This window comes from Saccopteryx leptura, chromosome 2 (genome assembly GCF_036850995.1).
Source record: "Saccopteryx leptura isolate mSacLep1 chromosome 2, mSacLep1_pri_phased_curated, whole genome shotgun sequence".
Lineage (NCBI taxonomy): Eukaryota > Metazoa > Chordata > Mammalia > Chiroptera > Emballonuridae > Saccopteryx > Saccopteryx leptura.
This window is the reverse complement of record NC_089504.1, coordinates 227,096,853-227,168,941: the sequence shown is the minus strand read 5'-3', so window position 1 is coordinate 227,168,941 and position 72,089 is coordinate 227,096,853. Positions and strand designations below refer to the sequence as shown.

Here is a 72,089-nt window from a genome sequence, read left to right as displayed (position 1 = left end):
TGTGGCCTTGGCTATGGATATGGCCGTGGCTACTACTACTGAGGACACCATGGAAGACTCATTCTCTGCACCTGACTGCAGGACTCCCCAATCTGGAACCCCACATGTCCTGTGTCTTTCACTAGGTGACAGCTATCCTGCTTTGTGAAAGTCTAGCAGCTCTGTATTGACCTTCAATCTAAACTACATATGCCCTGCATTCACCTCATTAGAGCGGGAGAAGGTGAAATCCACCTGAGACCCCACAGTTCTGATTCCCTGGGATCCAATGTCATAGGAACTGCCTTGATGACATTCAGGCTGGGGCTTGTCTGAAACCTAATAAACTCGTTTAATCCAAACAGCAACCCTGGTATTTACTTCAGTGTTTGGATGTCTCAAGTGTCTGACTGACATGCTTGGTAATACTCGGCAAGAAAGGACTCATGCACATAGATAAGAGTACAGTGGTTACCAAGGGGTGGAAGATGAGGAGGAAGGGAGGGGATTGGGGGTAGGGTATAAAGAGGAACAAATATAAGGTGACAGAGGATGATTTGACTTTGGGTAATGGGTATACAACATAACTGACTGTCCAAATGATGTGAAGATGTTTACCCAAAATCTATATACTCTTGTTGATCAATGTCACCCTGTTAAATTTCATTTTCTAAATAAAAAAAAAGAAAAAAGAAAGTAACATATTTTGTAACCTCAGTTTCCTTATCTGATGCTGAGGGAATAATATTTGTTATGCTGAGTAATTCTCAACACTAAAGGTGATATTCTTTATAAATTAAATTGAATATTGTGTGGTTCATGAGAACAAAGAAAGATAATAACTTCCCCAATTTTCATGTTCACGGATCTCTTAAAATAAATAAATGTTGTCATATCTTCTACTGCTATTTCTTTCTTTAAAATATTTTATGAAAGAACCTAAGAATATATTTATAATTTATTATTTCCTAAGGTAGTAATAGATGATAAAACTATTTGGCTTGCATGGTGGGTCATAATAAATAGATATATAAAAGCAGCATTTTTGGCATAAACAAAGTTCATGGTCTCATGATGCAGTAACCAAGGTCAGGTTTGTGGTCTCATCTGAGTCTCAGCTGAGAAAGGCTCTGCCCCCAAGTTCACATAGCTGGCAGAATTTAGGGTACAACCATGGGGCTTGGCACTGACTGTGGGCTGGAGGCCCTGACAAGGCAACATGCTAAAGGCTCAAACAGCTCCCAGAGGCTGTCTGCCTTGTGTCTTGCCATTTGGGTTCCCATGCATGGTGGCTTGTTCTCCCAAAGCCAAGAAGGGAAGGAGAGGGACTCCAGGAGGACAGGTGCTACAGTCCCGTGCAGATGTAACATTCTCTCTCTCTCTCTCTTTCTCTCTCTCTCTCTCTCTCACACACACACACACACACGATCCTATCTATTTCATTACATTTGCTGTATTTTCTCTGTTAGAAGTAGTCACAAGTCTCAGCAACACTCGGGAAGGGAGCACACAGCATCCCCACATCCAGATGTATAAATCCTGGAAGCACCTTACTGCCCGCCACTGATTCAATGCTGTGCATCCCTGCTCTCAGGAACTAGGATGTTGGCCTGCATTTGCAGTGCTCTGGGCTGTTTATAGCACAATCTTATTATCTTGTCTAAAGCAGTGGTGGAATTTCTGTGGGAATTATCTGCATTGGGAGTATTTTGTGCGGTATTCCTTTAATAATTTTCTGTGTGTTCTAAGGAAGTGAATCTCTTTATATATACTGCTCACAAAAATTAGGGGATATTTCAAAATGAATATGAAACTATAAAATATCCCCTAATTTTTGTGAGCAGTACACAGTATTTCTAAATGCAGTAGTGTCCATTTTGGTCATATGTATTTCTCTAGGAAGTCATGCTTGGCATATAGATTTTCAAATTTATATCCATAAAAATCTGCAAAGTAGAGTCATATAATTTTAAACCTCTTGTGTTTATGTTTATTTCTGTCATTATTTCTAATGTTGTATAAGCTTTTCCCCTTTTGTTTCTTGATCAAATTAGAAAATGACTTATAAATGTTATGCTTTCTAATAATAGAATTTTGAGTCAATTAAAAAATCTATTTTTTCCTAGTCTCCACTTTATTATATTTCTGCTTGTCTGTTATTTCCCTCCTTGTACTGTCTTGGTTTATTTAGTTGTCTTTTATTAAGTTCTTAAGTAGAATAGTAAGTTACTCATGTTATTCCTTTAATTTTCACTAATACAAGTATTTAATACTACAAAATTTTTCTTAATTATTGCTTGACCTTTTTTTATAGATTCTGTTAAGGACTATTTTTGTTGCTATTTATTTATTATTATTATCTATATATTTTTTTAGACATTCTATAATCTGATAGTATATTTTCTTTCTCATCTGAGAGTTGTTTAATCAAAGATTTACTTTTTAGGTCAAGGGGATTTTATGTTCTGTGTTTTTGTTGGCAATTTCTGATTTTATTGCTTAGCAACTAGAAATGTTAGTGCAAGATTTCTACTTTAAAAGTTTACTAATTTTTTCCCTTGTGACTTAATAGTGATCAATCTTTGTGTATTTTCATGGAAGCTTGCATATAAGGTTTACTCTCTACTATCAGTGTAGAAATAGATCTATATCTGTGTGAACTACTTTATTTATTAGATTGTGTAGGTGTCCTCTCTCATTTAATTTTTCTACTTGATCTGTTTGTTCTAAGAGTGGTATATAAAGTCATGCATTAGTAGAATGTTTGCATTTACATCTCATAGATACAGATGTAGATATAGATATCAATACAGATACAGAGATAGAGAAAAGTTATTGGTACCTATATAAAATACTCTCAAGTATAATAGATTTCTTATTCAGTTTTTTTTTGGGGGGGAGGTTGGTGGTTTGGGATAAAAATATTAGGATTCAAGTACCTACACTACTGCAATTTTCTTAAGTTACCCATTAGAATGCTGTACAGAGTTACCAGTGAGATATTTGGCCTAGAATTTTCTTTCAAGAAAGGAATTTGTAATTATAAATTTATTTTCTTTATTAAATATATGCTCTTCAGATTTACTTGAATCAGTTTTGGTAATTTGTATATTTAAAAAAGTTTTTTGCTATTTCAGCTGTGTTGTAGAATTTATTGACAGAACATTCTTTAGACTACCCACTTATCCTTTTTGGTGCCTGTATGATCTTCAAACACATTGATTTTTTCATTTTTCATATTATCATTTCTACCCTCTTATATTCTTGATTAATTTGTTTAGAATTTATCAATTTACTTGATTTAATCAAAGTACTGCCTTTGTGTATTATTGATTTTCTTTATTATTTGTCCATTTTCTACTGAATTGATGCCACTCTGGTTCTTATTTTTCTACATTCTTCATATTTTGTATTTAATTTTCTCTTCCTTTCCAACTTTATAATGTAACTTAGAACATTGATTTTTTTTAATGTCATTTTTTTTCTAACATAGACACTTAAACTGTGTTGTGTTTCTTTATTAATCAGCTCAGGATACTTTCTAATTTCCCATGTGATTTTTTTTTAATTTTTTAAATTTTTTGGTATTTTTCCAAAGTTAGAAGAGAGGAGGCTGTCAGACAGACTCCCACATTCTCAAGACCAGGATCCACCCAGCATACCCACCAGGGGGCGATGCTCTGCCCATCTGGGGCATTGCTCCATTGTGGCTGGAGCCATTCTAGCACCTGAGGCAGAGGCCATGGAGCCGTCCTCAGTGCCCGGGCCAGCCCTGCTCCAGTGGAGCCTTGGCTGCAGGAGGGGAAGAGAGAGACAGAGAGGAAGGAGAGGGGGAGGGGTGGAGAAGCAGATGGGTGCTCCTTCTGTGTGCCCTGACTGGGAATTGAACCCAGGACTTCTACACACTGGGCCAATACTCTACCGCTGAGCCAATTGGCCAGCACTCATTCCCATGTGATTTGTTTTTGAGCTACATGTTACTGAATAGAGTTATTCCTCAGTCCAGAAAGGTTCCATCCTCATGTACAGAGACTCTTCTGCTCCCTCCAAGAGACATCTTGGCAGTGAGGGTGATAGGGGGTGTTACTGTGCTACAATTCCAACTCCAACAAAAGACACAGCAGGTGGACTGGAAACCTCCTTATGCAAGTAGGCAGCAATGGCAGGACCATGGGACAAGCAGTGACACTAGATAAACCAAATAGACCAAAAGGACATGGCACCAACTCTGAAAATTATGAATCATAGCCCAAAAAACCCACATGCTAAACCTAAACAAGGTGACTACCTGTGTAAAAAATTTAAATAAGAAAAAATTGTTTCTGACACACAAAATTTTAATCATACCAAGAAACAAAGATGCAGAAAATATAATCAACTCACCCTAACACTAAGATAATCAGATGTTCTAATTATCTGGTACAGATTTTGAAGTAGCAATCAAAAACATTTCAATAATCAAGGCTCTTGAAACAAATATGTTAAAAGAAAAAAATTATATATATATATTTCTACATTAAAAATCTGTATAATGCAAACAACTACTAGAAAGCTAAAAAAGATAAAACAATATCAAACTAAATAAACTATAAAAAATTTAAAGAGATAGAGATATTTTGTAATCATAAAAAGGGCAATCATTAGCCCTGGCTAGCTGGCTCAGTGGTAGAGCAATGACCCAGTGTGTGGAAGTCCCAGGTTCAATTCTGGTCAGGACACACAGGAGAAGCTCCCATCTACTTATCCACCCCTCCCCTTCCTCTCTCTCTCTCTCTCTCTCTCTCTCTCTCTCTTCCCTTCCAGTAACCATAGCTTGATTGATTTGATTGCATTGAGGATGGCTCCATGGAACCTCTGCCTCAAGTGCTAAAAATAGCTGAGTTTAGACCCAAGATGGGAAGAGCATCTTCCCCAGATGGGGTTGCCAGGTGGATCCTGGTTAGAGCATGTTCAGGAATCCATCTCTCTATTTCCCCTCCTCTCACTTAAAAAAAGAAAAAAGGTCAATCTATCAGGAAGATATATGTACCTAATGACCAAGCACCAAAATACACAAATCAAAAATGGTCAGAACTGAAAAGACAAAGAGACAGCAACAATCAGAGTTGGAGACTTTACAATCCCACTTTGAAGAATGGATAGAACAACTATATACATCATAATATAAATAAATTAAAGGAACACTATAAACCAACTAAACCTAATACACTTTTAGAGAGCATTTTACCAACTATAAGAGAACACAGATTTCTCTCAAGTACCCATATACAATGGTGTCCAAAAGAGATCATATACTAGGCTAAACACAAGAGGCTAATAAATTTTAAAAATTGAAATCATACATAGTACTATGAACTGTCTTCAACTGATGGAGAAAGATATATATAAAAATATGCTCTTCTAGACTTCCAGAAAACTTGCATTTAGGTGCAGGATAAGATTTTGTCTAGCCTCACACTTCAATCTCTATTCAGAAAGTAATTTTGTATGAATCTACTATTGGTCTTAGGTACTCCAAATTCTCAAATTACTTACTAAAATACTAATAGATATAATTGACTTATATTTTATCACTGTTGGCATTATTAATAATACTTAATGATAAAGTAAATTAAAATAATTTATTATAGAAGCTTCTGAAACATTATTCTGATTCCCAGGAGTAGAGGTGCACTTTATAGCCTTGTGTTGGCATGATTGCGGTCTACTCAAGACACTACCTTGATATGCAAGACAGCAGGTCTCTTTCCAAAGGCAAGCAGATTCTGACCCCTGAACATTTCACTAAAATAGACCTCAAATTCTCTATCTTCCTATGACAGAGTGTGACTGCTAGAAAGGCAAGCCCTCTGTGCAGCTATAAGGCATATGATGGGTTCAAGAACATATTTTCAATTACTGAAAAGAAAGAGAAATCATATAAAATTTAGAAGAAAAATTTACCTCTGCCCAGAGGCACATTTAAATACCTAGTATCAATAAAGAAGAAACTACTAAGGAAATAGAATGAAGGGATAAGAAGAGGAGTACCACTTTGCCAATGTCTTTAGTCAAACTTTTGGACATACCAATGATGAGGCCTAAATTAAATCAATATAGATAATTGTAGCCCTTGAAAGTGCTCATGTTGAGCCCAAGGTCGCTGGCTCAAGCAAGGGGTTACTCGGTCTGCTGAAGGCCCGCGGTCAAGGCATATATGAGAAAGCAATCAATGAACAACTAAGGTGCTGCAACGTGCAACGAAAAACTAATGATTGATGCTTCTCATCTCTCCTTTCCTGTCTGTCTGTCTCTATCTATTCCTCTCTCTGACTCTCTCTCTCTCTTTGTAAAAGCAAAAAAAAAAAAAAAAAAAGAAAGTGCTCATAAAAACACTTCACAAAAGCACTGGTTTAACATAACTATTCAACCACAGTCTAAATCAGGGGTAGTCAACCTTTTTATACCTACTGTCCACTTTTGTATCTCTGTTAGTAGTAAAATTTTCTAACCGCTCACCAGTTCCACAGTAATGGTGATTTATAAAGTAGGGAAGTAACTTTCCTTTATAAAATTTATAAAGCAGAGTTACAGCAAGTTAAAGCATATAATAATAATTACTTACCAAGTACTTTATGTCGGATTTTCGCTAAGTTTGGCAGAATAAATCTTTATAAAACAACTTACTATAGTTAAATCTATCTTTTTATTTATAGTTTGGTTGCTCCACTACTGCCCACCATGAAAGCTGGAACACTCACTAGTGGGCAGTAGGGACCAGGTTGACTACTACTGGTCTAAATTATCAACTATAGATAACCAAAGGGTCAACAATCTCAAATGCAAAGACACACACAATCTATAGAAATAAGCACACATGAAAATGTTGTAGGTGTGCCAAACAGATTACCTTTAATGAAAAATGAATTTAGATATTTTTCCAAAGAAAATGGGTAGTATTCAATTATATAATAGTAACACAAGAGCAAATGAATATTTTTACAAATTATTGGAAATTCAGGTAATATCGCTCAAAAAGGTTCTGATATGACATGACAGTCTAAGACTTGGTTGTTACTGTTTGAGCAGACGATAACATGGCTCTTATAAATCATGCAGGGAGCATACATAGTCCTGCAGAAGAGAATGTCTTGAAGAGATGAGCAATTTAGGCTTTCTTAGAAGAAGCCAGAAGACCAGTATCTTCCATAGCAGCATGGACGGTAACAAGCATATCCATAGCGACCATAGCCACATCCATAGCCACATCCCAGGCTTCCATAGCCATAGCCCAAGCCCCTGTAGTAATTGTTGTAAAAGATCATGGTGTGTGGAGAAGACTCAGGAGAAGAGTACAGTCAATTTCTAAAGTTCTAAGTGTATCATCCACATGAGGCCTTATATACCAATTGAGTGGATGTGGAAGAAACCACAAGTACTGTTGACTTTATGTTTCAAACTCCTTGGAGTTATAACCCTTTTAAGAATTCCTCATAAACCAATGTATTCAGGGTGGCTTTGCTGAGTGTTGGGATGCTTGTGATGAAATCATGTGCCTTTAATGAAAGATCCTTCTCTTAGCTTGGTGGCTTGTTTATCCCAGATGTGAAATCTAAACTGTTACTAGCTACCACGAGATCATATAACCCAGTCAGGTTTCACCTCTTGAAAATTTTTTTCCTTTAATAATGTCCTCCTCTTATCTGCATATATGCAGGCTTGAGAACAAAGTGTGACTACAAAGAAGCAGCTAAGATGGAAAGTGTGGAAAAGACATAGTAGAATACATGTAGAAGATAGAGTGAAGACATGGCAGGGCCCAACTGTAAATCCTTGAAAGACTAATGTGGTATAGTATTTTTGTGTGGAGCAATACTATTCACTTTTTTTAAAAAAATTATTTATTCATTTTACAGAGGAGAAAAAGAAAGAGAAGGGGTTGAGCAGGAAGAATCAACTCCCATATGTGCCTTGACCAGGCAAGCCCAGGCTTTCGAACTGGCAACCTTAGCATTTCAGGTGAACACTTTATCCACTGAACCACCACAGGTCAGGCTGTACTATCCCTTTGATTTATACTTCACATATATATTCATCCATCATTTCGTATGTGATCAAAAGCTGTAATAGAGTCCCTGAAGTTCAAATCCATGGGCCATGATTACATAGAAATAAAGGACTTATTCTATTAATAATTCCAGTTTAAAAGTCTACTGTAAAAACTGTGAAAAATTTACTAACTTCAAGTACCTCCTGCTATGACAAAATAAAATAGGTACATCACTTTGGTATTCTTGACCAAAATGTATAACCTCAACTTTGCTATGGGAAGACAGACAAACCCAATCGGAGGAATGCACTACAAATCATTTGGTATTTAATATTGTCAGTGCCATGACAGTTACAGAAAAACTGAGAAACTGTCACCACTTGAAGAAGACTAAAGAAATTAGACAACCAAATATCAGGTGGGAACTTCAATTGGATCCTAGGGAAAAAAGGGCATTAGTGGGAAAAATAAGAACTCTAAATAAAGTGTGCATGCAAGGCAAAGATATTATACAGGTTAATTTCTTAGTTTTGATAATTGTACTTGGTTAGGAAAGATATTAATGTGGGTGTAACTGAGTGAAGAAAATATGCTAAATTACTAAATATTTTTGCATGTTTGGTAACTAAAATCATTTTAAAATAATAAGGTTGGAAAAGAATTTAAAACTGGTACTTGATGGCATTGATTTGGTCATTTGTTAGTTCTTTTATACATGAGACTTTTCAGAATCAATTATCTGTTAGCCATTGTTCTGAACCCTCAGGATGTAGCAGTGCAGGTCACAGATAAGACCCTGTTGTCATGGAGCTTATGTTCTAGATTGAGAAGGAGCAGGAAATTCAGGCAGACAGTGGAAAGCAAGTATTAAATTTGAATTGAGATTAACTGGCTAAAGCAATGTGTCCCATGTAACCCATCTAAAGAGAGTTTAAATAGACTCTATAATGGGTAAACAGCTAGCTAAGTACCCTCATGTTTGAAAATAAAATCTGAAGAAGAAAAAAAAGGATCCTGAGAAGCACCAGCTGGGGATGCTGGAATTAAATTAGATGTGAGTTACAAATGGTAAGATTTGGGATAGCTATCAGAGAGAAGGGGGATGAGGGGATGGGATCAGAGAAAGTGAAGGGATTAGTGAAATTATATATAGATAACACAGAGATACAGATAACAGGACAGCAAATCCCAGAGGGAAGAGGGGAGGGAGCTAGGGGGTAGGGGGCAAAAAGGGTATAAATAGGGACACGGGGGTGGAGTGTGGGGGTGTTATATTCAGTGGGACACTTGAATCCATATAAACACAATAAATTAAAATTAATAAAAGTTTTTTAAAAATAAATGTGAGTAACAGATGTAGGTGGGGGTTGGAGAGTCCTCAGAAGTGAAAAGAGTTGTTGATGAAGATGATGAAACTCTGAGCCTCAACAAAATGGAGAAGACCGGACCTCTAGAATTGGCAAGACTGGGTGCCATGAACCCTGCTGAAGAGGTTTAGAGTGGTGGGGACCAAGACCACAGGGTAGAAGAAAGGAGATAAAAGGAGAATAGAAGCCACTATGGGAGAGGGTCCTGTGAGGCTTATGCAATGAAACAGAGGAAGAAAATGGAATATTAGCTGGAGACAATAGAGGAGACAAAGGGGATTATTTTGTTCCGTTACTGATTATGGAATGTACTGAAGAACTAAACAAAGTTCAGGAAATCAAAGTAGGAAAAAAGAATTTTTAAAGGAATCTCATTGGGTGCAGTGCTCTCACTGTTGTGATTAGAAAAAGCAACTCAATTTTTATGAAGTATCAAATTAATTCAAGGAAGTAAATATGTGGAGAGATAATATAGTAGATGTTATTATTGGAAACACTGTATTCCACACAATTAATAATGTCTTTTATAGTCATTTTAATCAAATGCCAAGAAAAAATCCAAATTAATTATAGTTTTCTATTTAAATTGACTTATGCAATTGAGTCATACCAATTTCAGATGATGTTCTAAGAACTTAGCCTAGAGGGAGACTGATCATCATGTCATTTTATTTAAACTAAATAATTGTTACTGAACCTTATTTTAAGTTATTAGTTCACTGACTCTGAACTATGATGATGGAGCTATGTTTAATTTTGGCATAAGATATTTGAAAATGATATAGTAAGATGTCTTCTAATTCTAAAACCTCAACCCATTAAATGATGAACAAAGTGTCACAATAATATGTATATCTTACAAAACTGAACCTACCAAAACACAAATGGAAAGAACATTCAAAAGCACATATGGATGAAAATTGACTGTATTTCATTGGATCCTTAGTACTAAAACATTCTATTTTATTGAGGAGTTTTTGATGCATTAGATCTGCTTATCAATATAAAGTGGAAATTTTTTTGAAATGATCTTCCTTATAACTTACAGAGGAGTGTTGACTAAAATACAGGGTATATCAAGTATCTTGTACCCTCTATGTTAGCCCAAGGTTATGAGTGATACATAAAAAATATTTTGAAAAAGAAATATTAGAATAACAGAAACCTATGTACAGGTTCAACTTAAATGTGTATAAAATGCCACCTCTCTAAATACATTCTCTTAAAGACACAAAAGTACATTTTTTATGTCTAATTTGAAAATATTCTTGCTTTTCCAGTGCCTTCCAGTGGGAGGGATTATGGTTATAACTGGGGGAAAAAGGCAGTAATAATTCTGGGCTGTGACAGATTCCAGAGAATGATGATTAGATATCTTGATAAAAAAAAGAGAGAGGGAGACCTAATATGTTGATAGACATAAGTATATGATGTTAAGCTTATGAGATAGTTATTCATTAAAACATAATTCCAATATTAATGGGAATACTAATTTCTATAAATGTATATGCAATTTAGAGGAAAAATAACAGTGACATGGAATCCAAGGAATAACGTCAGTGTTTTAGTCCTTCAGTAGAAATTAAACATAAAGGAGAATTAGAGTCATTTTTATGAGTAGAAAAGTATAAGCATTTTTCTCAGACTTGGTTGTTAGAAAACTTTAATTAGTTGGATTATTATCAGCATGGTGAGGATGAAAGACACATTATGGTATCAGTATAGAAAAGAACTTGAATCCCTGAAAATAATTAACTTGGATCAAGAGAAGAAAGATTCATGAATCAATAGGAGTGTTATCTGTATAAAATGTGAGAAAGTCAGTGAAACCAACTGCAGCCAAGAGGAAACAAGACTGAGATCACAGTGTTTTCCCTCCTGATATAAAGATGGCGGCAGGAGGTAGAGGAATGTCTCACTGGGAGGACCGTGTGCCTGTGGGGGTGTAAGTGTCTCTCTCATGAGAGCTCTCAGTGGGATCAGAGGAGCCCAAACTGAGAGGAACAGCACCACAGCCTCCTGAATACCTCTGAGGCTGTGTGATGGTTGAGGAACAACACACTAATTAGCTCAGTCATGAGATTAGCCAATGGCATGAGACATGTGGTGAGTCCCACACACTGAGGGCATATAAAAGGCCCTCTGCAAGGACAAGGGCCCAGACTTAAGTCACCTACACTCCTTCTTCACCCAAGGACAACCCCAACAACCAGCACCATGTGTGGCTACTACGGAAACTACTATGGAGGCTGTGGCTACGGAGGCTATGGCTGTGGAGGCTGTGGCTACGGAGGCTATGGCTACGGAGGCTGTGGCTACGGAGGCCTGGGCTGTGGCTCCTTCTATGGCTGTGGCTTCCGCAGACTGGGCTGTGGCTACGGCTGTGGCTATGGATACGGCTCCCGCTCTCTCTGTGGCTGTGGCTGTGGCTATGGATATGGCCGTGGCTACTACTACTGAGGACACCATGGGTGACTCATCCTCTACACCTGGACTTCAGGATCCACCCTCTGAAAGCTGTGTGCTCTGAGCCTTGATGACAACTCGCCTTCCAGTGCTCTTTGGATCTGAAACACCCACTTATTTTTTTTTCTGTGTTTGACTCATGGAAAGTGAAGTCATGTCAAATACATCCTGAGAATCCTGTGTGGTCTCTCATGGGAGTGATGCTGCCACAGGTCCTGAGTTTTTGATATTTGTACAGGACTCATTAAAAATCTGTTTTCCTAATAAACCTGTTAAACCTGAAATATTTAGCCTAGTTTACTTATATTTCAATTCCAGTATTTGTCATTATGGCTTTATATTCTGATTGAATTAAGGAAACAATTGTCTTACTTAGAGAATAACTTCTTCACTATTTGCACTTCAGTTGCTCTACCAAGTCCTTGCTTAGTGACATTAGGAAAGCAGTAATTTGTGGCCTTATTCTTCAACTCTGGTAAAGCTGGGATGATGTGTATTATGTTGGTCTATTGTTTAGGGAAAAAAAAGAGAAATGTTTGTCAATTTAGTAAGTATTATCTGAAACACTTTGTACTCCAAAACCTTCATCTGTGTGAAATCCTTGTGAAGATATGAAAATTGACACATAACCTTTTAGTTCTAATCTTTCTGGGGGCATATCTGAACAAAAAGTGTTTTTAATACTTGCCCAAATACGAGGCAGAAAAGCTTAAACCACTCCACCTCCACCTAACTCTTATGTACCTTGAAGTACAATTTTTTGAAGTGACACCTTTTCTAACCTCATGACGCATTTAAGGTGAGAGTCATTTGCTGGCATTCTATTCTCATGTTTCTGTCCTGTAATTTGTGCCTCTCACAGCTGTAGAGTAAATCATTTCTTCTTCTACTAATTTTCTGTGACTTATGTATCTGTAAACTTGGCAATTATCCTCTCTTGATATGGGATTTCTAGCTCCTGGGTTGGCCATGAAAGAGCTTAAGTAGTGTTTTAGGCTAAGAAAATGGACATGTCCCAAATCATTTTGACTGGTAGAAGGTAGTAAACAAATGAAGCCACAGGAAGGAGCTAAGATCCCTTGAAAGATCATCACCCAGAAGAAAAAACTTCTTTCCTTTAAAGTCAATCTTTTATGAAGGCTTGTCTCTTCTACTTAATTTTCCATTTAATATTTTGACAAAACTAAATTTGTCTACCTCAAGAAACAGATTTTTAAAACTATGTGACCATAAGACTTGACTCCTAATAAATTAGATATTGACTCAAACTAGGTAATAACTTTAGGATAAACTCACAAGAAAATATTTTTGTTGATTATAATTTCCCAAGATCAGCCTCTTCCACATGTCTTAATGGAAGATGGATTGGTTGACATTCCTAGCCACTCTAACACATTCAGCTTGAAGTTATGCCAGCACTAACAGCCCCAAACAAACATCTGTCTCGTTTGTATTCACATTGGCTTCTTCAGTCCTTACAACCTTCAAATTAGGAATTACTCCACCCCAAATTGAAAACACAAGCTCTTTTTACACTCTACCCCTTTCCACAGTTGTGTTGTTCTTATACTGAAACTTTAGACTCCACTATCAACTATAGTTCTTCAGTCTTTCGAACAAGAATCACTTACAGTAAATGTAGGCCTTACAGAAATGACTCATTATAGATTTTAGTACTCCAAAAACAGTATTCTTCTTGATATAAACTTACTTCTCCTAGAATTTAATTTTGAAATATGTCAAACCCGCCATGAAGTCAAGACAACCATGTAGTGAACACTTCATACTGCCCGACCAGACTTGACTGGTGTTACTATTTGGCCAGTTTTGTTTTCTCTCCCTTTATCTCCACCCACCCCAGCCTACGCCTCTGTACCCGATCACTCACACACACACACACACACACACACACACACACACACACACACATTATTGTTGGAACATTGAAAAATACGGTGTAGACATTATAACACTATTATTCAATGAATAAAGATGTTCTCCAAGTAACTGCCATACCATTATCATAGAAAAATACATAGTTTTCATACTATACTGTTTTCTAATTCATAGCTCATGTTCAGAAATTTCTGATTGTTCTTTATTTTTTATATAGAATTCAGCGAGTGGGAATTATCACACTCTGCAATTTATTACCTCTGGTAATCCAGCATTTCATAAAAGCTAGAGCATTTCTCCAGCCTCTTATTATTTCATGATGTTAACACATTTTACGTTTAACATTGAAAGAACTATTTACCAGAATATGCCATAATGTTTTATTGCTTGTATCAATTACATGTTTTATAAATTAATATTCTTAAGACAAGATTAAGATCATCAAATATGCCCAACATTAGAAAAATATAAAGCTTCATCAAGCAGTCAGTGCTCATGTAATGTAAAATCAAGTCAAAGAACACAGTTAGATGCATCACGTACGAAATCCGTATCACTGACAATGCAGTGTCATAACTGAGCTATCTGAGGACTTTATTTTGAAAGTGAGTGACTGGATCACTGCTACCATGTGTATGTTTATGTCACAGTTGTGCATTTGTCTTTGAGGCCCATTTTCTGGAATTATTTTGCAACTAGACTCAGCTGAATATGGTGACATCCCCCAGTTTCCTCCTCAGTGAAGGAGATACTTATCTTTGGGGCTGAGGGTGTTGCAGGCAGAGTGCCCTCAGCTGGGAGCCACCTAGAGAAATCATTCTGCTGTAGAGCCCCCCTCGCACCAGGTTGTGCCCATTCCCTGTACCTGCCTCCAGTGGTGGGCAGTGTGAGGATAAAGGACACAGCTCCTAGTCCCAGCCCCCATAATGTTGTTGGGACATCCCAACTCCAGAATCTCCCATACGGTTTCCTGAAGCCTCCACTGAGCTTGCACCCAACACAACTGTTTCCTCCAGCCTGTCTGCTTGCTCCTCCTCCTTCACAATATTCATTCCCAGATCAACTGCCCCAATACTGCTCTTCTGGGAAAACCTTATAATCCAGGGCTAGGCAATGGTTGTTGGATCACTTCCCTGACTTTAATGTATTCTGTAGATTGCAGGAAATCTTGTTTAGAATCCTCTTCAGTTTGGACTTATCTAATATTTCTTTCTGATTATAACAAGGCTATACATTTTGTCAAGCAAATATAATAAGTGACAATGTTAGCTCTTTTTTGTGTGCTCATGGTAGGGACCTGAGGATGATATGTTCCATTCCTTCTGGTGATAACTTTGGGCACTTGATCAATATGGTGAGTACAATTTCTCTAACCAAAAGTTACATTTATACTTTTTCTTAACAATTAAGAAATATTTAGGTAGTCGTGTTTTGTGACTATATAAATGTTCCTTTATTTGTTTGTGTTTTCACTTTGTATTGAATTTATTGGGGTGACATTGGTCAATGAAATAATACAGGTTTCAGGTGCACAACTCTACAACACCTCATCTGTACACTGCGCTGTGTGTTCAGCACCCCATGTCGAGTCTCCTCCATCACCATTTATCCATTCATATCCCAACATCTACCCATACCCAGCCTTAACATTTATTTTCTTTCTAGCCTGATTTATTATGATGATGTTTCTAAATGGTGAGTTTTTGTATTTTTATCATTTTAAAAAATACATCATCTGGTATTCTGCTGCAAGGAAGTTTTCCTTTTCACATAATTGTTCATTTATTTATATCCATCTACATTTATGGATTCCCATTGTAAATGATCCATTACCATTGTAGTAGGGCCAGCAACTCCCAGGCTGTCTCATCAGCCAGGAAGTGGATATGAATGCATTGCACTGTGTGACATGTAGCTTCTGTCCATAGCAGCCTATGATATTAGGCAAATTGTTTAACCTCTTTGCCTTGGCATTTGTACATAATATTAAGACCTCAATTCTAGGTTTTAATGAGAAGTAAATGTGTTAATATATGTGAAGCTCTGAGAAGATACTTAGAATTTAGTACATGCTTTATATGTGTCATTGTTTACTGTTAATTGCATGATTTATGTTCTGCTTCTTTGTAGAGAAGAAAATTCTCTGTTTACCTTCATGGTGCTCATCATGGAACTCTTATGTCAAACTCTAATAACAGTAATAATTAAGTAGCATTTATTAGTATTTAGCACATGGCAATTACTGTGCAAAGTCCCTGATGTGCCTTATCTCACATGGTCTTCAAAACAGCCATAAAATGTGGTAACATGATCTCCATTTTACAATGACAAAAATGGAAGAGATGATGTAACTTATTCAAGTGCCAGGTCTTATAACTATGTGGGATTTATCTCATTCCATATAAATATAAAACCATGTGTTTCCTGTATAACTAATATTTATTATAGAAAAGCAAAGAAACTCCCGGGGGATCTAGATATTAGCATCCTTTCGTTATTAATGCCTGTTATTTAACTAATTATATGTGAAGATCTAATTTATGTTTGGGGCATCCTATCTTAATAATGCCTTCCCTCAAAATTTTCCTTCTACTTTTTTCTCTGCTTGTCACGTTCTTTTGTGTATTAGCCACCTGAAATCTGTTTTACATGGTCCTTTAAATTTGTATAATTTTTCTTATGACAATTTTACTCCAAATTGTAGGAAATTCTCTGAAATGAACCCTCATTTCACCTCATATTAATATTTTTCTATCTTCAATGAATAAATGCATTTAGAAATCAACTCTTGCATCACAAACATTTATTTCCTGTTTCCAGAATTGGCCACATGCATATATGCCTGTTATACTCTTTTATAAATTCAATGGCTCTTGAATATTAGTGAACTCTAAAATTCTTTAACTGTGTTGAAATATTCTCCCTTCTCTTGTAATAGCATTGTTTTGAAAGCTGGGCTCATTCTGAGTCATCTTATAATCTCCTGATTTTCAATAGCTAATTGCGTTCCTAAGGTTGTATCCTTAATGATGAATGACCTATATGTACTCAGGACTGAGATGAGAGAATTGTTCTGCCTGGACTTATGTGTTTTCAGATGCAAATCTTCTTACACAGACAACTTAAAAGAACAATATATAGATTTTCTCGTTTTAGTTTGATGGGTTGGAACTCTCCATTATTTTCAAGGGAGACTGAGTAGTGTGGCAGGCAGAGCTGCTCATTTCTCTAAGAGATTTTGTTTACATGTTAATACGTTTTCACTCGGATTGCTTCCATCTTCTGCCTAAGTGAGATTTTCTTTCTTGTATAAAAAAACCCTAGGACTAATGCCTGTTTCCTAACTTTTTATAGTTATGTCAGCAAGCCAGACTCAAAGTTCTCCTAGGAGATATTTGTTGATTTCTTGACCTTTTTTTTCTGTATCGATCCTTTCAGTCTTGATGGTGGCCTCCTACATTCATGGTATTCCTTGTGATATTCAGAATGAGGGTTTTGTCCCTGAATCTGTGAGGACCTAATGCCCCAGAAGTTCCCCAGCCCTACTCAATGGAAGAGCAGCAGCTAAACACACACACATCAACACACACACACACAAACGCATGAACGCGTACACACAAGAAATACCACAAACACTCCTGTACTACACATCAGTTCACACAAGAAATGATGGTGACAAATGAATAGAAGTTTGAAATATGCTTCCAAAATAGTGTATAGTGAATAAAAAAGAAAATTAGGATTTTTTTCCTAAAGAAAAATTGAGATTGAAAATGTACAAACATAGAGTGACACAAGTGTTATTCTTATCTACAGAATGAGGCAAATATAAATTTACAGTTATCCATGTGGAAAATAATACAATGATTAATGAATAATAATATAGGAATAAACAGTGTTTCTCATGCTCACAGCTATACACCAACATTTGTCCCTCCCTGTATTAATCTCTATACATGCTTAGGAATCAACTTTTCTAGGAACATAAGAGTTTAGAGTACTATTTTACCTAATTACTAAATTCAACTATGAGCTTTATTAAAGCAAAAATTATAACAATATGTTTCTTGTATTTCTCACAGTGTGGGACATTTTACCAAGAGCTAGCTTGTTTTTTAAGAAAAATTAATAGGTTCCATGAAAAGGTAGCTCTGCCAATATCAAAGTTTTACACAGAAAAATATTTTAATGTATTTCTTAAATCAAATAATATTTCAAGTTTTGAAAATAAAATTTAGAAATTCATGAGCTAATCACATGAATGAGAAAGAAAAGTCCTGTTTTCTAGGGCCTAGTATTCCAGAATTTCAAATATTTGAATATTACTAAAAGCCTCACGAGGCTGAGTGGTAACCATTTGGTTTTGAGTAGTGAACCATCTGTAGTGTGAAAATGAGAAGCTTCTCTAAAGGAACATAATACTCTGAACAGGAAGTAGTACATGGAGAAGATTAAGGTTAAGGTAGACCACTTGATCTGAAAAATATTAATAAATAAGTTTAAATTGTTTGTCTGGTGCAGGTCCAGGTTTGTCAATAATAATGCTATTTCTTGCCATAAAGATTGGTTAAAGTGGTTAATGAAGATCCTATAAGTAAGGCTTTTAGGATGAGACAATTGATTCTCATTCATGGTTCTCTAATTGGACAGAAGTGGCTCCACAGAGCAGATCTCCTCATTGCCCGTGAAGCCAGGCTGAAACCCAGGAGTCAACAATTATACACATGGTCTTGCAAATAACCACTAAGGTGAGCTCATGTGGTGGTCCACCCCACTGAGGGCAGATGAAAGGCCCTCTACAGAGAGATGTGTCCAGACTAAAGTCACCTACACCCTTTCTCTACCCAGGGACAACCTCAACAACTGGCACCATGTGTGGCTACTACGAAAACTACTATGGGGCCACAGCTACAGAGACTGTGGCTACGGAGGCCTGGGCTATGGCTCCTGCTCTGACTGTGACTTCTGTAGACTAGACTGTGGTTATGGCTATGGCTGTGGCTATGGATACTGTTCCAGCTCTATTTGTGGCTGTGGCTATGACTGTAGCCTGGGCAATGGCTCTGACTTTAGCTACTACTATTGAGGACACCACAGGAACTCTCACTGTCTGCATCTTCACTTAATAATCCCCCAGTCCTGACCCCTCTAGTTCAATGCCCCACCAGCTGTGACATTTAATAGACAAAGCACTGAGCACCTCTGGTACAACTTGCTATGGCTGATAGCTGGATCTGACACCACCTGGTATCTGGAAGAATGAACCTAAAATTCATCCTCTGAGTTCATGTTCCACTTAACATCAAGATGACATAGAAATAGCTCCTATGTTTATAATTTTATGCTAAATTTGCTTTTCTGTTTAAACTGAACTTCCTAATAAATCTGCAGGAGAACCTTATTTCATTTTCTTTTACTTATTATGCAGTTTTGCCCCTGATTTTGGAGCTGTTAATAGAGTAACAATAATTTTTATTTGTATGTCTAAACAAGAATATCTAGGGATATAAAAATATTTTGAACTGAATGGAAGTGGATACAAAAGTTATCGAAACTTGTAAGATTCAAATAAAGGACTGCTTACAGGAAAATTTATGGCAGCCAGTTGTGTGTTGAAAAAGAAGACAGTTCCCAAATCAGTAATATAACTGTCTCTTAAAATAATGCATGAAGAAGCACCAATAAAGAAAGAAAGGAAATAATAAAGATAATTTCTCGCCTGACCAGCAGTGGCGCAGTGGATAGAGCGTCAGACTGGGATGCAGAGGACCCAGGTTCGAGGCCCTGAGGTCACCAGCTTGAGCACGGGCTCATCTGGTTTGAGCAAAAAGCCCACTAGCTTGAACCCAAGGTCACTGGCTCCAGCAAGGGGTTACTCAGTCTGCTGAAGGCACATATGAGAAAGCAATCAATGAACAACTAAGGTATTGCAATGCGCAATGAAAAACTAACGATTGATGCTTCTCATCTCTCTCCGTTCCTGTCTGTCTGGCCCTGTCTATCCCTCTCTCTGACTCACTTTCTGTCTCTGTAAAAAAATAAAAAAATTTAAAAAAAATTTTAAAAAAGTAAAATGTTCTTCTAAAAAAAAGATAATTTCTCAAGTCATTATAATTTTTAAAATAAAGAGAAATGAAAACAAAAGCTGAGTCCATGAAAAGTTCAATTATGTGGGTGAAACTCTAGCAACACTAGCAAAGAATAAAATAAGAAGACACATTTTCTCAAGAGTAGGAATAAAATAGAGGCATTACTACAGACCCTACAATCATTAAACAGTTAATAAGAGATCAAAAGTGGTCTTGCTATATCTTCATTGATAAGGTGACTGGCTCACTGTGCCTAAAATGTACAAACAGCATGTTTTCTGCTAAACACACTTTTTTACGAGTCTGGGAATTTGCTAGTATCTTCCTGTCTCAGGCACTGAATCTCTAGAGGCTTCCTGGGACATAAATGTCACATAAAATGTTTCATTTCTGTTGCTGGGGGAAGAGTGAGCTCTGTGTAACCCCACACTGAGGGAGAAAGCATAAAATACCTACACAAGGACACCCCCCAGAAGCTGCCTGGGTCTCTCACCTTCATTTAGCTGTGCATCCTCATGACTTTGCTAAAATATAACTTAGCCATGAGAACAATTACATATTGAGCCCTCTGATTCCTTCTAGAAAATCTCCCAAAACAGGAATGGTCTTGGGGACCCCAAACACAATATAAACTCCAGTAAAAGCAAAACTATGCTAATATAGAGCAATCAGCTATTTCTAGCATCCATGGATTGGGAAAGAAGTGACTGAAGAGAGGTTCAAAAAAACCCTAAGGAATTTCAAGGGAGTGCAATGCAACCATTTTGTCCTTGGTTTTGGTGACTGTACGAGAACACTGCACATTTTCCAAATCACAGAATTGCACATCGAAACAGTATACTTTTCTGTCCATAATTTTAAAAGAAGACATAAGAAATTATTTGGAGCAATATAAACTTCACAGATGATGGTTTCTGGGGGGAGAAATATGCAGAACATTTACTTTGGGCTAAGCCACAATTAAACTAATTGACAAATGAGATCTTAGTCTGAAAATCTCAACAGCTAAAACATGATCCTTTCCAACAAAGGAGGAAATTTACAAATGTTAGAATGCTTCTCAAAAGTCACAAACCTAGAACTGGCAGAGCACCTGATATGTAGGAACATCAGCAGAATGTATGTCATACACAGGCATTGCCACCTTCCTAATATTGAGCATATGATAAAACCTAAAAAACATAACATAAATTTTATTATATATAATAAAGAGAAAGAAAACCAGGATTTTTACTTCAGGTTCAAAAGTTTATTAAGAACACTGGGAAACAGAATGATGCACTACAAATACCCAGGCAGCACCAGGCACTGCTTCAGTCTGGTTCAAGAAGACAAGGGGGTTCAGTGGTGAAGATCATATTCTGCTCTCCAAGAGGCAAAGTGTGGGAATAGTATCTAAAGGATTAGATTCAGATAGGGGCAACCAGATGACAGGTAATCAGCAAATCACATCAAAAGTCAGTGCTGAAAGTGTTAACCCAACCTTGTATGGTGACATAAAGCATAAGATTAAGAGCTGGAGAAGTAGGATGTTATGTATGTGGGAGATAGAATTCTCCCCCGCATCTTCTAGTAGCAGCCAAATCCAGAGCCATAGCCACAGCCACAGAGAGAGCGGGAGCCGTATCCATAGCCACAGCCATAGCCACAGCCGTAGCCACAGCCCAGTCTGCGGAAGCCACAGCCATAGCAGGAGCCACAGCCCAGGCCTCCATAGCCACAGCCTCTGTAGCCACAGCCTCCATAGCCACAGCCTCCGTAGCCACAGCCTCCATAGCCACAGCCTCCATAGCCACAGCCTCCGTAGCCACAGCCTCCATAGTAGTTTCCGTAGTAGCCACACATGGTACTGGTTATTGGGGTTGTCCTTGGGTAGAGAAGGGGTGTAGGTGACTTCAGTCTGGATGCATCTCCCTGGAGAGGGCCTTTTATATGCCCTCAGTGTGCTGGGATCCACCACGTGTCTCATGCCATTGGCTAATCTCATGACTGAGTTAATTACTTTGTTGTTTTCAACTCTAAACTAAAACATCTGAGTTTGAAAGAAAGCTTGTTTGTCCACTCGGGATGCCCCTGAAACAATTCAGGGCCAATAATGGAAGCAGACAGTCATGCACACAATTTTCTGCATCTCCTCATATTCATTTCAGCTTCGTCAAACATGCATCATGTAAGAATCATTGTTTCCACAGACCCATCCTGACTGGCTCATGGCACAAAGTATAACCTATACTCTTCTCCTTGTCTTCTCACAACACACAGCCCTCTTGTTAACCAATGGCTTTTGCTTTCATCTTGTTTCACAACCATTTTTCTTTCTGTGTCACAGCTGTCTCTGCACTTATGGGAGGGTGCAGCAGAGAAAGTCACCAATGTCATGCCTCTCTGTGACACAATAAGAATCTGCTTATGAAAATACTTGAAAAACCTGCCTGAGCTAACTGCATCTGTCTTTCTTACTTATGCAAATCACTGTGCTATTTCTATATGCCTCATTCTTTTTAGGATACTAAAATACTTTCTACAGTGGAGTCCAATATCTCTCTAGAGCCTACCACCAGAAAGAATGCTAATAATGGGTTTTTATTTTATTGAGATTTCTATCAATTGCCACTTATTTTTATTTTTATAGAGAGAGGAAGGGAGACACACACACACACACACAGAAAGAAACATTGAATTGTTGTTCCACTCACACATGCCATCATTGGCTGATTCTTTTATATAATATATCCTGACTGGAGATCAAACCTTCAACCTCAGTATGTCAGGATGAAATGTCTAACCAACTGTGCTACTTGGACAGGGCTGTTAGGTGCTATTTTTTTTTAAAACTTTTGAGTTTAAGTTTTGCTAATCATGTACTTACGAACTTTACTATAACTATAAAGTCAGTGCTCCCCAAACAAGTTTTTTAAAAAAAATTTCACCAGAGTGACATCATAGAAATGGTGCCATGAAGAGCGCAACTGAAAAATCTCCCCAAAATTTCAACAAGTTCATCAACCAGAGACAGAAAAATCTATCCTTGGAGCATCCGAGAGTTCCACACCCTGAAGGCGAAGGTAGGGTCAAGCGAAAAATTGACTAAATATATAATCAACCCTGAAGGAAATAAGTCGGACAAAGGAACTCTCTGCCTTCCTCACTAACCTGAGCAAAGGCTGCTTTCACTTGGAACTGAGAGTCAGAAGGAGCTAAGGGTGTGGAGGAGGCTAGGCTGTGGCACGGACGTTTGTTCAAGCCGAGGAAAGAGTGTGCCTGTGGTGAATCAGCACACACGAGCAAATGCCCGTGCACCACAACACCCATGTGCACCGCGAGCAGCCCAACCTCCCACACTCGGGCGAGCAGCCCAACAGCCCGGGCACGCCGAGGGCAACCACCCGCGCACGAGTAACCGCCTGCCCCACAAGCAGCAGCTGCCAGCAGTGCATGAGGAGTGCGCCAAAGCGAACTTCCCTACACCTGAGCTTCTCTAGATGGGCAGGGCACCTCACCCAGCCATTCAAGCTAACAATCAAGCATTGGGGGAGGGGCATGTGTGCAGCTTGCAGTTCATTCTGGAGAAATTCCGTGGATCCAATAGCTGAAATTAGCTTAACCCACAGGTTGCTCACCTCCCAACTGACCTAAGCAGCTCTAATTGACAAGATCTCTCTCAGTTCAGCTATCCAAGACAAGAAGCATGATATTTTTTAGTGCCTCTTGCTAAAGGGGTGGGGGCAACTTCTGATTGGCAGAGCTTTCATACTAAGGGATATATGCTAAAAAGAGGGACTTGGCAGTGTTAAGACCTCCTGCACTGCAGGCAGCACCTAGTCCATCTTCTTCCCAGCCAAAACAGGCTACAAAATCCGGAAAGCCTGGGACAGTGGTCCCACAGAGTGCTAGGTGTGCTGAACAGGCCTGGAGGCTCATAGAAAGTCACCTTGAGAGCAATTGGCTCCCAGCCCCGCCTGATTACGCTGGCTGCTCTGACTGCCAGAGCCTTACCCAGAGCCCTGCATTGAGTGGGGTTAGAGTGGGGATTTTCCAGCTCTTTGAGCCTCTTACTCCCCAGGCAGAGGCAACAGCAGCCTCATAGCTGGAATATCAGGCTGCTAATTCAGGAAGGAGAGACTGGGAGAGAGGCTCTGGGAAAACGGAGTCTCTCATTGTTGGAGCCTGCAAATGCTAACAAGCCTTGACTACCAACGAGACTGAAGCCAAATATATGACATTGCCGTAGAGTCTCATCAACTGCAAATCCCTACCTAAGTGTGCCACAGGGGTACTATCAACAAGACCACCCTCAGATGCCATTAAGAAAAAGGAAATCAAATATCATGGATACAAAAGAAAGAGAAGTAACACAGATAGATGTGGAAAAATCTATGGAGAAAAAGTTAATATATTGGAAACCTTGGAGCTAAATGACAGAGAATTTAAAATAAAAATCCTAAAAATACTCAGAGATATACAAGAAAACACAGAAAGGCAATTTAGGGAGCTCAGAAAACAACTCAATGAACACAAAGAATATATTACCAAGAAAATTGAAAGTATAAAAACAAATCAAACAGAGATGAAAAACTCAATTCATGAACTGAAAAACGAGGTAACAAGCTTAGCTAATAGAATAGGCCAGATAGGAGGTAGGATTAGTGACAAAGAAGACAAGCAACTTGAGGCACAACAGAGAGAAGAAGAGAGAGAATCAAAAATTTTAAAAAAAATGAGAAAGCCCTACAGGAATTGTCTGACTCCATCAAAAAGAATAACATATGAATAATAGGTATATCAGAGGGATAAGAGAGAGAAAATGGAATGGAGAATTTATTCAAACAAACAATAGACAAGAACTTCCCAAGCCTATGGAAAGAACTAAAGCCTCAAATTCAAGAAGCAAACAGAACACCGAGTTTTCTTAACCACAATAAACCTACTCCAAGGCACATCATAATTAAAATGGCACAAACCAACAACAAAGAAAAAATTCTCAAGGCAGCCAGGGAAAAGAAGAATACAACATATAAAAGAAGGCCCATTAGATTATCATCAGATTTTTCAGCAGAAACTCTACAAGCTAGAAGAGAGTGGACCCCAATATTTAAAGCCCTGAAAGAGAGGAACTTTCAGCCAAGAATACTATACCCATCAAAGCTATCCTTCATATACGAAGGAGAAATAAAAACATTCACAGATACAGAAAAGATGAGGAAATTTATCATCAGAAAACCCCCACTCCAGGAAATACTAAAGGGGGTTTTCCAACCAGAACCAAAGAACAAAACAAAACTACAAGTAAAAGCTCCACCAAGAACACAATAAAACCAAATTTAAACTGTGACAACACAAGCAAAAAAAAAAAAAAAAGGAGAGGACAGAGATTAACAGTAGCAAAGGATGATGAAGTGCAGAAACACTCACAAGATAGGGTACTACAATGAATATGGTAGGTACCCTTTTCATTACTTAATGGTAACCACCCTTGAAAAACCACCACTGAAGCACATGACTTAAAAAAGGTAGCAACAGAGGAAAGAAGTATGGAATACAAACAAACAAAAACAAATGATTGAAAAACAAAAGAGAAGAATCAAACAAGATACAAAACTAACAGAAAGCAATTTATAAAATGGCAATAGGGAATCCACAAGTGTCAATAATTACACTAAACGTAAATGGATTAAAGTTACCAATAAAAAGATACAGAGTAGCAGAATGGATTAAAAAAGAAAATCCACCTGTATGCTGCCTACAAGAAACACATCTAAGCAACAAGGATAAAAACAAATTCAAAGTGAAAGGCTGGAAAACAATACTCCAAGCAAATAACACTCAAAAAAAGCAGGTGTAGCAATACTCATATCTAATAATGCTGACTATAAGACAGCAAAAGTACTCAGAGACAAAAATGGTCATTTCATAATGATTAAGAAAACGCTGAATCAAGAAGACATAACAATTCTTAATATATATGCACCAAACCAAGGAGCACCAAAATATATAAGACAGCTACTTATTGACCTAAAAACAAAAACTGACAAAACTACAATCATACTTGGAGACCTCAATACACTGCTGACGGCTCTAGATCGGTCATCCAAACAGAGAATCAATAAAGATATATTGGCCTTAAACAAAACACTTGAGCACCTGGATATGATAGACATCTACAGGACACTTCATCCCAAAGCGACAGAGTATCCATTTTTCTCCAGTGTACATGGAACATTCTCAAGAACTGACAATATGTTGGGCCACAAAAATAACATCAGCAAATTCAGAAAAATTGAAATTGTACCAAGCATATTTTCTGATCATAAAGCCTTGAAACTAGAATTCAACTTCAAAAAAGAGAAAAAAAAACCCACAAAAACGTGGAAACTAAACAACATACTTTTAAAAAATGAGTGGGTCAAAGAAGAAATAAGCACAGAGATCAAAAAATATATACAGACAAATGAAGATGACAATATGACATATCAGAATCTCTGGGATGCAGCGAAAGCAGTAACAAGAGGAAAGTTCATATCACTTCAGGCCCACATGAACAAACAAGAGAGAGCCCAAGTGAACCACTTAACTTCACACCTTAAAGAACTAGAAAAGGAAGAACAAAGACAACCCAAAACCAGCTGAAGAAAGGAAATAATAAATATCAGAGCAGAAATAAATGAAATAGAGAACAGAAAAACTATAGAAAAAATTAATTAAACAAGGAGCTGGTTCTTTGAAAAGATCAACAAAATTGACAAACCCTTGGCAAGACTCACCAAGGAAAAAAGAGAAAGGACTCATATAAACAAAATTCAAAATGAAAGAGGAGAAATCACCACAGACATCATAGATATACAAAGAATTATTGTACAATACTACAAAAACTATATGCCACCAAATTCAACAATCTAGAAGAAATGGATAAATTTCTAGAACAATACAACCTTCCTAGACTGAGTCGTGAAGAAGCAGAAAGCCTAGCCCTGGCCGGTTGGCTCAGCAGTAGAGCGTCGGCCTAGCGTGCGGAGGACCCGGGTTTGATTCCTGGCCAGGGCACACAGGAGAAGCGCCCATTTGCTTCTCCACCCCTGCGCCGCGCTTTCCTCTCTGTCTCTCTCTTCCCCTCCCGCATCCAGGGCTCCATTGGAGCGGAGATGGCCCGGGCGCTGAGGATGGCTCTGTGGCCTCTGCCTCAGGCGCTAGAGTGGCTCTGGTTGCAACATGGCGACGCCCAGGATGGGCAGAGCATCGCCCCCTGGTGGGCAGAGCGTCGCCCCTGGTGGGCGTGCCGGGTGGATCCCGGTCGGGCGCATGCGGGAGTCTGTCAGACTATCTCTCCCTGTTTCCAGCTTCAGAAAAAAGAAAAAAAAAAAAAGAAGCAGAAAGTCTAAACAGACCGATTAGCGGGCGGAAATAGAAAAAGTTATTAAAAACCTCCCCAAAAATAAAAGTCCAGGCTCAGATGGTTATACTAGTGAATTCTATCAAACATTCAAAGAAGACTTGGTTGCTATTCTACTCAAAGTCTTCCAAAAAATTGAAGAAGAAGCAATACTTCCAAACACATTTTATGAGGCCAACATAACCCTCATACCGAAACCTGGCAAGGACAGCACAAAACAAGGAAACTACAGACCAATATCTCTAATGAATACAGATGCTAAAATACTAAACAAAATACTGGCAAATCGAATACAACAACATATTAAAAAAATAATACATCATGATCAAGTGGGATTCATCCCAGAATCTCAAGGATGGTTCAACATACATAAAACGGTTAACATAATACACCATATCAACAAAACAAAGAACAAAAACCACATGATCTTATCAATAGATGCAGAAAAGGCATTCGATAAAATACAACACAACTTTATGTTTAAGACACTCAACAAAATGGGTATAGAAGGAAAATATCTCAACATGATAAAGGCCATATATGATAAACCATCAACCAACATCATATTAAATGGCATAAAACTGAGTACTTTCCACCTTAAATCAGGAACAAGACAGGGTTGTCCACTCTCTCCACTCTTATTTAACGTGGTGCTAGAGGTTCTAGCCAGAGCCATCAGACAAGAGAAAGAAATAAAAGGCATCCTTATCAGAAAAGAAGGAGTAAAGGTATCACTTTTTGCAGATGATATGATCCTATATATCAAAAACCCCAAAGATTCCACAAAAAGATTACTAGAAACCATAAACCAATACAGTAAGGTCGCAGGATACAAAATTAACACACAAAAGTCCATAGCCTTTCTATATGCCAACAATGAAATATTAGAAAATGAACTCAAAAAAATAATCCCCTTCACGATTGCAACAAAAAAAATAAAATACCTAGGAATAAACATAACAAAGAATGTAAAGGACCTATATAACAAAAACTACAAAGCATTGTTAAGGGAAATCGAAAAAGATACAATGAGATGGAAAAATATTCCTTGTTCGTGGATAGGAAGAATAAATATAATCAAAATGGCCATATTACCCAAAGCAATATATAAATTTAATGCAATTCCCATCAAAATTCCAATGACGTTCTTTAAAGAAATGGAACACAAAATCATCAGATTTATATGGAACTATAAAAAACCCCGATTAACCAAAGCAATCCTAAGGAAAAAGAATGAAGCTGGAGGCATTACAATACCTGACTTCAAACTATATTATAGGGCCACAACAGTCAAAACAGCATGGTATTGGCAGAAAAATAGACACTCAGACCAATGGAACAGAATAGAAAGTCCAGAAATAAAACCACATATATATGGTCAAATAATTTTTGATAAAGGGGCCACTAACACACAATGGAGAAAAGAAAGCCTCTTCAACAAATGGTGCTGGGAAAACTGGAAAGCCACATGCAAAAGAATGAAACTTGACTACAGCTTGTCCCCTTGTACGAAAATTAATTCAAAATGGATCAAAGACCTAAATATAAGACCTGGAACAATAAAGTACATAGAAGAAGACATAGGTACTAAACTCATGGACCTGGGTTTTAAAGAGCATTTTATGAGTTTGACTCCAAAGGCAAGAGAAGTGAAGGCAAAGATAAATGAATGGGACTACATCAGACTAAAAAGTTTTTGCTCAGCAAGAGAAACTGACAACAAAATAAACAGACAGCCAACTAAATGAGAAATGATATTTTCAAACAACTGCTCAGATAAGGGCCTAATATCCAAAATTTACAAAGAACTCATAAAACTCAACAACAAACAAACAATCCAATAAAAAAATGGGAAGAGGACTTGAACAGATACTTCTCCCAGGAAGAAATACAAATGGCCAACAGATATATGAAAAGATGCTCATCTTCATTAGTTATTAGAGAAATACAAATCAAAACTACAATGCGATATCACCTCACACCTGTTTGATTAGCTATTATCAACAAGACAGGTAATAGCAAATGCTGGAGAGGCTGTGGAGAAAAAGGAACCCTCATTCACTATTGGTGGGACTGTAAAGTAGTACAACCATTATAGAATGAAGTATGGTGGTTCCTCAAAAAACTGAAAATAGAACTTCCTTATGACCCAGTAATCCCTCTCCTGGGTATATACCCCCAAAACTCAGAAACATTGATACGTAAAGACACATGTAGCCCCATGTTCATTGCAGCATTGTTCACAGTGGCCAAGACATGGAAACAACCAAAAAACCCTTCAGTAGAAGACTGGATAAAGAAGATGTGGCACATATACACTATGGAATACTACTCAGCCGTAAGAAATGATGACATCGGATCATTTACAACAAAATGGTGGGATCTTGATAACATTATACGGAGTGAAATGAGTAAATCAGAAAAAACCAGGAACTGCATTATTCCATACATTGGTGGGACATAAAAACGAGACTAAGAGACACGGACAAGAGTGTGGTGGTTACTGGGGGTGGGGGGGAGGGGGGCATGGGAAGGAAGGAGGAGAGGGGAAGGGGGAGGGGGAGGGGCACAAAGAAAACTAGATAGAGGGTGATGGAGGACAATCTGACTTTGGGTGATGGGTATGCAACATAATTGAATGACAAGATAATCTGGATATGTTTTCTTTGAATATGTACCCTGATTTATTAATGTCACCCCATTAACATTAATAAAAATTTATCTATAAAAAAAATTTTCACCATGAACAGGGAGATCTATTTATACTGGAGATGTACCTAGAGATATACAAGAATCAGCTATATCAGTGGTCCCAACCCCCGGGCCGTGGACCGGTACCCGTCCGTGGGCCATTTGGTACCGGTCTGCAGAGAAAGAATAAATCACTTACATTATTTCCGTTTTATTTATATTTAAGTCGGAACGATGTTTTATTTTTAAAAAATGACCAGATTCCCTCTGTTACATATGTCTAAGACTCACTCTTGACGCTTGTCTCGTAAGTTCGACAATTATATTTAAAAATACCACAGTTTTTACACTGGTCGCATAATTTTATTTTGTGCATTTATCCGTCCCACCCTAAAGGCCGGTCCGTGAAAATATTTTCTGACATTAAACCAGTCCATGGCCCAAAAAAGGTTGAGGACCACTGGGCTATATGACTAATTGATTTTTTTTTTTTTTTGGTCAGATATTTGAGCTTACCCATTAAACAAGGGTAAGTTCCTTTATATAAATACACAATGTTAAATAGAGAACAGAGGGAAAGGGGATGATAGGATGGGATAAACATGAAGGGAAGTGGGGAGGGCGCTATGGGAAGGGGGGGCAAAGGAGATGTTGAGGGGAATATGGGGGTGGGGGGATGCATTTGGGGAGACACTAGAATCTATGTAAACACAATAAATTAAAATCAATAAAAAAAAAAGGTCACATATTTTTAATCAGGCACATAGATTAACAATCACTGATTTTTTTCCCCTTCATTGTTTTCACTGTGATAATCCAAAATATTAGGAGGCATAAGAAAGTCGAAAGAACCTTGCTGTTGTCCTAAAACAACCGGATTTGATGTCTTTGGAAGGATTCAAGAAGGATTTGTGATAATGCACACTTATCCATAACCAGTGACCAGGGGCTGACACGCCCATGATGGTCTGTGTTCTAGGACTGTGATTACATATTTCTTCATGTCACCTCCACACACAGTCACAGAGTGTGGGATTGAGTTATGCAGCAGTGGATGGGGGTCAAGATGGGAAGCCTTCAGCTAATCCTCCTCTGGACTTCAGGACAAAGAGCTTCATAATGCACTCAGCTCATCTGCTTTAATAAGTAATTTACATTAGTCAAGAGAATCATAGCCTAGTATGAGAACAGAGCAATTTTTTCCTATTAATAATCAGGTGAAATGCAATCATTTATCCATATACCGTGGAAAACTTCACTGTGGAGGGAGGGTTATAAATAAGCTCAATCATTAGATATATTTCAATTTAATACTAGTCAATGACAATTAAAAATACTAATAACTAAATTTATCTTGGGAGATTCTTCTGCATTAAGTAGGGGGAAAGTCCTTGTAATTATCTAAGCAGGAAAAACTAACAGCATTTTATATTCATGTGTACAGACACAACAAATGATTGGTTATGAGACATCTGTGCCACGTTCAACCTGCCAGTGAACAAGCTACTTCACTCCTGTTTACTTTCATTCAGCTGTAAAAGAGGGATAATTTTAACACATCATAGAATTGTTCTCAGGCTTACGTGAGATACTGAACATAAAAAACTTGGCATGCAATTACCCTCTAATAAACAGCCAATAAATGCTTCAAGTACATAAAAGACTTACCAAGCCCTGTGGTAAACAACTAATAAATGCTCCTTAATTATTATTATTTATCTTATAAATTTTTATACAGAGTTTTGGCATATGCATTATACAAGCAGCATTGGACAAACCTGAGAGAAAATTATTCCTTTATATGCACAGCCTCAGAAAATAAGCCATGCATGTAAAAAGTTATACTTTTTTAACTACTAAACATTATTCTAAGTGCTTTACCTGTTTAATTGTCATAACAACCCTAGAAGGAATACTTAATTTGAGTAAAAAAACACCAATTCCAAAGAGTTAAATAATGTCACAAGCTAATAAGAGGTAGACTGTGCTTTATGATTCAGTATGGTAACTCGGGAAGTATTATGTGCAAGAATACAGTGATGTTAATGAAGTAGAGGTTTCTTACTACAGGAAAAAGAGGCAAAAATAAAAAATAAAGTGTAAAAGAATCCTATGTATTTCAGCTTCAATGGAAGCTATTCATAATTTGAAGGCTTTAAAGAAGTGAACCAATGTGGATACAAATGGATGCTTATTTGGAAATGATCATGGTAGCATTTAACATCAGATTCAATGCATTAGAACTGTTAAAAATGTTAATTAATTTTAGGTGATGTTAAATCACATGTAACTAGCTAATCTTGGAAAATCATAGTGAAGAACAGTCTTGGTTTCTGAGTCTGTATCTAAGGCATTACTTGTGCCCAGTGATTCTGGCTTCCCCAGCAAGCCAAAATAGTGGTAAAATCCACTATTTCTTGAGATGTATAAGCATAGGTCATCCATCTTCCACTTAATTTTAAACAAAAATGATGAGTTAAGAAAAAAGTAAGCATGAAAAACAAGTGTTCACGCAAGCTTACTTTGAGGGCAAATGCTCTCTTCAGGGGTTTGAGCTTCCCAGGGATCTCCCTATCTCCCTCCCTTCTTCTCTTCCTACCAACTGGGAACCTGTCAACATGACAGGCATCTCTATCACCTTACACTCAATGGGCTCACTCACGTCCAAGTTCTAGAAATCCTATTCCAAGAAAAGATGTGCCAAGTTTACAAACACATGAGCCACAGAGAATTGGTGGAAAGACAAGTGATTGCAGTACAACTGTGGAACCACACAAATCTCAGGACAAGCAGGAGTGAGTGTAGAAGGCTGTGAAGCAGTTCTAGACATAAACACATCATGGGGTTTTAGAGATGTCATCTTTTACAAACAAATTTTAAACCACAGGACGGCTTGTAAATGTTGGGTGGAGACGAGCAGGTTTAAACTTCTCTACCTCTTAAGCTGAACAAGACAAAGAAATACATTTTGCTTAAGTATACCCAAACCAAAGATTAGAATTGGGAACCATGTGTCTACCTTAATATATTCTAAGGAATAGCACTAAGCACTAAGGTAGAAGACTTTGATGTAAAAGCACTTGGATATATAGTGTTTTCTGGCAATGCTTAACAAAATCAACAAATATTACTTTGTTTATCTTAACAATAACCCAACTTAATACATATACTTACCCACCACCAGAGTAGAAAACTGGTGTCTACAATAAGTGTCACTTTCTTATTATGGTAAATAAAGAACTTGGTAAAGCAACTGTATTTGGAGCATGGCAAAAAGAAAGAAATTGGTAGATGATGTCAAGGAGATAGGATAGCTTATTATAGGATATTCTTCCTAAATGCAATGGGAAGTCTATGTATTTCTGATCCAAGTGAATGATGTAATTGGATTTTTGTTGAGTCATGAGACCAAGATATCAGAAGAGAATATATATGTTTTCATGTGAGATTGTGAATTCTATTTTAGTGATGTTAACTTTTTGATGGCTGTTAAAGATAAAAATTGAATTATCATGTAGGCAGTTGAATATATGTTTATAAAAATTTAAAGGTAAAGAACAAGGGAAGATCCATACATAGCTCTGAGATTGAGGTCACGTTGTAGAGAAGATAATAATAAAAATACTGGAAGGGCAAAATGGAGGCAAAACCAATGAGTACAGTGCATCGAATACCGAGTGAGTTTCTCAAGAAAGAAGAGTTCAACTAATCTGAACTTTCATGAGGATAGAGAAACAACCATTTTTGGATTTGGCAAGACTTCATAGGAAACTTTCAGAGAGGAGGTGGGGGGAATGTCTAACTTACAAATATTTGAGAAAAGAAATGAGACAGTAGGAACAGGAGTCTTAGGAATACATTTTTGAAATTTTCTATAAAAAGGAGTCATAAATTAAGAAAGCACCTTGGGAAACTCACAGCTTTCTTGGGAAAAAAATTTATCTGTTTTATTTTTTTTGTGGGAGATAATTAAGCATTAATTATATCTCAAAGCATTAGATCAGCAACATCTTAAAATAAAATGCCATGTTAGGTAAATAGGCAGAGCATAGAGCAGTGGTTCTCAACCTTTCTAATGCCGTGACCCCGCAATACAGTTCCTCATGTTGCAGTGACCCCAAACCAAAAAATAATTTTGGTAGCTACTTCATAACTATAATTTTGCTACAGTTATGATTCAGAATGTAAATACCTGATATGCATTATGTATTTTCTGATGGCTTTAGGCGACCCTGCCGGGGTCGTGACCCACAAGTTGAGAACCGCTGGCATAGAGAAACTATTTTATATGATGCTACAATGGTGGACATGTCAATATACACTTGTCAAAATCCATAGAAGATACAATACTGAGAGTGAACCCTAATTTAAACAACAGACTTCAGATGCTAATTGTCCACGTATGTTCAATGCTTGCAATAATTGTAAAACTCTGGCTTCAGATGTCCAAGTTTGGAGACGGTGTATGTGTGTGAAGAGACAGAGTTTATGGGACTTCTCTGTGCTTTCTGCTCAATTTTGCTGTGAACCAAAAATGGCTCCAAAAATAATGATTATTAATTTTTAAAACAAAATGCCAAGGTATATAACACACTGACTGTTAGATTAAAAAAATAAATATCAGTTCTTTCTAAGAAGTGAACAATTCGCCTCCAAAAAATTCTAAGATAATTGGCCTCATAAATCCTCACTTGGGGACATTGACAGATAGTGCCTTCCATACTTATTTTACAACTAGTTATAGAGCTACCAGATGAAGAATTTTTTTGTTTACTGTTATAATTTAGTCATATGCCATTCTGGTTCATGAACTTACAGAATTTATAAGACTTGTGTCTAAAAATGTAAATGGCTATCACATTATTTAAACTAGTGTTCATTAAAAAGTAATTCTCAGTTGAATGATAACTGATTCATGGAGTCCAAAGTATGATAACTTGAAATAGCTGTCATTCTTTGTAGGGAAAAATTTTAAGTATCTTATATGGTAAAGATTTCCTTATAGTTATCATCTTAATGAAGGAGGGACTAAAGTAACATGTACCATAGTAATGTGTGTCATTTACAGAAATAAACTTCTCAATAAAAAGAAAAAACATAAAAAATGCATGGTATATGGACAAATGATTGCATAACCTGATTATTAATACAAAAACATTGCTCTGTTCTCTTACACTATGTTTCTCTTGACTAATGTAAATTACTTATTAAAGTAGATGAGCTGAGTGCATTATGAAGCTCTTTGTCCTGAAGTCCAGAGGAGGATTAGCTGAGGGCTTCCCATTTTGACCCCATCCACTGCTGCATAACTCAATTCCACACTCTGTGACTGTGTGTGGAGGTGACATGAAGAAATATGTAATCACAATCCTTGAACACAGACCATCATGGGCGTGTCAGCACCCTGGTCACTGGTTATGGATAAGTGTGCACTATCACAAATCCTTCCAAAGACATCAAATCCGGTTGTTTTTAGACAACAGCAAAGTTCTTTCGACTTTCTTATGCTTCCTAATATTTTGGATTATCACAGTGAAAACAATGAAGGGGAAAAAAAAATCAATGACTCTTAATATATGTTTCTGATTAAAAATAGATGACCTCTTTAACATTGTGTGTCTGTACAAAGGAATTGACCCTTGTCAGATGGTAAAAATATATCAGTTAGTTGTATTAGCTGATTCTTGTATATCTCCAGGTATATCGCCAGTAAAAATATACTGCTCAAAAAAATTAGGAGATATTTTATAGCTTCATATTCATTTTGAAATATCCCCTAATTTTTTTGAGCAGTATAGATCTCCCTGTTCACTGTGAAAAAAAATTTTTTTAATGAGTACTGGGGAGCACTGACAATACAGACAAAGTAAAGTTCATGATTAGCAAAATTAATAAACTTCTCAAAAGTTAAAAAAAAAATAGCACCTAACAGCCCTGTCCAGGTAGCTCAGTTGGTTAGACACTTTGTCCTGACATACAGAGGTTGCAGGTTTGATCCCCAGTCAGGATATATAAAAGAATCGGCCAATGATGGCATGTGTGAGTGGAACAACAATTCAATGTTTCTTTCTGTGTGTGTGTATCTCCCTTCCTCTCTCTATAAAAATAAAAATAAGTGGCAATTGATAGAAATCTCAATAAAATAAAAACCCATTTTTAGCATTCTTTCTGGTGGTAGGCTCTAGAGAGAAATTGGACTCCACTGTAGAAAGTATTTTAGTATCCTAAAAAGAATGAGGCATATAGAAATAGCACAGTGATTTGCGTAAGTAAGAAAGACAGATGCAGTTAGCTCAGGCAGGTTTTTCAAGTATTTTCATAAGCGGGTTCTTTGTTCATTGTGTCACAGAGAGGCATGACAGCAGTGACTTTCTCTGCTACACCCTCCCATAGGTGCAGAGACAGCTGTGACACAGAAAGAAAAATGATTGTGAAACAAGGCAGAAGCAAAAGCCATTGGTTAACAAGAGGGCCGTGTGTTGTGGGAAGACAAGAGAAGAGTATAGGTTATACTTTGTGCCATGAGCCAGTCAGGATGGGCCTGTGATTCTTACGTGATATGAGTTTGTCGAAGCTGAAACAAAGATGAGGGGGGTGCAGGAAATTGTGTGTGTGACTGTCTGCTTCCATTATTGGCCCTGAATTGTTTCAGGGTTGTCTTGAGTGGACAAACAAGCTTCCTTTTGACCTCAGACATTTTAGGGTTCAAAAAACAAAGTAATTAACTCAGTCATGAGATTAGCCAATGGCATGAGACACGTGGTGGGTCCCAGCACACTGAGGGCATATAAAAGGCCCTCTCCAGGGAGATGCATCCAGACTGAAGTCACCTACACCCCTTCTCTACCCAAGGACAACCCCAATAACCAGCACCATGTGTGGCTACTATGGAAACTACTATGGAGGCTGTGGCTACGGAGGCTGTGGCTACGGAGGCTGTGGCTACAGAGGCTGTGGCTATGGAGGCCTGGGCTGTGGCTCCTGCTATGGCTGTGGCTTCCGCAGACTGGGCTGTGGCTACGGCTGTGGCTATGGCTGTGGCTATGGATACGGCTCCCGCTCTCTCTGTGGCTGTGGCTATGGCTGTGGCCTGGGCTATGGCTCTGGCTTTGGCTGCTACTAGAAGATGCGGGGGAGAATTCTATCTCCCACATACATAACATCCTACGCCTTATGTCACCATACAAGCCTGGGTTAACCCTTCCAGCACTGACTTCTGATGTGATTTGCTGATTACCTGTCATCTGGTTGCCCCTATCTGGATCTAATCCTTTAGATACTATTCCCACACTTTGCCTCTTGGAGAGCAGAATGTGATCTTCACCACTGAACCCCCCTGTCTTCTTGAACCAGACTGAAGCAGTGCCTGGTGCTGCCTGGGTACTTGTAATGCATCATTCTGTTTCCCAGTGTTCTTAATAAACTTGGTGAACCTGAAGTAAAAATCTTGGTTCTCTTTCTCTTTATTATATATAATACAGTTTATATTATGTTTTTTAGGTTTTATCATATGCTCAATATTAGGAAGGTGGCAATGCCTGTGTATGACATACATTCTGCTGATGTTCCTACTTCAGTTGCTCTGCCAGTTCTAGGTTTGTGACTTTTGAGAAGCATTCTAATGTTTGTAAATTTCCTCCTTTGTTGGAAGGGATCATGTTTTAGCTGTTGAGGTTTTCAGACTAAGATCTCATTTGTTAATTAGCTTAATTAACTATGGCTTAGCCCAAAGCAGGGGTCCCCAAACTTTTTACACAGGGGGCCAGTTCACTGTCCCTCAGACCACTGGAGGGCCAGACTATAAAAAAAAAAAAACTATGAACAAATCCCTATGCACACTGCACAGATCTTATTTTAAAGTAAAAAAAACAAAACGGGAACAAATACAATATTTAAAATAAAGAACAAGTAAATTTAAATCAACCAACTGACCAGTATTTCAATGGGAACTATGCTCCTCTCACTGACCACCAATGAAAGAGGTGCCCCTTCTGGAAGTGCAGCGGGGGCCGGATAAATGGCCTCAGGGGGCTGCATGTGGCCCGTGGGCTGTAGTTTGGGGACCCCTTGCCCAAAGTAAATGTTCTGCTTATTTCTCACCCCACAATCATCTGTGAAGTCTATATTGCTCTAAATCTTTTCTTACGTCTTTTAATATTACATACAGAAGAGTATATTCTTTCAATATGCAATTTTGTGATATGGAAAATGTGTAGTTAGCGTTGTCATATAATCACCATAGCCAAGTTCAAAATGGTGGCATCGCACTCTCTGGAAATTCCTCAGGGTTTTTTGAACCTCTCTTTAGCCTCTTCTTTCCCAATCCCTCAATGCTGGAAATAGCTGATTGCTCTATATTAGCATAGTTTTGCTTTTACAAGAGTTTATATTGTGTTGGGAGCCCCCAAGACCATTCCTGCTTTGAGAGGTTTGCCAGAAGGAGTCAGAGGGCTCAGCATGTAATTGTGCTCATGGCTAAGATACATTTTAGCAAAGTAGTGAGGATACACAACTAGATCAAGGTAGAGAGACTCAGGCAGCTTCTGGAGGTGTCCTTGTGTAAGTACTTCATGCTTTCTCCCTCAGAGCTCACTGTTCCCTCAGCAACAACAGTAAGGCATTCTGTGTGAAAATTCTGCCTCAAGCAGCCCCTGGAATCTCAAAGCCTGAGTCAGGAAGACACCAGCAAAATCCCAGACTCATAAAAAAAAGGATGTTTTTAGCAAAAACCATGCTGTTTGTACACTTAGGATCAGCGAGCCAGTCACCTTATCAATGAGGAAGTAGCAAGAACATTTCTGACCCCTTGTTCACCTTTTAATAATTGTAGGGTCTGTAATGATGGCTCTTTTTTTTTTTCCTACTCTTGAGAAAATATGTCTTCTCTTTTTATTCTTTTTTAGTCTTCCTAGAGGTTTACCCACTTAACTGAACTTTTCATGGAATCGCCCTTTGTTTTCATTTCTCTTTATTTTAAATATTATACTGACTGGAGCCATTATCTTTATTATTTCCTTCCTTCTTTTTTTGGTTCTTCTTTCCTCAAAATTTTGAAAGACACTTCTATTACTGGTCTGGAAACTTTCTCCTTTTACAATACAGTATTGGCTGCCATAAGTTTCCCTTTAATCAGTCCTTTATTTGCATCTCACAAATTTGAAAGGTTTTTGGAATGTATTTATTTGCATTCAGTTCAAAATATTTTCATTTCCCTAGAAATTCTTGTTTAGACACACATGAGCATGAGCACAAACACACACACACACACACACACTTAAAGGTAAAATAATGTTCTTCTAATGTATAGATGAGTCTGATTTTAGCCAACTTGACAATCTCTGTCTTTAATTGAGTATTAACGCATTCATGTGTTGTTTAGTTTCTGATATGGCCTGAAGTACCATTGAAAGACTATATAATCCATAGAGCAAAAATATAGAGATCTATATCATCACGAGGAAAACTAATATTCCCACCCCTCCCCCTTTTTTTTTACCAGAGAAGAAACTGAGGTTTACAAAGGTTACAGAATTTCCTGGACTTACAAATTTAGAAATAAGTATAGCAAAAAAAAAAGAGAGAGAGAGAGAGAGAAATATAGAGGAAAAGATTTCCCAAATAAAATTATTGTTACCTATTAACAGATCAAAAAATGAGGGCCAAAGCTGCATAATTAATGAAATGAAATTAAATAAGGTTCTCCTCTAGATTTATTAGAAAATTAAGTTTATTATAAAGACAGAAAAGCAAATTTAGCATAAAATTACAAACATAGGAGCTATTTCTATGTCATCTTGATGTTAACAGGAACATGAACTCAGAGGATGAATTTTAGGTCCATTCTTCCAGATACCAGGTGGTGTCAGATCCAGCTATCAGCCATAGCAAGTCGTACCAGAGGTGTGCAGTGCTCTTCTATTAAATGTCACAGCTGGTGGGGCATTGAACAGAACTGGGGAATCATTAAGTGAAGATGCAGAGAGTGAGAGTTCTCATGGTATCCTCAATAGCAGTAGCCAAAGCCAGGGCCAGAGCCACAGCCACAGAGAGAGCGGGAGCTGTATCCATAGCCACAGCCATCGCCATGGCCCAGTCTGTGGAAGGCATAGCCACAGCAGGAGCCACAGCCCAGACCTCTGTAGACATGACCTCTGTAGATACGGCCCCCATAGTAATTTTTGTAGTAGCCACACATGGTGCCAGTTGTTGAGGTTGTCCCTGGGTAGAGAAGGGGTGTAGTTGACTTCAGTCTGGATGCATCTCTCTTCAGAGGGCCTTTCATCTGCCCTCAGTGTGGATGGACCGCCACGTGAGCTCACGTCAGTGGCTCATTTGCAGGACCACTTGAGTAACTGTTGACTCCTGGGTTCCAGCCTGGCTTCACAGGCAAAGAGGAAATCTGCTTTGTGGAGCCACCTTTGACCAGTTAATGGACCATGAATGAGAATCAATTGTCTCATCCTAAAAGTCTTACCTAAGGGATCTTTAAATAACCACTTTAACCGATCTTTATGACAAGAGATAGCATTTTTATTGAGAAACCTGGACCTGCAGCAGACAAACAATTTAAACTTATTTATTAATATTTACCACATCAAGAATTCTACCTTAACCTTGAGCTTCTCCATTTATCTCTTCCTGCTCCAAACCATTATGTTTCTTTAGGGATGCTCTCATTTTCATGGGAGAAATGGTTCACTACTCAAAGCCAAATGGTTACCACTCAGCCTCATGAGGCTTTCAGTAAAAAGCAGAATTTCAATTCTAAAATCCTAGGCCCTAGAAAACCGAATTTTTCTTTCTCATTCATGTGATTAGCTCATGAATTTCTAAACTTTATTTTCAAAATTTGAAATATTATTTAAGAAATACATTAAAAATATTTTTCTATGTAAAATAATAATGTTGGCAGAGCTACCTTTTCATGGAACTTACTAATTTTCCTTAAGAAACAAAACTAGCTCTTGGTAAAATGTCCCACACTGTGAGAAATACAAGAAACATATTATTATAATTTTTGCTTTAACAAAGCTCATAGTTGAATTTAGTAATTAGGTAAAATAGTACTCTAAACTCTTATATTCCTAGAAAAGTTGATTCCTAAGAGTTTGTACAGATTAATACAGGGGGGGGGGAATATGGGTTTACAGTAATGAGTATATGAAACACAGTTTATTACTGTATTATTTATTAATCATTGTATTATTTTCCACATGAACAACTGTAAATTTACTTTTGCCCCATCCTGTAGATAAAAATAAAACTTGTGTCACTCTATGTTTGTACATGTTCAATCTTAGTTTTTCTTTTGGAAAACCATCCTAATTTTCTTTTCCATTAACTCTATGCTGTTTGGAAGCATATTTTAAATTTATATTCACTTATCGCCACCACTTCTTGTGTGAACTAATGTGTAGTACAGGAGTGTTCGTGGGTTGTATTCTCGTGTGTGTGTGTGTGTGTGTGTGTGTGTGTGTGTGTGTGTGTGTGTGTGTTTAGCTGCTGCTCTTCCATTGAGTGGGGCTGAGGGAACTTCCGGGCATTAGGTCCTCACAGATTCAGAGGCAAAGCCCTCATTCTGAATATCACAAAGGCTTGTGTTGGAGGCCACCATCACGACTGAAAGGATCCATACCGAAGAGAAAAGCCAAGAGATCAACAAAAATCTCCTATGAGAATTCTGAGTCTGACTTGCTGACATGCCTACAAAAAGTTAGGACCTAGAAAACATGCAGTGTTTTTAGGATTCCTTGACAAGAAATAAAATCTTACTAAGGCAGAAGATGGAACGAATCTGAGTGAGAACGTTAATTAACATGTAAACAAAATCTCTTAGAAAAATGACTGGCTCTACCTGCCACACTACTCAGTCTCCCTTGAGACTAAGGGAGAGCTCCAACCCATCAAACTAAAATTAGAAAATCTAAGTATTATTCTTTAAAGTTGTCGATGTATGAGACATTTGCATCTGAAAACACATAAGTCCTGATAGAACATATTTTACGTCTCATCCTGGATATGCATAAGTCATTAATCTTTAAGGATACAACTGTAGGAAAGTAACTAGCTATTCAAAATAAGCAGATCATAAGATGACTCAGAATGAGACTAATTTTTCAAATAATGCTATTACAAGGGAGGGAGAACATTTCAACACAGTTAAAAAAATTTTAGAGTTCACTAATATTTAAGAACCATGGAATTTATAAAAGAGTATAACAGGTGTACATGCACATGGCCAATTCTGGAAACAGGAAATATATATATTTGTGATGAAAGAGTTGATTCCCAAATGCATCTATTCACTAAAGACAGAAAAGTATTAATATGAGGTGAGATGAGGGTCCATTTCAGAAACTTTTCTAGAATTTGGACTAAAAGTGTAATAAGAAAAGTTACACAAAGTTTTAAGGATCATGCAGAAAAGATTTTAGCTTACTAATACACAAAGAGGAGCAGGAATGTTTTAATAAAAGACATTTTAAGAGAGGAGGCACTAAAACATAAATTAGATCTTCACATATAATTAGTTAAATAACAGGCATTAATAACGAAAGGATGCTAATATCTAGATCCCCCTGGGAGTTTCTTTGCTTTTCTAAAATAAATATTAGTTATACAGGAAACACACGGTTTTATATTTATATGGAATGAGATAAATCCCACATAGTTATAAGACCTGGCACTTGAATAAGTTACATCATCTCTTCCATTTTTGTCATTGTAAAATGGGGATCATGTTACCACATTTTATGGCTGTTTTGAAGACCATGTAAGATAAGGCACATCAGGGACTTTGCACAGTAATTGCCATGTGCTAAATACTAATAAATGCTACTTAATTATCACTGTTATTAGAGTTTGACATAAGAGTTCCATGATGAGCACCATGAAGGTAAACAGAGAATTTTCTTCTCTACAAAGAAGGAGAACATAAATCATGCAATTAACAGTAAACAATGACACATATAAAGCATGTACTAAATTCTAAGCATCTTATCAGTGCTTCACATATTTTAACACATTTACTTCTCATTAAAACCTAGAATTGAGGTCTTAATATTATGTACGAATGCCAGGTCAAAGAGGTTAAACAATTTGCCTAATATCATAGGCTGCTATGGACAGAAGCTACATGTCACACAGTGCAATGTATTCATATCCACTTCCTGGCTGATGAGACAGCCTGGGAGTTGCTGGCCCTACTACAATGGTAATGGATCATTTACAATAGGAATCCATAAATGTAGATGGATATAAATAAATAAACAATTATGTGAAAAGGAAAACTTCCTTGCAGCAGAATACCAGATGATGTATTTTTTAAAATGATAAAAATACAAAAACTCACCATTTAGAAACATCATCATAATAAATCAGGCTAGAAAGAAAATAAATGTTAAGGCTGGGTATGGGTAGATGTTGGGATATGAATGGATAAATGGTGATGGAGGAGACTCGACATGGGGTGCTGAACACACAACGCAGTGTACAGACGAGGTATTGTAGAGTTGTGCACCTGAAACCTGTATTATTTCATTGACCAATGTCACCCCAATAAATTCAATACAAAGTGAAAACACAAACAAATAAAGGAACATTTATATAGTCACAAAACACGACTACCTAAATATTTCTTAATTGTTAAGAAAAAGTATAAATGTAACTTTTGGTTAGAGAAATTGTACTCACCATATTGATCAAGTGCCCAAAGTTATCACCAGAAGGAATGGAACATATCATCCTCAGGTCCCTACCATGAGCACACAAAAAAGAGCTAACATTGTCACTTATTATATTTTCTTGACAAAATGTATAGCCTTGTTATAATCAGAAAGAAATATTAGATAAGTCCAAACTGAAGAGGATTCTAAACAAGATTTCCTGCAATCTACAGAATACATTAAAGTCAGGGAAGTGATCCAACAACCATTGCCTAGCCCTGGATTATAAGGTTTTCTCAGAAGAGCAGTATTGGGGCAGTTGATCTGGGAATGAATATTGTGAAGGAGGAGGAGCAAGCAGACAGGTTGGAGAAAAAAGTTGTGTTGGGTGCAAGCTCAGTGGAGGCTCCAGGAAACCATATGGAAGACGGTTGTCCGTATGGAATTGGGATGTCCCAACAACATTATGGGGGCTGGGACTAGGAGGTGTGTCCTTTATCCTTACACTGCCCACCACTGGAGACAGGTGCAGGGAATGGGCACAACCTGGTACGAGGGGGGCTCTACAGCAGAATGATTTCTCTAGGTGGCTCCCAGCTGAGGGCACTCTGCCTGCAACACCCTCAGCCCCCGTGGAAAACACCCTCAGCCCCTGTGAGAAATGTCTCCCTCGCTGAGGCAGAAACTGGGGGATGTCACCATATTCAACAGAGTCTAGTTTATGAAAAAACCCAGAAGATTGGCACAAAAGACAAGTGCACAACACTGATATAAACTTACACATGGTAGTGGTGATCCAGTCATCCAGTCCCAGAATTAACATCAAGTCCTCAAATAGCTCACTAATCACATCCTACTCTCAGTGATACAGTTTTTTTACATGGGTATATCTGTGTTCTTTGACTTCATTCTAGAACAGGGGTCCCCAAACTACGGCCCACGGGCCACATACGGCCCCCTGAGGCCATTTATCTGGCCCCCGATGCACTTCCGGAAGGGGCACCTCTTTCATTGGTGGTCAATGAAAGGAGCACATTGACCATCTCATTAGCCAAAAGCAAGCCCATAGTTCCCATTGAAATACTGGTCAGTTTCTTGATTTAAATTTATTGTTTTTTATTTTAAATATTGTATTTGTTCCCGTTTTGTTTTTTTTACTTTAAAATAAGATATGTGCAGTGTGCATAGGGATTTGTTCATAGTTTTTCTTATAGTCCAGCCCTCCAAAGGTCTGACGGACAGTGAACTGGCCCCCTGTGTAAAATGTTTGGGGACCCCTGTTCTAGAATATATGTCTACTCACTGTTTGATGACGCTTTATAATTCCTTAATGTTGGGCATATTTGATGATCTTAATTGTGTCTTAAAAATATTAATTCCTAAAACATATAAGTGATATAATTAATGAAACAGATTATGGGATATTCTAGTAAATAATTGTCTTTGAATGTTAACATGTAAAAATGTGTTAACATCATAAAATAATAAGAGGCTGGGGAATTGCTCTAGCTTTTATGAAATGCTGGATTACCAGAGGTAATAAATTGCAGAGAGTGATAATTCCCACTCGCTGAATTCTACATAAAAAATAAAGAACAATCAGAAATTTCTGAACATGAGCTATGAATTAGAAAACAGTATAGTATGAAAACTATGTATTTTTCTAATGATAACGGTATGGCAGTTACTTGGAGAACATCTTTATTCATTTAATAATAGTGTCATAATGTCTACACCATATTTTTCAATGTTCCAACAATAATGTGTGTGTGTGTGTGTGTGTGTGTGTGTGTGTGTGTGTGTGTGAGTGATGGGGTACAGTGGTGTAGGCTGGGGTGGGTGGAGATAAAGGGAGAGGAAACAAAACTGGCCGAATAGTAACACTTGTCAAGTCTGGTCGGGTAGTATGAAGTGTCCACTACATGGTTGTCTTGACTTCATGGCGGGTTTGACATATTTCAAAATTAAATTCTAGGAGAAGTAAATTTATATCTAGAAGAATACTGTTTTTGGAGTACTAAAATCTGCAACGAGTCATTTTTTAAGGCCTACATTTAAGTGATTCTTATTTGAAAGAGTAAAAAACTATAGTTGATAGTGGAGTCTAAAGTTTTCACTAAGAAAAGAAAAACAACTGTGAAACAGGGTAGAGTGTTAAAAGATCTGGTGTTTTCCGGTTTAGGGTGGAGCAGTTCCTAATTTAAAGATTTTAAGATGTGAACAAGCCAATGTGAGTACAAACAAGAGAAATGTTTGGGGCTGTTAGTGTGGGCAAACCTTCAACTTACATGTGTTAGAGTGGCTAAAAATGTCAAACAATTCTTCTTACATTAAGATGTGTAAGGGACTGATCTTGAGAAATTATAATCAGCAAAAATATTTTCTTGTGAATTTATCATTATCAAATTTGAGTCAATATCTAATTTTTTTGTTTTCAAGTCTTACACCACGTAGGCAAAATAGTTCTAAAAATTTATTTCTAGAGGTAGACAAATTTAATTTTCTGACAATGTTACATGGAAAATTATATGCTTTATGAGAAAAGTAAGTAGAAGAGACAAGCCTTCATAAAAGATTGATTTTAAAGGAAACAAGTTATTTCTTCTGGGTGATGATCTTCAAGGGATCCTAGCTCCTTCCTGTGGCTTCATTTGTTTACTACCTTCAGCCAATCAAAATGACTTGGGACATGTCCATTTTCTTAGTCTAAAACACTACTTAATCTCACTCATTGCCAACCCAGGACCTAGAAATACCGTATCAAGAGAGGATAACTGCTAAGTTTACAGATACATTAGTCACAGGATATTAGTAAAAGAGCAAATAATTTACTCTACAACTGTGATAAAGCACAAATTATAGGACAGAAACGTAAGGACAGAATGCCAGCAAATAACTCTCAATTTAAATAAGTTATAAAGGTGTCACTTCAAAAATTTTACTTCAAGGCACATATAAGTTAGGTGGAGGTGGAGTGGCTTAAGCCTTTCTGTCTCTTATTTGGGCAAATATCAGAAACACTTTTTGTTCAGATATGCCCCCAGAAAGATTAAAACTAAAAGGTTATATGTCAACTTTCATACCTTCACAAAAATTTCACACAGATGAAGGTTTTGATGTTAAAGCACTTAGAGTAAATAGTATGTCCAGGTAATACTTAACTGAATTGACAAATATGCATTACCTCTCCAATCCGAAAAATAGACCCTCATAACATACGTCATCACAGCTTCACCAGAGTAGAAGAATGAGGTCACAAATTATCACTTTCCTAATGTCACAAAGATTTGGTAGGACAACTGAAGTGCAAATATTAAAGGAAGTTATTCCCTAATAAGGCAATTGTTTCCTTAATTCAATCAGGAGGCTATAAAGCCACAACGACAAACACTGGACTTGAAATAAAAGTAAACCAGGTTTATTTATCACTTCACATTGAACAGGCTTATTAGGAAAAAATAGAAATGAGTCCTGCATGGAAGTCAAGTCAGGATCTGTGACAGCATCACTCCCATGAGAGACCACACAGGATTCTCAGGATGTATTTGACATGACTTCACTTTCCATGAGTCAAACACAGAAAAAAAAAATAAGTGGGTGTTTCAGATCCAAAGAGCACTGGAAGGCGAGTTGTCATCAAGGCTCAGAGCACACAGCTTTCAGAGGGTGGATCCTGAAGTCCAGGTGTAGAGGATGAGTCACCCATGGTGTCCTCAGTAGTAGTAGCCACGGCCATATCCATAGCCACAGCCACAGCCACAGAGAGAGCGGGAGCCGTATCCATAGCCACAGCCGTAGCCACAGCCCAGTCTGCGGAAGCCACAGCCATAGCAGGAGCCACAGCCCAGGCCTCCGTAGCCACAGCCTCCGTAGCCATAGCCTCCGTAGCCACAGCCTCCACAGCCATAGCCTCCGTAGCCACAGCCTCCATAGTAGTTTCCGTAGTAGCCACACATGGTGCTGGTTGTTGGGGTTGTCCTTGGGTGAAGAAGGAGTGTAGGTGACTTAAGTCTGGGCCCTTGTCCTTGCAGAGGGCCTTTTATATGCCCTCAGTGTGTGGGACTCACCACATGTCTCATGCCATTGGCTAATCTCATGACTGAGCTAATTAGTGTGTTGTTCCTCAACCATCACACAGCCTCAGAGGTATTCAGGAGGCTGTGGTGCTGTTCCTCTCAGTTTGGGCTCCTCTGATCCCACTGAGAGCTCTCATGAGAGAGACACTTACACCCCCACAGGCACACGGTCCTCCCAGTGAGACGTTCCTCTACCTCCTGCCGCCATCTTTATATCAGGAGGGAAAACACTGTGATCTCAGTCTTGTTTCCTCTTGGCTGCAGTTGGTTTCACTGACTTTCTCACATTTTATACAGATAACACTCCTATTGATTCATGAATCTTTCTTCTCTTGATCCAAGTTAATTATTTTCAGGGATTCAAGTTCTTTTCTATACTGATACCATAATGTGTCTTTCATCCTCATCATGCTGGTAATAATCCAACTAATTAAAATTTTCGAACAACCAAGTCTGAGAAAAATGCTTATACTTTTCTACTCATAAAAATGACTCTAATTCTCCTTTATGTTTAATTTCTACTGAAGGATTGAAATACAGAAGTTATTCCTCAGATTACATGTTGCTGTCATTTTCCTCTAAATTATATGTAGTTATACAAATTAGCTAGTATTCCCATTAATACTGGAATTATAATAAGTAACTATCCAATAAGCTTAATAGCATATATTTATGTCTATCAACATATTAGGTCTCTTTTTTTTTTTTATCAAGATACCCAATCATCATTCTCTGGAACCTGTCACACTGAATTCTCCACACAGCTCAGCATTGTTACTGCATTTTTCCCAGTTTTTATAATACTCTCTCCCATTGAGAGGCACTGGAAAAGTGAGAATAGTTTCAAAGTAGAGATATAAAAAAATACACTTTTGTGTCTTTATGAGAATGTATGTAGAGAGGTAACATTCTTTACTCATTCAAGTTTAACCTATCAGATTTCTGTTATTCTAATATTTCTGAGTCAAAATATTTTTATATATCATTCATAACCTTAGGTAGATACAGAGAGTACAAGATATTGCATAGACCCTGTATTTTAGTCAACTGTCCTCTGAAGGTTACAAGAAGGAAGATCAATTTTTAAATTTCTTAATTTATCTGTCTTGATAAGTACATCTAATGACAACCAAATCTTAGACTGCTATGTAACAGCATAACCTTTTTGAGTGAAATTCTTTGAGTTTCCAATAATTTGTAAAAATATTATTTGATCTTCTGTTACTATTATATGATTGAATGCTTCCCATCTTAACCATTTCATTTGAAAAAATGTCTAAATTCATTTTTCATTAAAGGTAATCTGTTTTGCACACCTGCAACATTTTCATGTGTACTTATTCATATAGATTGTGTGTGTCTTTGCATTTGAGATTGTCTACCCTTTCCTTTGGTTATCTATAGTTGATAATTTAGCTGTGTGGTTGAATAATCATGTTCAATCCGTGCTTTTGTGGTGTTTTCATGAGCACTTCCAAGGGCTACAATTATCTATATTTGATTATCTAATCAAAGCCTCATCATTGGTATGTACAAAGTTTGACTAAAGACATCAGCCAAGTATTACTCCTCTTCTTACTCCTTCATTCTATTTTTTTAGTATTCCATTCTTTCTTGATACTAGGTATTTAAATGTGCTTTCTACCAGAGGTAAATTATTCTCCTAAAATTTATATGATCGCTCCTTCTTTTCAGTCATTGAAAATATGTTCTTGATGCCCTGGCCAGGTTGCTCAGTGGTAGAGCATTGGCCTGGTGTGGGAATATCCTGGGTTTGATTCCAGATCAGTGCACACAGAAGTGACCATCTGTTTTTCCACCCCTCCCCTTTTCACTCTCTCTCACTCTGTCTCTCTTCCCCTTCCCACAGCGATGGCTTGATTGGTTTGAGCAAGTTGGCCTCAGGCACTGAGGATGGCTTCCTGGACTCTGCCTCAGGTGCTAAAAAAAATAGCTCAGTTGCTCAGCAACAGAGCAACATCCCTGCCACCTAGTGGGTTTGCCCAGGTGGATCCCAGTCGAGGCACATGTGGGACACTGTCTCCCTGCCTTTCCTCCTCTCACTAAAAAAGAAAATAAAAAGAAAATAAGTTCTTGAACTCATCGTATGCTATGTAACTTCACAGATGGCTTGCCTCTCTAGCACTCACACATTGTCACAAGAAGATAGAGAATTTGAGGTCTGTTTCAGTGAAACTTTTAGAGGGTCAGTGTCTGCTTGCCTTTTGGAAAGAGACTTGTTATTTTGCATACCAAGGTAGTGTCTTGGGTAGAGTGCAATCATGCCAACAGGAGGCTGCAAAGTAGATCTCTAATCCTGGGAGTCAGGATAATGTTCAGGAAGCTCTCTATAATAAACTATTTTAATTCACTTCATTTATTATTAATAATAATGTCAACAATGATAAAATATAAGTCAATTATATCTATTAATATCTTAGTAAGAATTTTAGAATTTGGGGTACCTAACACTAACAAGGGGTTCATACAATATTACTTTCTGAATAGAGATTCAAGTACAAAGTTGGCTAAAATCTTAACCTTCACCTAAATGCTAGTTTTCTTGAAGTTTAGCGAAGAGAATTTTTAGAAATGTCTTCTTCCATAAGATGAAGACAGACAGCTCATGGAACTATGTATGATTTCAATTTTTAAAAGTTATTGGCTCTTTGTTTAGCCTAGTATATGATCTTTTTTGGACATCATTGTATGTGGTTTCTTGAGAGAAATTTGTGTTCTCTTGTAGTTAGTTAAATGCTTCCTATAAGTGTGTTAGGTTTAATTGGTTTATAGTGTTCCTCGAGTCTATTTATATTATGATGTATATAGTTGTTCTATCCATTTTTCAAAGTGGGATTGTAAAGCTTCCAACTCTGATCATCTGGACATTGCAACAATGTCCTTTCAGTTCTGACCATTTTTGATTTGTGTATTTTGGTGTTCAGTCATTAAGTACAAATTGATTTTAAATTGTCATATCTTTCTGATAGATTGCCCTTTTAATCATTATAAAATGTCTATAACTCTTTAATTTTTTTGTTTTATAGTCAATTTAGTTTGATATTGTTTTATCCTTTTTAGCTTTCTAGTAGTTGCTGTTTTCATTACATATTTTTAAGTAGAAATATATATATATAACTATTTTCCTTTTAATATGTTTCAAGAGACTTTGATATTGAAATGTTTTCATAATTGCTACTTCAAAATCTGTACCAGATAATTAGAACATCTGATTATCTTAGTGTTAGGGTGCGTTAATTATATTTTCTGCATCTTTGTTTCTTGGTATGATTGAAATTTTGTGTGTCAGAAACATTTTGGTCTTATTTAAATTTTTTACACAGGTAGTCACCTTGTTTAGGTTTACCACATGGGTCTTGTGGACTATTATTCATAATTTTCAGAGTTGGTTCATGTCCCTTTGGTTTATTTGGTTTATCTAGTGTCACTGCTTGTCCTATGGCCCTGCCATTGCTGCCTGAAATGTATAAGGAAGTTTTCAGCCCACTTGCTGTGTGTTTTTTGGTGGAGTTGTATCACAGTAACACCCCCTATCACCCTCACTGCCAAGATGTCTCTTGGAGGGAGCAGAAGAGTCTCTGTATGAGGATGGAGCCTTTTTGGACTGAGGAATAACTCTATTCAGTAACATGTGGATTAAATACAAATCACATGGGAAATTAGAAAGTATCCTGAGCTGATTAATAAAGAAACAACACATTTTAAGTGTCAGTGTTAGAAAAAAAATTACATTTAAAAAATGAATACTATAAGTTACATTATAAAGTTGGAAAGAAAGAGAAAATTTAAATATAAAATAAGAATAATGTAGAAAAAAAGAACCAGAGTGGTATCAATTCAATAGAAAATGACAAATAATAAAGAAAATCAATATTATACAAAGTTGGTACTTTGATCACATCAATCAACTTGATAAATTCTAAACAAATCAATCAAGAATATAAGCAAGTAGAAATGATAATATAAAAATGAAAGAATCAATATGTTTGAAGATCATATAGGAACCAAAAAGAAGAAGTGGATTTTCTGAAAACAATTCTGTCAATAAATTCTACAACACAGCTAAAATAGAATTTTTTTAAAATATATAAATTACCACTCCAGTAAATCTGAATAGCATATATCTAATAAAGAAAGTAAATTTATAATTAAAAATACCTTTCTAGAAAGAAAATTCTAGGTCAAATGTCTCAGTGATAATTCTATACAGAATTCTGATGGATATCTTAAGAAAATGGTAGTAGCCTAGGTATTTGAATCCCAATATTTTTATCCAAATAAATAAACTGAATAAGGAATATATTATGCTTGAGAGTATTTTCTATATGTACCAATATCTTATTTATATTTCTATCTCCATATTTATATTGATATCTACATCTGTAACTGTATCAATAAGACATAAATACAAATACACTAATAATGCACTACTCTAATATAACACTCTTAGAACAAACAGATCAAGTAGAACAAATAGAGAGAACACCTATACAACAGAATAAAGTGGCTCTCATAGATATATATATGATATATATGATATATATATGATATATATGTGATATATATATTATATACGATATATATGATATATATATGATATAGATATATATACACTGAGAGAAGAAAGTAAACTTTCTATACAAGATTCCACAAAAGTACAAAAAGATTGATCATATATTAAGTCACAAAGAATAAAATTATTAAAAACAGAGAACAGAAAATCCCCTTGGCCTGAAAAGTAAAACTTTGATTAAAGACCTCTCAGATAAGAAAAAATATATACTATCAGATTATAAAAAGTCTAAATATAAAGATATGATAGGTAATAAAAAATAAATAGTAACAAAAACAGTTCTTAACAGAAGCTATGAGAAAAGTCAAGCAGTAAGTAGAAAAAAGTTTGTAGTACTAAATATTTGTGTTAGTAAAAGTAAAAGAAATGACATGAATAACCTACTATCCTACTTAAGAAGAACTTTATAAAGAATAACTAAACAAGCTAAAGACAGTGCAAGGAAGGAAATAACTGAGAAGCAGAAATTAATGAAGTAGAGACTAGAAAGAAATAGATTTTAAAAATGACTCAAATTACCAGAAATTAGATGAGGAAAAGTCAAAAGTCATACAAAATATATCTGATTTTAGATTTTAAAAAAATAATTCAAAATGCTATTATTTGAAAGCATCAACATTTATAAATCATTTGCTAATTTGATCAAGAAACAAAGGGAGGCCCTGGCCGGTTGGCTCAGCGGTAGAGCATCGACCTGGCGTGCAGGGGACCCGGGTTTGATTCCTGGCCAGGGCACATAGGAGAAGCGCCCATTTGCTTCTCCACCCCCCTTCCCTCCTTCCTCTCTGTCTCTCTCTTCCCCTCCTGCAGCCAAGGCTCCATTGGAGCAAAGATGGCCCGGGTGCTGGGGATGGCTCCTTGGCCTCTGCCCCAGGCGCTAGAGTGGCTCTGGTTGCAGCAGAGCGACGCCCCGGAGGGGCAGAGCATCGCCCCCTGGTGGGCAGAGCGTCGCCCCTGGTGGGCGTGCCGGGTGGATCCCGGTCGGGCGCATGCGGGAGTCTGTCTGACTGTCTCTCCCCGTTTCCAGCTTCAGAAAAGAAAAGAAAAAAAAAGAAACAAAGGGATAAAGCATATACAACATTAGAAATAATGAGAGAAATAAACATAAATACAAGAAGCTTAAAATTATATGAATCTACTTTGCAGATCTTTATGGATATAAATTTAAAAGCTTACATGAAATGAATACAGATGACCAAAACAGACACTACTACATTTAGGAATATAGAGACTAACTTTCTTAGAACACACAGAAAATTATTAAGGGAATACCCCACAAAATAATTCCAATGCAAATAATTCCCACAGAAATTCCACCGCTGCTTTAGACAAGATAATGTGATTGTGCTATAAACAGCCCAGAGCACAGCAAACCAAGTCCAGTGTTCTAGTTCCTGAGAGCAGGGATGCACAGTATTGAATTGGTGGCAGCCAATAAGGTGCTGCCAGGATTACTATATCTGGATGTGAGGGTGCTTTGTGCTCTCTTCTCAAGTATTGCTACGACTTGTGACTATTTCTAACAGAAAGAATATGACATATAATGAAATAGATAGGATCATGTGTTTGTATGTGTGTGTGTGTATGTATGATTATGTCACATTTGCACGGGACTGTAGCATCTGTCCTCCTGGAGTCTCTCTTCTTCCCTTCTTGGCTTTGGGAGAACAAGCCACCATGCCTGGGAACCCACATGGCAAGACACAAGGCAGATAGCTTCCAGAAGATATTTGAGCCTTCAGCATGTTGCCTTGTCAGGGCCTCCAGCCGATAGTCAGTGCTGAGCCCCACGGTTGTACCCTAAATTCTGCCAACTATGTAAACTTGGGGGCAGAGCCTTCCTCAGCTGAGACTCAGATGAGACCACAAACCTGACCTTGGTTACTGCATCATGAGACCCTGAACTTTGTTTATGCCAAAAATGCTGCTTTTATCTAATTATTATGACCCACCATGCAAGCCAAATAGTTTTATCATCTATTACTACCTTAGGAAATAATACATTGTAAATATGTTCTTAGGTTTTTTCCTTCATAAAATATTTTTAAGAAAGAACTAGCAGTAGAAGATATGACAACATTCATTTCTATTAAGAGATCCATGAATGTGAAAATTGGGGAAGTTATTATCTTTCTTTGTTCTCATGAACCACACAATGTTCAATTTAATTTATAAAGAATATCACCTTTAGTGTTGAGAATTACTCAGCATAACAAATATTATTCCCTCAGCATCAGATAAGGAAACTGAGGTTACAAAATATGTTACTTTCTTTTTTCTTTTTTTTTATTTAGAAAATGAAATTTAACAGGGTGACATTGATCAACAAGAGTATATAGATTTTGGGTAAACATCTTCACATCATTTGGACAGTCAGTTATGTTGTATACCCATTACCCAAAGTCAAATCATCCTCTGTCACCTTATATTTGTTCCTCTTTATACCCTACCCCCAATCCCCTCCCTTCCTCCTCATCTTCCACCCCTTGGTAACCACTGTACTCTTATCTATGTGCATGAGTCCTTTCTTGCCGAGTATTACCAAGCATGTCAGTCAGACACTTGAGACATCCAAACACTGAAGTAAATACCAGGGTTGCTGTTTGGATTAAACGAGTTTATTAGGTTTCAGACAAGCCCCAGCCTGAATGTCATCAAGGCAGTTCCTATGACATTGGATCCCAGGGAATCAGAACTGTGGGGTCTCAGGTGGATTTCACCTTCTCCCGCTCTAATGAGGTGAATGCAGGGCATATGTAGTTTAGATTGAAGGTCAATACAGAGCTGCTAGACTTTCACAAGCAGGATAGCTGTCACCCAGTGACAGACACAGGACATGTGGGGTTCCAGATTGGGGAGTCCTACAGTCAGGTGCAGAGAATGAGTCTTCCATGGTGTCCTCAGTAGTAGTAGCCACGGCCATATCCATAGCCAAGGCCACATCCACTGCCATAGCCATAGCCAGAGCCATAACCACAGCCATAGCCAGAGCCGTAGCCACAGCCATAGCCAGAGCCATAGCCAGAGCCATAGCCGGAGCCATAGCCACAGCCTCCGTAGCCACAGCCTCCATAGCCACGGCCCCCATAGTAATTTCCGTAGTAGCCACACATCTTGCTGGTTGTTGAGGTTGTTCTTTGGTAGAGAAGGAGTGTAGGTGACTTCAGTCTGGACACTTCTTCTAACAGAGGGCCTTTTATATGCCCTCAGTGTGGGTGGACCCACCACACGAGCTCATATCATTGGCTAATTTATGACTGATAATTAATGTGTTGTTTCAAGACTAGAGCATCACCCTGAAGGCATTAAAGAAGGCTTACTTTAACCATTGAGGACTTTTAATAGGTGGTACAGTCACACCTACCAAACTATCTCTTATAACCAGTGTTCATTTTAATATTCTATAACCAGGTATCACATTAGCAGGGAGTATTTTAATAAAATATAGTTCCTCTATATTTTAACCAGCTCTCCCTCAAATATCAGAGATGTGAAGACACAAATTCTTTAATGTTACTGATTTCATTTACTTTGATGAGAAATTAAAATTTTAAAAACAGGATTTTAATACCATAAAAAAATAAAAATATTTTTATTCATTCAAAATGTTTTCTTTCTATGTATGTGTCTTTGTAGGTATATTCTTGTAAACAAATATGCAAACATATTACCTCCTTTTCTATTAAATGCATTTAATGCTATATATTATAATGACTGCTGAAATAAAATCTCACAAATTCTGGTATGTTTTAAAACTGTCATTGTAATTCTTTTAAAATTTTACTTTAACTTTTTTTGTGCTTCATATTTGATCTATAAGATTTTGGGTAAAATTTCCAGCTAACTATGTGTTCTTTATGTCTAATTTAATATCACTAGAGAGAGATCTAAGATGACAGTGGAGTATGTGGATGCTATACTCATGTCCTCCCAGGACCAAACTGAAACTACAACTTAAATATAAAACAATCAACCTGAAGACTAACTGAAGGCTAAATTAAGGTACGTCGAAACCAAGGATTCACAGAAGAAACCACATCATGACTGATAGAAATGGCAGAGTTCAAAAAAGTCTGACTCTGCTCCTACACTTGACAACTAATATCTCAGAGGGATATCTCATCTTCAAAGGTTCCTCCTGAGAACTGTTCTACAATACTTAAACCCTAATCGTATTTCCGTAGCCTTGATCACATAACATCTGGTTGTGAAAATCAGTGGGGATTCTATCTGCCAGGGAAAGGTGGCTAGATAAACCAATGCCCTCTTTAAAGGCCAACACACAAATGTTATCGGCATTGGTGGAGGGACAATGGAGCAGACTAGAGTCATGTGAGGAGAGTCAGGGGTTTGTGGCTCTGGGGAAAGAGCTGAAGGGACAGCTGTCAGAACCCCTGTGCTGAGTCCCTTTGCCATACTGCTGATACCATCTTTCATTGGTGGAGCACTCCCCCCCCCCAAACAGCATCAGCCAGGGAATGCAATAGTCCAACATCTAGACTCCCTCCCATTCCACTTTGTGGAGCTTAGCCCCTGCTGAGGAGTACATACAGAGGGTATTTTTTAGTGATTGAGCCTAACAAGCATCCAGCAGTTGGAGGCAGGTGTTGGCAGAACTTGGGGTGTCTTGGAACTTTTGCTGACCAGTCCCCATGCCTGATGCTGGTAAAAGTTGGTTTTTATGCACAACTTATTCCTTCTACCATGCACCCAGGCCCAACAGAGTTACCAGTAGATCACTTTCAGCTCCCACAGGATGACAAAGGCATGTCACAGTCAGCATCTGACATAGGCCTGCACCGGAGTTCTTTCCAAAAGGCCCAGAACCAACATACCCAGTGGAGAGATTCAGACAGTATCAGAGCAGGGTCCAATTAGCTTCACAAGCAGCTTATCCAGTGGGAGAGCTTGGTAGGCACCAAACCTAGTTGAAGCAAATTCTGCTTCCTGTAATCAGCACCTGCACAGCAGTTTGTATGCTGTAGTCAGGGCCGATCCTCACAGTCAGCCAGCTTGAGGGTTGAGCCCATACACAAACAGTCCAATAGCAATCAAGATTCAATCACAACAGGAGAATCCACATCACCCCAAAAGGGAACATTCCTGGAGCACCCAGCTTAGGTGATCAAGGAGGTTTCACCACTGGGACCCATAAGACACCTATTAAATAAGGTCTCCCCATGAGAACTGGGAGACATGCCAGTTCTATCTAATACACAGAAACAAATGCAAAGAGGCAGCCAAAATGAGAAGACAAAGAAATAGGTCCCAAATGAAAGAACAGGAGAAGTCTATCAGATAGTGTTCAAAGTAATGGTTATGGAAATGCTCAAAGAACTTAGAACTACAACAGCATGAAAAAGACATAGAAGGCATAGAAAAGAACCAGTCAGATATGAAGAATACAAAATCTGAGATGAAGAGTACACTGGAAGGAATAAACAGTAGATTGGATATAACAAAGTATCAAATTAGTGATTTGGAAGACAAGGTTAAAAAAAAAAGCACCCAGCCAAGGCAACATAAAGAAAAAATAATTTTAAAAAACAAAGACAGTTAAAGAGGCTTTGAAAACAATATGAAGAATAACAACATCTGCATCATAGGGGTACCAGAAGAAGAAGGGAGAGAGCAAAGAATCAAGAAGCTATTTGAAAAAACAGTAATTGAAAATTCCCTAACCTGGTAAAGAAAAAAGACAAACAAGTCCAAGAAGCTCAGAAATTTTCAAACAAATAAGTGGAAGCATATACTATGTTCATGGATAAATAGAATTAACATAATTAAAATGTCCATGCTACCCAAAGCAATCTATAGAATCAATGTATTTCCTCTCAAGATACCACTGGCATATTTCACAGAACTAGAACAAATATTTCAAAAATTTATATGGAACCACAAATGACCCCAATTAGCCACAGCAGTCTTGAGAAAGAAGAACAAAGTTGGAAGAATCACACTACCTGATATCAAACTAGACTACAAAGTCATAGTAATTAAAACAGCATGGTACTGGCATAAAAGCAGACATATAGATCCATGGAATAAAACAGAGAGCCCAGAAATAAACTCCCACCTTTACAGTAAATTCATATTTGACAAAGGAGGCAAAAACATACAGTGGGGTGAAGACACTCTATTCAACAAATGGTGTTGGCAAAATTGGACAGATATGTGCAAAAAAATGAAGCTAGACTACCTTCTTACATCATACACAGGAATAAATTCAAAATGGATTAAAGATAAATGTTAAAATCAAAACCATAAAAATCCAAGAAGAAAACATAGGCAGTAAAATCTCAGACATTTCTCATAGTAATATTTTTTCTGCTATATCTTCTTGGGCAAGAGAAACCTAAAAATAAATAAACAAATGGAAATACCTCAAACTAAAAAGCTTTAGCACAGCAAAGGAAACCATCGACAAAATGAAAAGACAACCCATTAAATGGGAAAACATATTTGCCAATGATACATCCATTAAGTTATTAATACCCAAAATTTATTTTAAAAAAAGACTTATGAAACTCAAAACAAACAAAAAAAATCCAATTAAAAAAATAGGCAAAGGACCTGAATAGACACTTCTCCAAAGAGGACTTATAAAAAAGATGCTCAACATCACTAATCATCAAGGAGATGCAAATTAAAACCACAATGAGATGTCACCTTACACCTGTCAGAATGGTTAACATCAACAAATCAACAATCAAGTGCAGGTGACAGTGTGGAGAAAAGGGAACCCTTGTGCATTGTTTGTTGGAATGCAGATTGATGCTGCCACTGTGGAAAACAGGATGGAGTTACCTCAAAAAGTTAAAAATAGAACAGTTCTCTTAATAACAATATAGAAAGGTTTTTGTAGTTAGTCAATTAATCAGTGCCATGAATCAGCGAGTAACATTACTTTGGGATTAAAAAAAAATTCTTTTGCTCTGATGCAAACAATTCATTAAATTTATAGACATGTGACTTCATGTAACTTTCCTCTTCTACATACCTCATATCTGATTATGTTGTGGAAGTTAATATTGCTCCTGAAATTACATGGAGACTGAACTATGATGGTAAATATATTTTAAATAGTAATTTCCATAGAGTGGACAAGACTATTTGAAATAGAATAGAATCCTCCCAATAAAAGCAAGGAAATAGATTATGAGAACCAAGGCATCATGACTAAGTTACCATGGCTTGAGGAACTCACTTCACATAAAAAGAAAAAGAGACTGATGGGTAGCTCTATTGTAAATTAGTCTGAAATATAAAGTCAGTGTTGTCTGTGGTTTGTGCCATTTACTATTTACTTTGGATACAAGGTTCTTTGAAGATGGTGACATTCAGACTCAGGAGATTTCCTACTTCCTACTATGGTGGCTTGAGACAGGATGATAGAATTTTAACAATCAACATTTTGGAACTTCTAGGTAATAATAAGTCTTGGTAACTATCGTCAAGTCAAAAACCAGTAGATAAAAAGTGATAGGGAAGTCAGTGACAAGAACCCAATCATCAATCCCAACATTGCTGAATAGGTAGAATGGGACCACCAGACACCACGTGCCTTCTCACATACAAAAGAAGCACACAGAGAACCGACTGACAGCTCTCAGAACAAAGGAGGGAGAGGGATTGGGGCTTTGAGAGAAGGGTGAAGTAATTAGCAAAAAAAAAAAAAACCCACAAAACATGGACACAGATGACACCGTGGGGATTTAAATGGAAAAAGAGATGGGAGGAGGTAGAAGAGAGTAAACAGAAATAAATGGTGATGGAAGGAGACCTGACTGGGGTGTTGAGCACACAGTACAATGTACAGATGATGTGTTCTGGAATTGTACTCCTGAAACCTGTATAATTGTATTAACCAGTGTCACCACAATAAAATTCAATAAAAATGTCTAATAAATTTAAAAAAGAAAGTAAACAGAGCACCTTTAAAGTATTTTTCTTGTGAAAAAAAATAAAGAAAAAGAAGAACAATGACCAGATTCACATTAACTCTCCACATTTACCAATGAAGACAAAAATTATATGAGAGACAGAGGAACATACAAAAAAAATCAAAAGATACATGAGCCATATTTAAAGTAAAATAAAGAATGGTACAGGACAATAATATGGTTTTCTAAATAAAATATAAATAAACGAAAGAAAAAATCTATTATATTGTTAAAATGAGTTAAGTGACATTATGTCTAAATGGAATATGAGTCCTAGTGTGGAATAAAATTATGATAAAAATATATTTCTAAACCAACCAAGGAACCTGAGCATGAACAAAGTATTAGAGGATTCTAAGAACGGTGTGTTTTTTTTATTTTTGTATGATTATGGTATTGTAGTTGTATATATATATTTTAAGCTCACTTTGTGAGACAGAGATACATGCTGAATACTTATAAGAAAAATAATAAACCTTGGCTTTGTTTTAAAATATTCAGCAGAAATAACAATAAGATTAAAAGTATACCAGGAGAAAATGAACTAATGTGGAGTATTGACAGTTATTAAATCCTGAAGATATGTTTACAAAGCTTCAAAATACAATTCTATGTACTTTGATGCCTGCATGAAATTTACTTTTTAAAGCAAATAACAAACACAGAAAAGCTTACATGACTCTACGGGATAAGCTCTGTGGATTTCAAAGTTATTTTCCATTTTGTAGAAGAGTCTCACATAATATATGCACATGCAAAGATAGAATTTTTAAAATTGACAGTTTGGAAGCTAGTCAATGATGAAACTAGATTAAAAAGTAGTCCAATGTTTTAAGCTAAATGAAGAAAGGGTGAGTAAGGGTCACACAATGAGAATAAAAGAAACACAGGAGGGATGTGGTGTGGTCACAGGAATGCTGACTCAACAGCAAGGTCATCTTCCTGACGAGGCCCTCACGTTGTCTAATTAAACAAAGACTCAGGAAGAGCACCAATGTAAACTAGTAGGACATGGGTCATTAACAGTCCCGTGGTGTGCCCCACCCATAACGGAGGTGCATATAAAAGAACCAGTGCAGGTGGTGATGTTCAAACAGAGGAAACTGATTCCCTCCTCCTTCATCAAATCCTTCACTCCTGAAACCATGAGCTACTACAGCAACTACTACGGAGGCCGGGGCTATGGCTACAATGGCCTGGGCTGTGCCTATGGTGGCTGTGGCTATGGCTGTGGCTATGGTGGCCTAGGCTGTGGCTATGGCTGGGGCTGTGGCATATATGGATATGGTGGCAGCCGCCCATCTTGCTGCAGAAGATACTGTTCGTATGGGTTCTACTGAGAAACTTCCAAAGAAATTCAACTAACGGGTCCACCATAGCCTACTGAGTCTGCCTCCACAATTCTTCATGTGAATAATTAAATTTTCTCTTTGAAAAAGTCAACATCATCCTAAAGTCTGGAGTCACTGAAATTATCTGGAATGTTTCACAAAGTTTTTCCTTTGATATTTTATGGACTTTAAAATTCTTACAATTTTGATGAATAAGTCTCATGTGAGAAAAGTTTAAAATAATTTTAAGCAACATCTCATTAAAATATTGATTTGTTGCACTTAAATTGTTTTTTTCTTCATCGTGCATGTTGTGTATGTCTGGCTTTGTGTCTGTCAGTGTGTGTGTTGGTATGTTGGCAGATGGGACAGTCTGATGGTTAATGTTATCTGCCAACTTGACTGGACTAGGGACTCCCAGAGAGCTGATGAAGCATGATTTTTGGGTGCGTCTATGAGGGAGTGTCTGAAAGAGATCAGCACTTGAAGTGGTGGACTAGATGGCTTCACCACTGTAAGTGAGCACCAGCCAATCCACTAATGACCTAACCAGAACAAAAAGTTAGAGAGAGGGCAATTGGCTCTCTTTGCTTGAGACTAGGTGCCGAGACTAGCTCAGCAATGGGTGTGCATGAGAGGAAGGCACTGCAGGACTTAAGAAAAAACAAGTAAGACACAACATAAATAAAAGATGGATACAGGAGACTCCCAGCCTCTATGACTGAGAGCCCTACTCTCTGTAGCCTCATCATAATTATTTGTTTCTTTAATCATCAAGCAAATTAGCAGAGCATGGGCTCAGGTGCTGAGAAGGATGATCAACTAAAACTTTTCAGGTATGCAGGAAATGGCTATAGGGTTCAGATGCTTCCATTAAACAATCCCATCCGTGCTTGCCAAGGTAGCATTCTGCCCCTGCAGGACTTGGCACCAGAGACTTGTGTCAGGGCAGCCTTCCAATCTCCAGCCATTTTCCTACAATGGAGTGCCCATCTTCTCCTGCTTTTGGACATCAGTTTCCATGGTTCTAAGGCCTTTGGACTCAGACTGAATTACACAATGGCTTTCCTGACTTCCGACCTTGCCAGTGGCTGACCATGGGATTTCTCAGCCCCTGGACTGGTGTGCACCAATCCTGTGATAACTCTTCATACAGACAGAGCAGGTATACAGACATCTGCCTTTGTCCTACTGGTTCTGTTTCGCAGGACTCTGACTAGTATGGGGGGGAGAATAATGCAGGAGAGGAAGACAGAAACTCATCTTTGGCACATCCTGAAGTGACAAAGATGCCAGAAGGATGAGAGCATGACATCAGTTCATGTAAAATGTGGGCTTCCTTGTGGTTCTTCAGTCAGTTCCCCTGTCTCATCAGCCCAGAGGCTGAGCATCAAGCCCAGCCTATATCACACTGAGCCTCAGCACACCTCAGAGAACACACAGACTTGCATAGGCCAGTAAATGTTTACGTGGACATAAAACCACACTTTAGATCAACTTCTTATGCAATATTCTTGTGACAGCATCTGACTGAAACATACAGAAGTTTAGAAATACATGAGGTAGTATTTGTAATGGTTAAAGTTGGAAACAACACAACTCTCCACCAACAATAAATGGAAAAATAAGCTGAGACCTTCCATACAAGAGAACACTATTCAGCAATAAAAATAAACAACACCCACACAAACAAAATGCATGAATCAAACTCACAATGATGAGCAAATGATACCAGGTAAAAATAGTGCATATGGTATAAATTCACTTATGTAACATGCAAAGGTGATAAAAACTAACACCTGATTTCAAAGGGTAGTGAGACCCATGCCAGGGGCAGGGAAGGTGCCCGGAGAACGTGACTCTACCTGGTCCTGCTGTCAGTCTGTGTCTTGGGCTGGGCGCTGATGAAATTTTATGGTTATTTTTGAGAAAATTATTTCACATGTAAGAATTTATGGTCTTTTCTGTGTGTATTTTGAATATCAACAGAAGTTTACTTTTAAAGCGTGAAATGGCCCTTTGTCAGTTCATTGTCATCCTCAGAAAACTGAGATTTGGAGACCATTATCCTGAGGAATTAGATAAGCGAATTTATCAGATTTGCAATGTCAAATAATTCCTCCTTTCGTGTACCCGCAAACTCATTATGCACAACTGGGATTGTCAGAGTGTAGGTCTAACTTAAAATGAAGTTTTTGAGAGCAAAAGCAAACATCTGAAACATGGCTTTTATATAAATATTTTACGTTATCTCTTTTAACCTGGACATGTTTATTACCAAACATAGAATTGGAAAAGTTTTGAAAACAGGAGAGAAATCACTTTTTCAATGTGCAGTTCTGACAATGTTGGTATAATAGCAAAGTCATCTTTCCTTACATAATGAGTCAAGAGGCTCGGATGTTCTTATGCAAATTAGGCCATCACTCCCCATGGTTGGTTTTCCCTACAGAGCAGTCTGGACCAAGGCTGAAAATCAATCCACATGGAAACAGAGTCCCTGCTCTTCCTCTAAAGCTGCCCTCCTCACACCATGTGCCACACAGACACTACTGTGGTGACTTCAGCCATGGGCAAGGGTGGCTGCTACCGCCGTTTGCTATGGCAGATAGTGGTTCCGTGAATTCTGTGGAGAAACTTCCAGAACAATTCAACCCATTGGATGAATCCTGACTTCCTTAACTCTGCCTCTGGTAAGTCTACCCTCTTTTCCAACATAGAACATCCATCTAAATATCTTGAGTATGAGATTAGGGAAATTGAGATACAACTTTGTCTTCTTTATTGACAAAAGTTGCACAGAAAGCCTTCCAATTAATAAGAAAAATTTCCCCTAATGCTGTGTTACCATCTTGCTTAAGTTAATGTGTCTTATATACAACACGTTCTAACTTTATTTCTTAATAAATTCTCATTGATGATGCTGCTTTATTCTCATTTACACTTCTCCCAGTTAGCTCTGTGCACGTGTGACATGTATGAGTGACCTGTTTGATGATATGAGTGAGTTAAAGCTCATTTTTATCAAACAGGCTTTTTAAATTTTTGCCTTTCAAACGCTGAATATGGGAAATACTGTAGTAGGCAGTTAGACAGGTGCGAGTAGAGCAGAACAATAGGCCAGGTGCACAGGGTCACCAGGGCGGACAGCCCGGGTGCCTAGCAACAGGCACAGCTACAAGCCCTTTGCACAACCACTCCCTTCAGCATTAACCCCTGGAGATGACTTCTGGGCTACAGCTGTGTTTTGGCTCCAGGCCCAGAGAAGCAGCAAAACCAGGCAGAGCAACGCCATGGCTGACCTCAGGACAGGACTGATGACTTCCTGCCCTGGCACCAACCAATCAATGGAGATCAGACCCTAAGGAGACACACCTGGGGTGATGATGAATCGGCTATTGATCTCCTCACATGGGACCTGAGCCTAGAGCATGGCTCTCTCTAGGCAGCACACTCACACCTTCCTCACCCCCTCCTTTCCCTAAGGTGCACTCTCTCTACCCTCTGCTCCTCTAAATTCCAAGGACCTATCTTTTGCTGTAACTTGTTTCCTGAACCCATTTTTTCTACAGCTCACTTCTACCTCTGTGACTTTCTAAATAAACTTGCTCTTATAATTTGAGTCTTGATTCTGAATTCTTCTCTTAGCCAGAATGCAAGAACTGAGGTTGCTGAACCAAGGCTAATGCCTGGTGCCATTTTTCCACCACTAACAATACCTTATTGAAATGGCATGATTGCGAAATCTTTCTATTCTTACAAGGTACGGTCTAGCCAGCACAGTCAATATTGAACATGTATGTTCATTAATTGAAAATATCTATAACGAGGCTATCAACAAATACATATTTATTCAGAATTATAACAAAATGTGTATTGTAGTTATTAAAGTATTTAAATTTTGTTTCTAGAGATGGCTGTTACCCTAACTATCTAGCAAAACTGCAAAAACAGATGGTATTAGAAGCCAGTGCTGTCATCTGAGACTGAATTAATACCATTAAAGGGAAATTAATAAGTCAATGGTAAGTTGCATGGTCAGTGATGACATCACCTAGAGCAAGGCAAGAATATTGAATAACAAATTCCAGGATGGAAAAAAAGCTGTCATTAAAACAATAGTCCTCGTTGGAAACTCCTATCTAGGGGAGATCATTGTTTGCTCCTTAAACAAAACAAATGGGTAATTTGGCCATTCTATAACTGCATTCAGGACTTCAATCCATGAACCCTTTTATCCTCATGCAGACATTCATAAATCCCACACACACATTCCATCGTGAGATGAAAAGTATGTCATCATCACAAAGGGCATGAGAAAAAAAATGTGCTTCCTATGCAAACTAGTCATAGACCTTCACCTAACAACAGCACAGGAAGTGGGGACTTCCGAATATAACAAAGTTTGTTTGTTAAAGGCATCTGCTTTGGTGGTGGGAATTCTGATTTTCAGTTTCAGGACCTTTCTGCTTAATAAACTGTAGATATGAAAGTATGCAAATTAATGTAAAATAGGAAGTTAACCCTTGCCTGTGGTGTAGTGCACCCACTAAGGAGGGTGTATAAAAGGCCCTGAACAGATGTTGGCATTCAGAGGAAACTTGTCACCTGATCCTCGACTGAAGCTTCCGTTCCCCACACCATGTGCTATTATAGGAACAACTGCAGCAGGCTGGACGGTGGCTGTGGCCACGGCAGGTGGTTGCAGCTGTGACACGTGGGGTACGACTGCTGCCATCTATTCTGCTGTGACAAATATTGGTCCTATGGGTTCTACTGAGAAACTTCTGGAGATGCTCAGCCTGTGGAACTCCTCCTGTGCCTCCTAATTATCCATCCAGCATTCTTCCTATAAGTAATTTATTTGTCTTTCCACACAGTGAAAATCTTATCCTGCCTAGACTCCTTCAACTTCAGACTGAATAGTACAAACTCAGCATGCTCCAACTCAACTGACCAAAGTCACATGTAATGCCTCACAATTCGTAAAGATGTTTACATTTCACACTGTAGTCCTTCTTCCTTCTTTTTAACTTTAATGCAAAAAAAAGCTTTGATGTTCAATAAATTGCTCTTATATTGCAACATGATTTTCATTTCTATTTATTTCCCTCTGCCATTGGTATGGGGAGGCTAGGGTGTATATAGTTCACTTAAGGGCACAGGGGAAAATATAGGAATCATTGCAGGTATAACATCACACCTCTAGAGAGCCTGGATAGTAAAGTGGTAATGCTATGCAAATGGGTTGCTTGTCAGGTGAGGGGTAAACTCTGCTCAGCAGAACAAAATGCAAAGTTCACATATTTCTGCCCCCATGCACCCTTCCTTGTGATTGCTCTAAAAAGTAAAGATGCGTAATTTACATAGATCACCTTGTCTGGCAAAACCGAAGGGGGGTGGGGGATAGTAAAGGATAAAGGGGGCCAAATATATGGTGCCAGAAGATTGGACTTTGGATGGTAAACACAAAATGCAATCTACAGATGATGTATCAAGAAATGTACACCAGAAACCTATAATAATCCTATGAACCAACGTCACCTCCAATAAACTTAACAAGTAATTAATTAAAAATAAAAAATAGATTAATGAATAAAATTACATTTGAACACCTGTTAAAAATACTAGTTATTCACCAGCACAGACAAAACAGATGACTGGAAAAGCAGCCTGTGCACAGCCCTCCAAAGCTAATAAGAAAAATGGACACCTGTCCCTGCGAACAAGTGACATAACCTCATCAGTGGTAAAGCAGTTGGTACTGGTTCAAAAACAGGCACATCAGCCATTATCTGTCAGTCTCTCAACAGCCTCTAACATGTGGGTCAGCAGGTTTATACTCCTAAAATAACACCCAGTATGGAAGATGGGACGATTGACTTCACAGTGCATAGTGAGTGCCTGGACAATGATGTGATAGGAAATCAATCTAGACTCACACCTTGCACCAAAATAAGATGTAAGAATGCCCTGAATAATCTGAAGTAGGCAACAATTTCTTAATCAGGATTTAAAGAGCACTAGCTATAAAAAGAAGACAGTAAGTCGAACTTCATAAAAATGAAGAACTTCTGTTTCTAAAAGAGTGGAAAAACCCTCAGTGGGGAGAAGATATTTATAGTGCATATATATGAAAAAAGGATTTGTAGAGATGATAAATAAAAGTACCTATAAGTCACTAGACAGAGACATAAACCACAATTAAAATTTGCCAAAACTTTGAACAATCATTTCACAAGCAGATGACAACAAAAGATGACTGTAGTTAGAGAACAGGCACACAGGGACGTAAGGGAAAGCACAGGAGGGAGAGTCAACAATAACGAGTGACCATCTACGGTGCCAGGTGGGGCTTGAATTTTCAGAGGGAACATTCTGTAACCTACATGAATGTCTATCTGTCGGGCTGCACACCTGAGACTAATGCTAACTAGTGTTGAATGCAAACTGAAATTGGAAAATAAATAAATGCATCAATAAAGAAAAAACTCATTAGAGCAAGAAAATGGGTATTATAACCACAACATAATAGCATGGCATACTCCTCAGAATGGCTAAAATTAATTAAATAGACTAAAAATACCCAATAATTTTGAGAATGTGCAGCAGCTGGAACTCACAAACATGACTGGTGGGCAGGCACTTAGGCACAACCCCTACAGGAATCATCACCAAGCATCTAAAAATGCTAAAAACACATACGCCCTGAAACCCAGCATTTCCACCCAACAGAAATAATGACTTTTGTCCCATTCAGTTACCTCATCTGTTCCACACACTCACAAATCCATATGTACAAACTAAATTCTTAGGCTGCCTTTTGAAAATTTGAGAACTATTGTAACAAGCCAGCAAGCCAGAAGTTGGAGAAAGAACTGTATGCTTTCTATCATACCAAAGAACGAGCACATTTTATTTCTACTAAATAAATATAGGTAAGCATGGGCAATAATAATGGGGGGAAGAATTCTCTAAAAGCACATGATTAGATCAAAGTTATTCTGACATAAAAGCAAAGCAAACAGCAGTGAGGCTCTTCACTCGTCTAGTCACTCAAAAGATTCAAGAGGACCTCTGACGCCTTCTGATGTCTTCTAAATACGTCAAGTGTCTCTAATTGGTAGCATTGCATGTAGAATCTTATTTTGCAAAACACCCTGGAAAATGCAGTCTTTCAGTTTCCAGATCTAGTATTATTTGGGAGTGGGAAGAAAATGATAAATTGGCCATCAGCCTTGAATTAATCACACACAGAGTACATTGTTTTCCACAACAAAACAAAATGTCTTAAATCACATGCTTTAATTTTGGGAACCTCGAAAGAATAGCTAAACAACCTTTTATCTGATGAACTCAGATGTAAGTAAACAAAAAGTCAGTAGCCCTATCAGGATAGCTCAGTTGGTTGGAGCGTCATCCTGAAGCACAGAGGTTGCCGTTTTGATCCCTGGACAGGGCATATATAGGAACAGATCGATGTTCCTGTTTCTCTCTCTCTCTCTCCCTTCCTTTCTATCTAAAAATCAATAAAATAAACTTTTTTTTAAAAAGTCAGCAAATTTTTCTAGTAGCCATTAGTCTAGTATGAGGTCACTGCACCTGTGATGTGCCCTGGCCACCACTGACAGGGTATACAAGGCCATGAGCAGAGGTTGACATTTCACCTAAGAAGAATAATTTTCTGCTCCTCAACTGAATCTTTCACTCCTAACCCCATGAGCTGCTAGAGCAACTAAAATGGTGGCCTGCTTTGTTGGCCACCTTCTGGTGGCAGAGGCTGGCCCCATGTGTTACAGTGAGGATTTTCTGAGCAGCTTGGCCAAAATTCCTGCTCTTCTGACCACTGATGCTGCTTCCAGGGTTTTTTGTTGTTGTTGTTTTGTATTTTTCCAAAGTGGGAAGCAGGGTAGAGGCAGTCAGCCAGACTCCCGCATGCTCCCGACAGGGATCCAACCACATGCCCACCAGGGGGTGATGCTCTGTCCCTCTGGGGCATTGCTCCGCTGCAATCAGAGCCACTCTAGCACCCCCCCCCCCAAGGCGGAGGCCATGGAGCCATCTTTAGCACCTGGGCCAGCTCTGCTCCAATGGAGCCTTGGCTGCAGGAGGGGAAGAGAGAGACAGAGAGAAAAGAGAGGGGGAAGGGTGGAGAAGCAGATGGGCTCTTCTCCTGTGTGCCCTGGCCGGGAATTGAACCTGGGACTTCCACATGCCGGGCGGACACTCTGCCGCTGAGCCAACTGGCCAGGGCTTTCCAGGGTTCTTTATTTGCATACATACATCCATTGGGAGTCAATAGCAACTGAGGATGTATAACCAATTGAGATTTTCATGGATCCATCCCAATTGACCATAATTATCTGGGTTATCTCACATGGTATATATAGTTTCTGACTGACCTATGGTGGCCCAGTGGATAAAGCGTTGACCTGGAATGCTGAGGTTGCCAGTTTGAAGCCCTGGGTTTGCCTGGTCAAGGCACATATCAGAGTTAATGCTTCCTGCTCCTCTCCCTTCTCTTTCTCTCTCTCTTCTTCTCCCTAAAAATGAATAAAACCAAAATAAATAAAAAAAAGACAGTTTCTTTTGTCATATTATCTGTTTGTTGACATCTTGACCCAACACTGTCATTGGAGAAAATTTTACATTTACTTTTCAATAAACTTTCAATTAATAATACTACTTATTGTTATTTACATCAATTTATATCAATCACTTATGTGTTTATGTTGTGAGTCTGAGTGTACATATGAAGTCACTGCATTACTGTTTTTGCTCTTTCTCATTGAGACATTGTAAAAGCTGTTGTTTTCTGGTTTCATATCATTCACAGCCCATGAAACCAGGAAATAATGGATTTTAATAAAGAGATGGGAAAATATATACTATGCCAACAATAATGACAAATAGATGCTGTTGTGGCTATATTAATTTCAGACAAAGAAGATGTCAGAACAGGTAAGATAATCAAGGCTACCACGGTAATAAACAGATCACTTCTCTAAGAAGACATGACCATCCCAGACTGCATGTCCCTAACCAGAGCATCAAAATATGTGAATCAAAATCTGCTAGAACTTTGAAAGGGGAAATAGACAAACTCGCTATTACAACTGGAAGCTTCAACACCCCTCTTTAACAATTAATAGATGAAGCAGGCAAAAAATCAGTAAAGTGTAGTTGATCAGATGTACATACCAATCAACTTTATCTATATGACTCTCTAGAATATGACAGCATTATGGTACACCTTCTTCACAAGACCAAGTGGAGCAGTCATGAAGATAGACAACATCTGAGCCATAAAATACACCTTAGCAATTTTAAATTTAAAAATCTTAGACACACTATGTTCTCAGGCCACAATTGGATTAAAGTAAAAATAAGTAACAGAAAATCATTGGGAAATCCCCAAACAGTTAGAAATTAAATAATATAAATAACACAAGGATTGCCTGACCAAGCGGTAGCACAGTGGATAGAGCATTGGATTGGGATGCAAAGGACCCAGGTTCAAAACCCTGAGGTCGCTGGCTTGAGCACTGGGTCATGGCTTGAGCATGGAATCATAGACATGACTCCATGGTCACTGGCTGAGCCCAAAGTGTGCTGTCTTGAAGCCCAAGATCACTGGCTTGAGCAAGGGGTCACTCGCTCTTATGTAGCCCCCTTGCTAAGACACATATGATAAAGCAATCAATGAACAACTAAGGTGCTGCAATGAAGAATTGATACTTCTCATCTCTCTCCCTTCCTGTCTGTCTGTCTGTCTCTCTCTCTCTCTCTCTCTCTCTCTCTCTGTCATAAAAGAAAAAAAAATAAAATAAAATAAAACACATGGATCAAAGAATTCGCAAAAAAAATTAAAGTACCTTGAACTAAAAAAATAAAATACAACTTAGCAAAATACATGGAATGTAAGAGGAAAATGTATAGCATTCTATGTATGTATTAGAAAAGAAGTTAAATACAGACTCCCATCTTAGGACACTATGAAAAGAAGAGCAAGCCAACCCAAAGCAAGCCTATGAAAGGATACAACAAAAACTAGAGTAGAAATTAGCAAAGTTTGCCTGACCTATGGTGGCACAGTGGATAAAGTGTTGACCTGGAATACTGAGGTCGCTGGTTTGAAACCCCCGGATTGCCTGGTCAAGGCACTTATGGGAGTTGATGCTTCTCTCTCTCTCCCCCTGCCTCTCTAAAATAAATAAATAAATAAATTTTAAATAGGAAATCAACAAAGTTGAAAACAGAAAAACAATAAAGACTATCAACAAACAGAAATTGGTTCTTTGAAAATATTCATAAAATGTATATATCTTCAGTCATAACAGCAAAATCAAAAAGGAAGGGAAGACACAAATTATCAATATCAATGAAAGAGAGATTATCATTACTTATCTCATAAATATTAAAAAATAATTTAAAAATACGAGGAACAAATCTGTGTCAAAACTGAAATGAACCAATTTCTTAAAAGATACAAACTGCCGAAAGCAACACAAAAAGAAATAGATAACTTTGAGTCCTACATTTATTTTAAAAATTGGATTAATAATTTATAATCTTCC

General features: G+C 37.8%; 6 protein-coding genes across 6 annotated transcripts in view; 3 read left to right on the top strand and 3 right to left on the bottom strand.

Moving 5' to 3' along the window:
- Positions 1-42, top strand: part of LOC136391855 (keratin-associated protein 6-5-like) — a 243-nt gene extending 201 nt beyond the window's left edge. Inside the window, exon 1 of the mRNA XM_066363737.1 lies at positions 1-42. This exon is cut by the window's left edge and continues 201 nt beyond it. Coding sequence (XP_066219834.1) covers positions 1-42 — 42 coding nt within the window.
- Positions 43-7,136: 7,094 nt separating this feature from the next.
- LOC136393331 (keratin-associated protein 20-2-like) lies at positions 7,137-7,283 on the bottom strand. The gene has a single exon (XM_066365944.1). It carries the CDS (start codon positions 7,281-7,283, stop codon positions 7,137-7,139), a length of 147 nt encoding a protein of 48 aa, XP_066222041.1.
- A 4,309-nt stretch (positions 7,284-11,592) lies between these two features.
- On the top strand, positions 11,593-11,835 carry LOC136391854 (keratin-associated protein 6-1-like). Its single transcript, XM_066363736.1, has one exon. It carries the CDS (start codon positions 11,593-11,595, stop codon positions 11,833-11,835), a length of 243 nt encoding a protein of 80 aa, XP_066219833.1.
- Positions 11,836-21,395: 9,560 nt separating this feature from the next.
- On the bottom strand, positions 21,396-21,671 carry LOC136391853 (keratin-associated protein 6-1-like). Its single transcript, XM_066363735.1, has one exon. The coding sequence runs from the start codon at positions 21,669-21,671 to the stop codon at positions 21,396-21,398; it is 276 nt and encodes a 91-aa protein (XP_066219832.1).
- Positions 21,672-36,778: 15,107 nt separating this feature from the next.
- LOC136391852 (keratin-associated protein 6-1-like) lies at positions 36,779-37,027 on the top strand. The gene has a single exon (XM_066363734.1). The coding sequence runs from the start codon at positions 36,779-36,781 to the stop codon at positions 37,025-37,027; it is 249 nt and encodes an 82-aa protein (XP_066219831.1).
- Positions 37,028-47,020: 9,993 nt separating this feature from the next.
- LOC136391851 (keratin-associated protein 6-1-like) lies at positions 47,021-47,852 on the bottom strand. The gene is made up of 2 exons (XM_066363732.1): positions 47,840-47,852; positions 47,021-47,592 (listed from the first exon to the last, which is right to left on the bottom strand). The coding sequence occupies exons 1-2, from the start codon at positions 47,850-47,852 to the stop codon at positions 47,282-47,284; spliced, it is 324 nt and encodes a 107-aa protein (XP_066219829.1). The 3' UTR covers positions 47,021-47,281.
- Between the last annotated feature and the right edge of the window lie 24,237 nt (positions 47,853-72,089).

Excerpts from the sequence above, each read along its gene's own strand:
- LOC136393331 (XM_066365944.1), bottom strand. The coding sequence starts at position 7,283 with ATGATCTTTTACAACAATTACTACAGGGGCTTGGGCTATGGCTATGGA.
- LOC136391854 (XM_066363736.1), top strand. The coding sequence starts at position 11,593 with ATGTGTGGCTACTACGGAAACTACTATGGAGGCTGTGGCTACGGAGGC.
- LOC136391853 (XM_066363735.1), bottom strand. The coding sequence starts at position 21,671 with ATGTGTGGCTACTACGGAAACTACTATGGAGGCTGTGGCTACGGAGGC.
- LOC136391852 (XM_066363734.1), top strand. The coding sequence starts at position 36,779 with ATGTGTGGCTACTATGGAAACTACTATGGAGGCTGTGGCTACGGAGGC.